The sequence below is a fragment of the Saccoglossus kowalevskii genome, chromosome 11 (genome assembly GCF_978046115.1).
Source record: "Saccoglossus kowalevskii chromosome 11, keSacKowa6.1, whole genome shotgun sequence".
Taxonomy (NCBI): Eukaryota; Metazoa; Hemichordata; class Enteropneusta; family Harrimaniidae; genus Saccoglossus; species Saccoglossus kowalevskii.
The window spans coordinates 22,031,102-22,084,254 of NC_140651.1; the positions used below are offsets into that span (position 1 = coordinate 22,031,102).

Here is a 53,153-nt window from a genome sequence, read left to right on the forward strand (position 1 = left end):
TGTGTTTACGGGGACACATAACAATGAGAAAACAACATGAGGTGAATAATTTCTGCGTAACAGACGTCTTACATGGTCATTTTTGAATCTTACTAAACAATACTACGGGAGTCTTGCCACACTTACACAAACTTGTCCTGTCCTTGTCCTTCGACAATGTCGGCACATTCGTAGGACTGTCACCCCCATGGATCGAATGGTATTGTCCTATTGTTAAACGCAAACCAAAATTAGTAAACAACATGGCGGACTCGACTCGCCGGAATGCCCGGGCGTCAATCATAAAAAGTGTGGATAGCTGCTCGAATTCGCCACTCCGGTTCAAATTTTGAGCATAAACAAATATTATACAGTACAAGGATTGCTGCCGCTGCCCCGCGCGTTAGGTATTCCCCCCTGTTCGCCTCCGCGCGTGCCCGGACACTCCCTCGCGTGTCCGGGCGTTAAATAGTAGGACCGCCATTGATTGGCATAAGAGGCGAAATTGGTAGAATTCCTATAAGGATTAAGGCAACTTTATCGCTAATTAAATATTGGCACAGATTGTCTTTGTTACCTGAAAATCATATTCTAAAAAGTGCACTTAAAGAAACAGTGTCTTCAAACTCAAGCTAGATAAAACATGTTAAAACAATTCTTGGACATGCTGACTTATCTGAAGTAAAGAAAATATATAATGTGGGAAACATCACTGAATTAAAGTGTTGAAAGAAAAATTAAAAAATAAATATATACAAACATGGTATCAGCAACTTAGTCATGTCCCAAAAAAACGGAAATTCAGGAAACAAACTAAGAACGTATAATTTGTTTAAAATGGAATATGAATTTGAAGGATATTTAACAGAAATTCAGGACTTCAATTTGAGAAGAATGGTTACCAAGTTTAGACTTAGTGACCATAATTTGGAAATAGAATTGGGCAGGAGAAAATTTCCAAGAATTGAGGCAAACTACAGATTGTGTAAAAAATGCAACACAGGTACTGTAGAAGATGAAAAACATTTCATCCTTGACTGTTGCTTCTTCACCCAAGAAAGAAATACCCTCTTAGAAGACTGTAAATTAAAAATGTGCAGTACAACTAACCGAAATTTAATATTCACTTGCATTATAAATAGTAGTACTGCACTTGCAAAATACTTAAAAAACACAATTGTAATACGTATTTTATATATGCCCTTTAGTTTTTTTTGTTTGTAATTTTGAAACTTTTGTTGTTTTTTGTTTATTTGTGTTTGTTTTTTCTGATATGTATCCTTACCATACAGCACCCACCGATGGTGCAGTTGTGTAATAAATTTATTGTGTTCGACAGGGAGGGCGCATGATGATCAACAGCGCCACCTATGCCACTATAATAGAGAGCCGTCTACACTTATGTCATACTATATTACTACAGTTTTCTTTTTGAGTCATTTTTGGGAGATTTAATTTTTTTTTTTTTGTATTTGTATTCTGAATAAGCCATATTTTAGGGCGAAACGTTGACGTCATTGAAGACACCAAGCGAGCAGTCGGTGTTGTTGTTGTGCATCATTTCTGTTCATTATTTTTAAGAGTTTACCAACGGGTATGGGAACACTTACCGGATTAAACTGTGTTGTTTTCAGTACCAGAAATAATTCGCTGTAATCCGCAAGCGTTGTTTAACTATGTTACTCAACAAATTTGGGGAGTTTCACTAGTTTCTCACAGTATCTTTGATTTGTTTTAAAAAGTAAGTAGAAATTTGCTTCCACACACACAACCTGTTTGGGGTCTGGGTTCTAGTAAACAGCCTCAGTCCTACTAGCGGGTCTCAGACGTTTACTAAAACCCCACAACCTCAAACAGACAATTAATTACTGTGTCCTAGTTGCCATATTTTATCAAAGATTTACTGCGAATTTGGTGAGATTTAGGTTTTTTTTTTGCAGCCCTATTGTGGGTTGTGTGATGTCATTACTAGCATTTTTGCTGAAGAGATGGTTCAGTGAAAAATAAAATCCAAGGAATACACCTTTTGTCCTATATTTTACATTCAACTCATCAAAAATCAGTGAGATTAAACAAAACATCCAAAAAGTTCTTCAGCGAAAATTAATTCCAGCTTAAATAAAGTATTTTACAGCAACACCTTTGTATAGGACAAAAGGTCAATGACCAGCAGAAGTTGCACCCTATTCATGTCCGTGTAACAATGAACCACTTTTTGCTCTCATCACCTACCTCGTTTACTGTGAAATACTTTATTTTCACTCAAAATTTAATTTCGCTATTTTCGCTTAGGTGATTCTGTTAAAATAAAATCCAGCAAATACTAGTACATCTTTTTTTCTATATTTTATATTCAACTCAGTGAAAATAAATTTCATGAAAACATCCAAAAAGCCTCTTCAGCAAAAATTAATTTCAGCTAAAATAATATTTTTTACAGTATTCAGTAGAATTACCATGCATCCATGCTGCTAATCGATCATCATGATTTCCTTCTGTCGCTGGCTAAACCCGGCAACAGAAAAAACAACAATTTTTCTTCATACCAATAAACATGTAGCCAGCTATATACTTATGAAGAAACAAATTTAGATTTATAAAATAATCCTTCAAAGCGAGAGAGTCATCACCTGCGCATGCGTCAGATGGCCATAGTGTGTCATTGTTTACAAATAAGCGTCCACCCATGAGCCTTTGCGTTTTTATCATGTGTTGTTATCGTTGCTTGGGACTCAATTCCCACGCGTACGCAGGTGACGATCCTCCCGCTATAATTGGACAATGTACAAATATTAGTTTTTTCTTCTTCGGTTGGATGAATTTTGATCAGTGCTAAGATGGCTGTAGATAACAACGAAGATAATTTCAAAGCGAAAAAAGTGTGAAACATCAAAACAAAACACAGATGAAACTAGTTTTATTTATTGTTTATAATAAGAAAAAACATCGTCAATTGGGGGGTGGGGGCAAAATTCCATTTAGTATCTACCTATTGAAATATTGTTTGCCTGGATTTACCCATAGACAATAACACTTTATCCATTCCCAATGAGGTACATTGCATTCTGGGAGGAATTAGGACACGAAGACTTGCATGCTGGTTCAATTGCTAAATAATTTTTATTTATTTGAAGTATTTTCTAAAATTAAAAACATGGAATGAATAAACACAAACAACGTAAACACTATACAAAAAATAAAACTCGTACATTTAATATGGTAACATAAAAGCCCACTATAAATGGGCCACGGTAGCTCAACAGGCAGCAATTAGAATGTGTTTCACTATCCTGCCAGTTCATTGCACTGAAGATGAAGTATCTGCACGCTTAAAAGATAAATACCATATCGTCTTTCTTAGAAGCACGTCCTCAATAAACCACATGTGCGACAAAACTATTTTTTTCAGTGCGATTTTATGCATACCTTTTTTCATTAATGCAAAAACAAAACAAGATTGATGGAATTAACTTACGAAAACATTGGTGCCCAATTTTAACTGATAAAATAGTACCGGTAAATATACTTGTTCAGTCTGAACTGTGTCTACACTATCAAATACTGTCACACCCATCATTAAAGTTATACCATTTACCATCTAGAGCTTTGATACATGCATAGTAATGAGATGGTGTTGATTCATGAACTATGACTGCATAAAGTTGAATATTGTTTACCACAAAGATTACTACTCACATATTTTACATTTTCCATGGGAAAACAACTGATGTTTCATTTTTTCAAGTATAAAACAAATTACTCTTTGAAATATTACATAACTGTATCAAATTCAAAACAAATATACAAAACAAAAAGTAGTGACAAAAATATAATTTTGCAAATTTATATACAACAAATCACTTATCTTATTATTGTGATACAGTGATAGAAATATTGTATATTTAAAAATTCAATAAATTGTTTTTATTATAAAATCTGTATCAAGTTGTGCAATTACATTTAAGTACATATGTGCAATTACTTATAAAATAACAATACCATATTTGTTCTATTGGAAGTGCATATGAAACAAAATTGATAAATACAGTAAAACAACAAATTAGCTGACATTTTTTGGGCAGTTATAAGCATATCTTGTGAGAGAAAGTTTTTGAAAAATATCATATAAGCAGTGTAAATGTATCATGAAGTCCATTTAAAGACATAAATAATATCACAAGAAAACCACTAAGTATGCATAAGTCAATGTGACCCTGTTCCGCCTGAAAGCAAACTTTGTAGTGTTCTTATGATAACAACCAAAAATATCACCCCCTCACACTTTTTATGTAAATTGTTTCACCATGTGCCCCTACAAGGTTTTCATGCTGAGGAACTATCATTTAATTTAAAAAAAAAACACCCTTAATTATATCATGTTGGTTAAGGAACGAAGACCCCTCAAAAGTGCATCTTTTTCATAATAAATTTTAGACTATGGCACAATTACCTTGGGCACTTTGAAAGTGTTTTTTATAAATACACTAGTACCAGTATATATTTTCTGCAATGTACTTTTCTGTGTGACATCATAGCAAATATTAAATGCTTAACGACGGAAGACATGATATTTCAAGAAAGCTATTGTATTTAGCCATCATTGTAAAAAATCTTGCCCCGGGTGAAGCCAGCCTCATTTAGATCTGAGTTACAAGATTCAGAAATATATGTATAACGTCAAAATTACGAAGTATGTTATTGTCGTTAAAGCCTAAGATGTAGATGTGGATGCATTCTCAACTCGGTGAGTAATTCCTCTTCCGTCGGCTCCTTCAGTAAATCTCTGTAAAAACATTATTTAAAACTACAATAATTATATTATCATACTTCAAGCACTCTTGGCAGATATTACTGATTTGTATTCAGATATCCATTTTTCTGACACCTGTCAGTATTCAACTGGTCAAAGCAAAAATTCTGCTGATGTTTACATATTACAAATGCGTAAATCTTATTTTCTATTTCTTCCTCGTTCTTCAGCTCAATATAATGGCACCACTCAGAAATAAGTAAAATAATGATTTTATATTAATGTACATGTATGTACCGTAATTGTTTACTGTAGAAATGTTTATTTTTCCTGGTATTTAATTTCACTATTTTGGTATTGTGAGCAATTTCACTGGGTTTTAAGTTTACGAGTTAAGCAGAGAAACAATGAGTATTGTTAATGCAGATTTGATTCAGTGAATTTTACCTAATGGTGAAAATAGCGAAATTAAAAACCAGGGAATAATTAAATGCATTTACAGTAGTTTTATTAAGTAGTGTACTTGTTACAAACATTGTTCTTGACTACACACAGACACTTTTCAACTTCAAGTTCATAGGACAGTCACATGGTAGTTATTAACAGAAAAACATGTGTAATTATATACCATATGGTTGAACACATACCTAAACATGGAATGTACATCAGTTCGTGTGATCATTTCTTCTTCGTTCAGTCCTTCTGCCAGCTGTAGTTGATGGCGGTCCCATTTAGTGATGAAATTCTGAAAAAGCGGTATAAAGCGAGAGGGTCGTCACCTGCACATGCATCAGATGCCAATATAGCGTGTCATTGTTTACAAACAAGCGTCTACCCATGAGCCTTTGCTGTTATAGTGTGTTTTGTTTTCGTCGCTTGGGACTCTCCTGCTTTAAGCATATCACAAGATAGTGATGCAATGTACTACTAAACTTTTTTTATTCAATCACATGTGGTAGCAGTAGTGTACATGTAAGTAGACGTTAAAGATATGTTCAACCTTAACTGCACTACTTTGTTGTGGTTTTTCAGTGATTTGTTTGAATTTTAAGAAAATTTATTTGGTGTAAAACAGCCAACTTTTGCTGTTCTAGTTTTTGATTACTGATTGTTTGTTCGCATCCAATGACCTCAAACATCTCAAAAAGGTGATTAAAGCAATATCAGCTACTGCCCAACATTCAGTAACACATCTTTTGATATAAAAGTTGTCTATAGAGTTATAATTGATATATCTGGTATGGGATAACTCTTAATATTGTGGAATTAAATATCCCAATTCAAGTTTGATTTGGGTGACCTGCGTGTAGAGTAAGGGATGGTTTGGGTGTGGAATGGGAAGTAATTTGGGTGTGAAGTGGAAATGAGCGGGTGGAGGGTGGTTTTTGAATGGAGGGTGGATGTATGATTTCGATGTGGAGTTGGGGATGGTTTGGATATGCAGTTGGGGGGCATTGGGTGTAGAATTTGGATGCTTTGAGTGTGAGGAAAGTAGAGTGGAGGTAGTTTGAGTGTAGAGTTGGTGGGTGGAGTGGGGGGGGGATAGTTTGAGTGTTGAGTTGTTGGGCTTTGGGCGTTGAGTTGGGGTGGTTTGGGTGTGCAGTTGGGGTGGTTTGGGTGTAGAGTTGTGGTAGTTTCAGTGTAGAGTTGGGGTGGTTTGGGTGTAGAATGGTTGCAGTTTGGAAACAGTACTACTCACCTCAAGTATAAGAGCAGTGAATAAGTTGATACATATCAGGACAGATGTAAAATACCATGCAATAAAATATAACTGTGACCAGCTGAAATAAAAACAAAAAAAAGTATATTATTATACATCTGTCGCCGTAACGCCATAAGTTACAGCGTGTCGTAATTTTGTGGGTATTTTCATCCTACCATATTAGGAAACGCGAATTCCAAATATGGAACAATTATGTGCATAGTGTCCTCTAATGATAAAAAACAAACATAGCTGTCCCCAGGGTTTGACCAGACTCAACACAAAGAAGTTTGCTAAATATGTTCTAAAAAATGTGTAATAATAAGGTTATTACGAGGATACTGCAAAATATGCACTCAGACAGTACTCATTCGCATCAACTTTTGCTGCACGTCAGTTGATACTCCCGCTGTACTGTCTTCATGCACACTTTGCAGTATCCTTGTAATAACCTTGTAATATTATATTTATTGAGTGTGACAGCCATGAATAAATATAAATAAAACACAAAAGTAGACAAAGAAATGAATGAATAAAAAAAAAAAAAAAAAATAACTTACGGTGATGTCACAACAGAAAACTCCTCTAGGAAGACCATCCAGTTATTGACAACCATAATATTCCAGAGGACAACCAGAGCTGCCTAGAAAAATAAAAATATTGACAATAAATAATGATTCCATATTTAATCTATTAGAAACACATCTCCATAAAAGACACATGCGAGTCACTTTGTTATCATGGACGACTGGTACAAGTCACACTTACTATTTTGTTGTTAACTTCCTGAACAGGCAAAAAAAAAATAAAAATATGTTTTGCTTCATGTCATTGTGCATGTAGGCTTAACACTTTTTTTTTGCAATTTAATTTGCATACCAGTAAAGTGCAACACATAAGGTAGAAAGAAGAAATGTTTGTGTTCTGTTTTGTCAATCTAAATAAACCTCTAAAGCAAGTATTCAAAAACCTTATTTTATAAATGTTAAACATGTTTTTCAGATATGCAAATGTAATATTTTCAGATATTCCTACATATCTGTCACCATAATGCCATAAGTTACAGCATGCCATAATTTTGCGCTATTTTCATCCTACCATATTAGGAAACTTGAATTCCAAATATGGAACGATTATGCATGTAAGCGTCCTCTTATAATAACGAACAAACATAGCTGCCAGGGTTTGACTCGACTCCACACAAAGAAGTTTGCTAAATCCCAGGATGTATCATTGGGAGGAAAAGATGTATAATAATAAGGTTATTATGAGCATACCGCAAAGTATGCACTCAGACAGTACACCATCGCATCGACCTCCACAGCGTGTCGGTCGATACTCCCGCTGTACTGTTTTCGTGCATACTTTTGGTATTCTCGTAATGACCTGATAGTATTAACACATTGACATGTTTAAAACTTACTGCAAAGTCATCAAAATTATTTGGCCAGTATTCCAATTGTTGCCATGATCCACACACACCACAACCAGAGCTGTAAACAAATATAAACAATTTATTTTACAAAATATGACAATATGTATCTTATCACATGAACATTCTAATTAATGATTTCCTAGTTTATTCCATTTCCTCTGTAAGCCGGCTCCTGTGGAGGGGGTCACTATCTTTCCAGTTTATAAGTATGTACGGAATGCAATATCATATGGAGAAACCGATGTTTAACATTAAATATCACTGCTGATATTGTAAGTTAAACATCACTATCAGACTTTTTCGCCCAAATTTGTCTGCACTTTTTTTCTTATATTCTTCAATATTTCTAGAAATGAATCCTAATTTTGAAGCCAACAGACAAAATTTGAGTAAATTTTCAGTTTTACTCAAAAAATTTGGCTATTTATGTCCCAATCTTCTGAAGGAATTTGTGATGAAAAGAGAGAACTGGCGGTGAAAAGGTTAAACATCACTACCGGTATATGTGTCTATTCATGCTAAACAGTATCATGTTTTGTATGTGATAAATTCATGAAGTGCTGTTTTTATTTACCTGTTTGTTGTATTTTTACAATCCTGGTATACGATCACATCTTTGAACAACTCAATTCCGAGAATTGCAAAAAAATAATAAATAACCTGAAAAAGTAAAAGTTGAATTTAAATTACTTTACATTTTTATTTTGTATAATAGACACATGTACATAGTGAGGGCGCCACCTAGAGGCGCAAATAGTGTCTATTGCCATCAAAGATGTAGTGCTGAGAAAATTTTTCACAAAAATATGCATCATGGGAAGGAAAAATGTGGTGCTGAAAGATAATACTCAAATAAGTATCAGTTCAGAGCAGTATGAAAAGCGCACAAAAACTAAAAATTGCAATTATTGGAGGAAATTGATTTTAAATTCGGATTTTCTTCAAATTTGACAACCAGATTTCATAACGTTTTCAGCAATTTTCTCTTAATGGTAATTCAATTAAACATTATGTTTATAGATTTAAAATAAATGTATCAAATATTGATAAAACTCACCACAAGGATTCCTACAAATGCCTTCATATTACTGAGAAGATCAATCAACGTAGTTGTAACGATTCTCATCGACTGAAAACCAAATGAAAGCAGAAAACTCATTAAGTAAACTAAATACAATTAGCATATATGCAAAATGGTATACCCATATTTGGTAGAAACATATCCTAATTTGTGAAATAATTGAGTAATCTAAATACCAAGGTCATATATGCAAATTGATAAACCCATATTCGGTAAGAACTTAACCTTATTTGTGAAATAACTGGGTAATCGCAATACAATGGTCATTTATGCAAATCGCTATACCCATATTAGGTAAGAACTTACCCTAATTTGTGGAATAACTCTGAGTAATCTGAATACAATTAGCATGTTTACAAGTCTCAATAAATCCCACAAGGACAACCCTGTTGTTGGTTCAATCCTAATGAAAAAATCAAAGAAAGCTTAGAAAGAACTCCCATGTGCTGAGAGTATTGGAGACACATTAAATATAATTCGAAATTACTTAGCTGAAAACTAATTATGCGAATCAGAAAATTAATATGACCAGATTTGAGTGTAAAACTAATGAGGTCTGCGCAATGTAACAGAAAATCTATGTCTCCAAGTTTAATTGAAATGTGATTAGAACCAAAAAATTATGAATTATTATGCTTATTAGGGAATTAATATGAACAGATTTTTACCCCAAACTAATTAGGTTTGTACATTGTCCTAGAGCATCTTTGTACTAAGTTTCATTGAAATGGAATAATTAGCACCGTGAAAACTCCAAAATTTCGACCCCTCTAAAAATTTGACCGCCTATTTATTTGCCGGGTTTCGGTGTTTTATTCACCTCCAAATTTTCGACTCCACTAAAAATTGCCGACTCATTCTTATTCGAAAATTGCGACCAGTTTTAGTTTTCCCCCAAACGAAAAAAAAAACGATGTGAGCGTTCAAACGGGACCTTCCTCAAAGGCATGAATCCGGGTTTCTGATTGACTGAGAGATTTTTATTTTATTGGTAACGAAAATATATTCTAAATAAACGAAGTTTCAAATAAAAACGAACACAAAAATCTCGGCATGCTGCGTTTCTGAATTGTTGATTATTACTGTACTCAGTAGTGATTATAATAATGTACACAAAATAAATTTGTTGAATGGTTATGAAATACAAATAAAAGTCAACTTAGTTTCATCGTAAGCGAATGATTCCGATCTCGTATAAACGTTTGATGCTGTAGGATATCCGCCATGTTCTCTTAGGTCAAATAGGTCAAATCGCTAATTAACCAATCAAAAAGCTGGATGATGCGAAAACGGCATGATTTTTTTAAATAAAAAAATTAGTTGTTTTTAAAAAATAAACTGGTCATCTGAAGAATAATTTAACATTGTTCACAGTGATAACAGCTCATTCTCGAAAGGAAGCTTACCCGCTCACGCTAGTCACGATAAAAATCATACACGTGTACTCTTGAATAGACAGACGTCAATGACTACGGTAAAACTTAGACTCTATTTTAGCCGGCAGGATTGATTGAAATGTCCGAAAAATGACGCCAAAATACACCTTAAAAGTCCCATTTTATTTTCTTAAATCCCATTATATTTTTTAATCCAAGGGCGAATTTACGGCAGAATTTGGTCCCTCAAATCACCGGTACGGTGCTCAAATAAGGGACACGTGAGCTTTGATTCTAACCGGATACATTGCACTGGGTCGGGGAGATCGTTTGCTAAACTTCCATGTATCTTTTGTCCAATGGGTACCTGTACTTCGAACATTCGCAAGTTTTCCTAGGTAGTGCGAGACAGCTTTGTCTTTTGACCTATTAGTTTTGTGCTGACCTCTTCTCCGCGTCTTGATGTTTTGTTTTGCTTGTCATAATACTCACTGATTGATGACTTTGTTTAGATTTTGAGTTACAACTCGGCCACGACCTTTGCTTTTACCGTGAAACATGAGGAAGTTTACGTCAATTGACGGACATTGCATTTTTTAAAAACTAATGAAGCACACTGTCTATCATCCCCATTTTTTTTTGCTGATTTCTATTCTGAAAAATTCGACCGTCCGAAAATGCACCTTAATTTTGACTCTAAAAACACGTCACATTTCTAACACAAATTATTTAAAACCAGTCGAAATTTTGGAGTTTTTACGGTACTTTAGATATCAGTGTGAAAGATTAAAATTGGTTAATTACGCAAATTAGGTAATTAATATGTACAGATTTTAACCCACAATTATTCAGGTCTGTCTATTGTCCTACAGCATCCATGTACATTCATTGATATGTGATGTATAGTACCTGAGATATCAGTGTGAAAGTTGGTTAATTATGCAAATTAGGTGATTAATATGCACAAATATTTACCGGAAACTAATTGGGTTTGCATAATTCTAGATTCATTGAAATATGATGATTAGTACTTTAGATATCAGTAGAAAAGCTGAAAATTAATTATGCAAATTAGGTAATTAATATGCACAATTATTTACCCTAAAACTAATCAGGTCTCTGCATAGTCCTAAAGGATCTATGTACCAAGTTTCATTGAAATGCGATGATTAGTACTTGAGATACATGTGGAAAAGCTGAAAATTAACTAATTATGCAAATTAGGTGATTAATATGCACAAATATTTATCGAAAACAATCAATCTCTGCATAGTCCTTGAGTATGTAAGTACCAAGTTTCATTGAAATGTAATGCTAACTACTTATATCAAATGCTGAAAATTAATTAATTATGCAAATTAGGTAATTAATATGTACTGATATTACCATAAAAACTATCAGGTCTGTGCAGTGTCGTATGACATCTATGTACCAAGTTTCATTGAAATGTGATGATTAGTACTTGAGATATCAGTGGAAAAACCGAAAATTGACTAATCATTATGCAAATTAGGTAATTAGTATCCACGGATTATTACCAAAAACTAATCAAAACCTAGCATTAGTTCAGAGCATCTATGTACCAAGTTTCATCAAAATCCAATGAGTGGTTGTTTAGATATCAGTGGAACAGTCATGGAACCACTAAAAAATAGCTAATTATCATGCAAATTAGGTAATTAATATGCACGGATTTTTACCAAAAATTAATCAAATCTGCGCATTGGCCCAGAGCATCTATGCACCAAGTTTCATCAAAAACCGATGTATGGTTCTTGAGATAGCAGTGGAACAGTCGGACACACATACACACATACACACATACACACATACAGACACACTAACTGCAAAGACTCCCATTTTGTGCTTCGCACATGGGAGTCAAAAAATTATCAAAAAATCTGACAGGTTAAACTTTTAATCTTAGCACATGAAATTCTAAAAACACATAAAATGAAACAATAGACACAAACATCCAGTCATTAATATTACAATTTTTAAATTTGCCATGAGAAAATGGATGTGAAACTGAGAAAACCATCATGACAATTTTTGAAAACAATAATTGTGAACAATTGGACAATATGTCAGTATATAATTTTATAAATTGTAAATTTTTTCAAGAATTGAAAAATTGAAAAAAATAAAAAAATAAAAAAAGTACAAAATGTACAAAATTGTCAAATATAACTTACGATTCAATGGAAAAAGGTGAACCATTCAATATACAGTGTATAATCTCAACAACCTGGGAAGAAACAGCAGTCATGTCAGTTACCATGACAACAAATTCATCTAATTTGAATACATACAAATACATGGGTAATCTGGTTAACAATAAAAAGTATTTCACATGCGCTATTTACATTGCATGGGACTCATATCGCCATGATGTTCAGAACACCAAAATAGCAACATTGCCAGCTACATATAAGTTGCTGACTGCTGGTTTGCTATGTGATTAATTGTGATTAGAACTGGATAAGTCAAACAGTTTTTATGAGGGTGTACTGTTTTGTCTAAATGCATGCACATTTATGGAGCATTAATTATCACGGAATGTGTTCTAACATTTCAGACTGTGTCAGTACATATATATATTTTTTTGGATAACTTCACCAGTAATTGCAAAATGATCTTTTTATTCATATTCATCGTGTCTGAGCCCCCCCCCCCCCACACACACACAAATATTAGCTAAACATCTCCTGTTGAAGTTCCTTTGACCCATCTTGTTCTAATTTTGGGATTTTTTTTTACAAATTCTGTGAGTTATGGACCAAACAATAAATTAAGATTTTGAACATGATTTGAAAAAACAAAACAAAGTATATAAAAGTAATTTATTAAAATGGAAATACATAACATTTGAGGTCAGAGATCAAGGGTCATAATAGACTGCATACTTACCACTAACGTAATTGTAACTGCAGCATCAAAGAGATTACTTTTACTAGATATATACCGTCGCCATCCCAACGCCCATACTTTCACTGTCTAGAAAAATCACAAATCAGAGATGCAAGAAAGTGTTCCCACGTGAAGTGAATTCAATAATCTATAAAGTTTACTGAGCATATTTAACATACAACCATTTTCCGCCTGAGCATTGCTTGTGATGCTCTATAGAATAATTCAAAACAAAATAAAGATATGTGTATTAAATTACATCCAAATCCACACAGTAGTTCTTGAGATATTGATGCAACAATATTTGACACATCCATCAACACATATAGACATTGGTATGACACTTGGCTACCTTTGTGCTTTTCACAAGAGACACAAATTCCAAAAATATTCAGTAAAGCATCATTCTGCTATTGAAATCTTGACATAGTCGGCATAATTGTGTTACTATGCTTTAGCTGCTGAATTCACTTTGACAGTCGGCATGAGTTACTGTGCCATGCTGATTGATTTAATAAAATCTATTGACGACAACATAGCTATGTCAGGCAGGTAAAATGTTAGTCTGAAGATCAAGACAAATCTTGACAGAAAGACATCTCTTAGAAATTTAATTATTCGGAAAACTATCATATCAGATAATTTTTTATTCATTGTAAGATCCTGCATAATGAATGAAACTTTTTTACTACCAGACTTTCTTGTCAAAATTTGTCTTCACTTTTTTTTGTATTCTCCAATATTTCTGGAAATGACCGCTAATTTTGGAGACAACAGACAAAATTCGAGTAAATTTTCAGTTTTTACTCAAAAATATTTGGCTATTTTTATCCCAATCTTCTGACAGAAAGTGCAGACTATAAACAGGATTATTTTGTGAATTTGTGATAAAAAGAGGGAACTGGTGGTGAAAAGGTTGAAACGAGTATCTTAAAGCAGGGGAGTTGTCACCTGCATGTACACCAGATGGGCATAGCATATCATTGTTTACTAACAAGCATTTATGCACGAGTCTTTGCGTTTTTAGCATGGGTTGTTATCATTGCTTGGGACTCAATTCCCGCGCGTGCATAGGTGACGACCCTCCCGCTTTAAGATATATAAAAATGTTATTAAATGTGTATAGCCTGTTATTAGCATACTTTTTTGATTATCAAATGCCACGCGATATTTTGATGCATTTATGCTATATTTGTCTGTCCTGCGTTTACATTTGATTTTACCAAATATGCCGGATCTCACAGTAATAAGTGATAACTTAAAACTGTGATGACAAAGTCAATCAGATACAAATCAAATCAAATAAATTCAATCTTAATACAATGATGATTTGGGAAATAAAAAAAAAACCCACATGATTGCCACTTACTTGTTCAATTACATAATACCACACAAACACAAAATTGGTGACAGCTAAATTAGATGCACTGTAATTAAGTTTTTTCTCATACTGTACTCCAAGTTCTACCTGCAAACACAGTAAAACACAATATTGCTGTAACAGTAATTGGGTTAATTAATAACTTATATGCATATAAGTATTTCTACTCCTAAAACATATTTGAAATTCCAAATTGAATAATAATATTCCCATATATTATCATCTTTTGATAAATGAAGCTCTATGTATATATTTGTGGTATACTCCTAAGTTTAGATTGGATCAGATTGTTCTTTAAGTGTCACTGTCATCACATCGCATAGTGCTGTTGTGGGTCCCACAAGACATATTAAATATGTGTTAATAGTAAAAAAAAATTAACGTTCTTGACTTTGACTACGATACTTTACTACTACTAATAGATCTTATTATTATAAATCTGTCACGGTAACGCCATAAGTTACAGTGTGCCGTAATTTTGCAGTATTTTCATTCTACTATATACTACTACTGCACACTTTGAGGTATTCTCGTAATAACTTCATGTTATCCAATGGCCGCCAAGACCTTGTTAAGAGCGACTTGTTTTACCCTAAAATAGTGCTCCATTTTCTACCGTTATCGCATCCACTGCTCACCTGGCCTATATGTTACCATGGTATCTGGAACAGTGGATGCGATGGCGACAGAGATTGGAACACTATAAATACTCACCAAATACTTCTACAGTTCTGATAAGGGCAGATGTATACAGTTTCTGGTTGTAAGGTAAAAAGTTGGGAATTGACAACCCTTAATTTTATACGCCCTTAATTCTACTTACTGTTATGCATATCACGTTTGCCAATGCCACTAAATTACCGAAATAATTGAAATATTGATGAGCAATACAGTACTGTATTTTACGAAGAAAATCATTTTCTATGTATCTTATTTCTGGCTTCTGAAAAAAACAAAAACATGAAGAAATCAGTTTACAAGATAATGCAAATATTTGTTTTTGGGGTATATCACTATTAAGGCCAAAAAAAAAGTTTCTGATTTTTTAAAAATTTACTCATACAGGAGGTTTATTATTTTTATTCTGAAAACATGATTTTCATTTTTAAATTCAGATTAATAAAAAATGTTACATGTGTTTTCTGCCAATGATCACATCGCCTAGAGTTTCACAACTACATGTATAGAGGTATTAAGAGCCATGAAATAAAATAATTATGCAATTATAGAAACAGTACAGCATACAACAGAAGTACATGTACCTACCCTTTTCCATGTGGTGTCTTTATTCAATTGATCAAACACTTCTTGAAATTGTGCCGTGTTCAACGTTCCACCAATGTCTGTATCTAATTCCTGTGATATATTGAAAGATATATATTAGCAACTTATACTACTTTCATAGTTACAAGTACTTTAAGCCATTTATTTATTAATTGAAAAAAAATTACTAAAAAAAATAACTATTACCGTAAAAAATACTAATAAAACATAAACTAACAAATGAGCAAAAAAAACAAACAAACAAACAAATAAATAAATAATTTTTGAAACAAATGGACATGGTTTTCTATTGGCAAATTGTTTTTTTAAAAAAAAAAGTTGTGGGTTTAATTTTGTGAATAGTGCCAAAGGTTGACTTTGGTGCACAATGGTTAAAATAAACAATCTACACAATTAACAAACTGCCAACAAAAATTTAATACTGTAAAAGAGTTAAATATTCACTTTAATTTAGCTTATTTCGCTGACTGGAAAATGTGCTAAATTAAAACCCAGTGAATATGTAAAATTTAGCATAGAACACATTAATATCTAAATGATAAAACCGTGAATTTAAAACCCAGTGAATATGTCTGAAATGGTAAATCTGCGTAAGATCAAATTAATATACTGTAGTCAGCAAAGATATGTTTATTACTAATATGCTTAATATAAAATTGATAAACTATTTATAATTGCAAATGAATTGGTCAGGCTAGCGAGGTAGACACCTCCCTACATTCTGTGAAGTGATCAGGTATAAATCTAAAACAGCAGAACAGCTGACGTCACTGCAAATGTCTTTACAATATGCAACTGCTTTTCAATTTTACAATTATTTATATAATTATATACTTGAACGTCATACCCTACAAGCAATACATTTATGTATTAAGTAAACAAAAATAATTTGAAAATAAGTTGACTGATTTCGCACCTACATGTACTTTTTAACATTTGGAAAAAAAACAGAAGATAGATTATTTGTGAAACAATGTGACTGAATGTACATGTATTTTAAAGTAGTGTAAAAGTAATGTTATCTGTGTACAGTTATTTACTAAGTGGTCTGGGAGTTCTTATCGTAAGGCATACCACTTAAGAAGCAAGCTAAAAGGACATCAACAATTAAAGTATTACCATGGATACAATATGGATGCACCGTTTAATTCTATGTTGAAAGTAATTTAAATGCAAATCTCTATTCATCAGGCCGTAATCAATGACCTATTCATTTAGAATGGAAATCAGATCTTTAACTGGACGTTCAACTACAATGGGTTCATCTCAGTAATGGGGGCATATGGTATTTCCATTAAATGGTGCAGTCCATTTAAGAGATAACAGTTACAGAGGGAAGCCAGACACCACACCCTGGTATCTTTCAGTCACGACACAGTCACCCCAGCAGGCAACAGCCATGCATTTTCACATAATTTTCGCTCTTGTCTTATTTTCACGTAGCTATGAAATCGTGGACGGGCAAGAAGTGTGTCAAGAATTCTACGACATGTGCATCGACGGCAACTATTGCACATACATGTTCGTTACTCCGAATGCAGACTACTTGGACGATTGTCCCGAATTCAGCGTGGTTAAATCCGACTTGGACGACATGACAAAGTACATGCAGAAACAAGAAAAGATGATACAAGAAATGTCGATTGAACTTGAAGAGTTGAAACTCTCGAAAACTGATCAATATGAAGAACGGCGAGATATGAAACAACAGATGTGGGATCAGGTGGATGACTTGGATCGACATTGGCAGTGGATACAGAGACAGCAAAAACAAATCGACAATCAGAATGAGCTGATCAACGAGTGGCAGTCACAAATTGAAGATATGTGGATCCAAGTCGAGGAGCAAAACTGGGTACAACGACTGCAATACGAATTGCAGCAGCAGCAGTACCAGATAGAACTACACCAGGAGCTCATCGAGGCACAGCAGGACAGTATGGAGAGACAGCAGCGTGACTGGGAAGACAGCCACGGAGTAATCTGGGAACAAATGCAGGACTGGATACTGGATCATCAGAATAGTCTGATAGAGTCGCTGAAATTAGCGCAATCACAAGACTCCAGCAGTGAGCTCGTACATCAGCAATGGGAATCAATTGGGCAGCTAGAGGACGATAACTATCAACAACAAATCCTACTGGAGGATTACCAACATCAACTGACGTGTCTTGAAGATATGACAAGACAGATAGCACGAGAGATAGAAACAGACCAAGAACAAAACTCTGGTGAGTGCTATTTACTTCTAGTGCATCAAAAAAACTTTTCCTAGTATTAAATGTGTTGACAGTATTTTTTTTTTGTGCCATAAGCAAGCTATTTGGCCACGGGTTAAATTAATACTTGTCAAGATTGTACAAGCACAAGTTATGTTTATTGTTGGTTTTCTAAATACAGTTTGGTAGAATAAATCACATGTAGTATTATTTAGTTCAGCTCATCAATTGTTACATATTATATTCAGAATTTGATTTTATAATTTTGCATATGACGTAATGTTGTTGGTATTATTTTTTGTGGTTTCATAATCAGACTAATCAAACCCAAAACTTAGAATGGTGATGAGTAAATTCCGGATTTATTATGCTTACTATCTATCTGTAGGTCACAAAGAATATCAATAAGTATACAATTGTCTTTAATATATATACGAATATATTTTAATGTTTCCAAAGTACTTGGCTCATAAATAATATTCTGAAAATTGAAAATAAATTTTTATTTTTGTTGTTACAAATCAATGTATACACACAGATGTACATCAATTTGGATTATAAATATTATAGGACCAGTTTTTTAAATTTTGAGTAAATTGAAGAGAAGGAGATGCAAGTAAATTCTGGTTGTCAAAAATTAATTAGCGATTTGTAATTTATCATTTTGGTAATTGCTCATTATTTATTGAACCTGTCACCTGAAACTGTGTGTCAAATTACAATAGGAAACCGGACTGGAAATGAACGGGCATGTGAACTTTAAACGTAAAAACAAGACACATACCTGAAATGTACATGTAGATTCATGTCTAACCATAATAGTTTGTATATTCTGCAATTGCTTGTAAGCCTCTAATATATTATAATTCACTATGGTCATGATTGAACAGCGCCATCTATGGCACTGTTTGTTTTTAACTTTGTTTTCTAGAATAGTGAGCCATGACAGTCATGCCCTACCGTTCAACTTAAATACAAGTTTGGTAAAAAAATATGAAAAAATGAAATACATTCATTTTTAAGATTTAAAACAGGGATATGCATCATGTAAATTATTGACACTATTAAAAAACAAAAATTAATAAATTCAGATCATTAATATTCACCACAATTTATATTTTTATTCCATTATTTACATATTTTCTCTTTTTTTTTGTATGATCATTTTGGTTGCCATGCATTCAGATGAACCAGTTAGCAGAGTAACAGCGCATTGTACGAGCCGGAGGTTCTCCGGATATTTCCACAATATCCAGAAGATAACAACATTAAATGAGACTGTCAACTCACCACCACGTGATGTCGCTGCATTCAACATTTATCAGAAGCTATACGTAGCATATACGTACGGAAAACGTTGTGAAATTTACATCTACAATGACAACGGGACGTTCTCACTGCATCAGCAAATCGAGTTTGATTATCAGGATCAATACGAATATTTAAACCACTTCATGGAGCAATTTCAAATACGGGGCACTCAATACATGATTATCGGACACGCTTCGAAATTTGGACATGTTGTATATCAATTTGTGAACCGCAAGTTTGTGGAAATTCAAATTATTGAGACCCCTCAGCAGCAGTTGAAGGACTGGGAGTTCTTTGCCATCAGCAACGACGAAATGGAGTACTATTTAGCTGCAGCAATCAACCGAGAAATGTTGAACGTGGAAAAAGTTTTTAGTTCCGTGACTAACAGTACGATCTACAAATGGGATCATTATGGGAAACGATTTCAGCATTTTCAAAATATCAAAACGACCGGTGCTCGGACTGTCCTGGCATATAATCTGGCTGATCAGAATTATCTGGCTTATGGATCAAGTTATTTACTCGAATCATCTAATCCGTATAATCTTCACGTACAGATTTTCCGATTTGAGGAATCCAACAAATTTGAATTTTCTCAAACTTTGCCGATTCCAGGCTGGACTACTGATATCGTTAGTTTCCGTGACGATGGTGATTTCTACTTACTTGATGTTAAGTTTATGAGCGTTAACGGCACGTATAATACAGCATCCCCCATATACAAATGGGACGAAAGAATGAAAAAGTTTATTATCCACCAGAAAATCAAAACGCAAGGTGCTACCATGGCATGTCCGTTTATACTTAATGACAACCGTTACATAGCGATCGTTAATGCCTGGGAGGACGAGAACCACGAAAGTTATACACCAATCGAAGGCAGAAACACTATGATTCATAAGAGAAATGAACAGGGTCTTTTCGTTCCTTGGCAGGTCTTGGACGTCAATTACGCAACTACATGCGAAGCATTTAAAGCAAAGGGAAAAGCAAGTTTGATGATCAGGAAAAATTTATTCCAGTATCTTCCTTGATCTGTCTCATCGTCGAATAATATTAATTCTATTTTGTGTTTTTTTCGTAGGAACACAAAATATATCTGAAATATATATATTTGGAGTGTAGTAACGATTTGCTCGTTCAGTAGCACATATGCTTATAAGTAAATGGCACGTGTATTTTCGCTCAAAATAAGTAGACTGTATTTTAGTGACACTACCGGTATATAAATAAAAGCAGTAAATTGTGAAATGTTTTTTAGCGATGTGTTCAAATAGAGCAAATACGGTATTAAAATATAATTTAATTAATAATTGTTAAATATTCTGCAATTTTTTTCATCTGTGGTACAAATGGTAAGATTAAAGCAGGAGGGTGGTCACCTGCGCACGCACCGGAATTGAGTCGCAGCCAACGATAACAACACATGCTAAAACGCAAAGGCTCATGGGTAGACGCTTTTTTGTAAACAATGACACGCTATGGCCATCTGCGGCATGCGCAGGTGACGACTCCCCTCGCTTAAAAAAAAAGGTGAATGAACACACACCAGGCACCAACAACACAATATTTTATTTGTCAATTTGTTTTTCGTTGCTAGATAGTTTAATAACATTGTAATCAATATATTGATCATGCATTTTGAAAACTAGTGGGAGGGGAATGATATTTCAATAGAAAAATAAAATTGTTTCATTTACAATAGGATTTCAGCATTTTATTATGAGACTAATTTGAATCAAAATATATTTAAATGACTACAGTGCATTTATTCTAACTATTACATGTACTAGCATATTAACAGTGAATAATTTAGCAACTATGAGTTTACAATTTTTTTCTCAGTACTTATTCAATGTTATAATGCTGTACCATTACTTTCACCATCCTAGTACAGCCTGATCCGTAGGCCTTTGGTGCATTCTAGCCACGCTGTGTGGCGTGATCGCGTGGACAGGTTTCATGTTCTCTGCACGTAATAAGCTCGGTTATTAAGCATCCTTTTTGGGGGATGCCCGGTGGCCGTGGGAAGATTTGTAGTGATGTGAAGCTAGGCGATTAAGTGCCATACGCGAGCGCCGGTTCGAGTCACGCACGCCGTTTATTCGGTGTTATTTGCATACTAGCATATTAGTAGTGCATACATTCACGTATATTACAGAGGTGTGTCTATGTTCACATCGAGTCATATTTTACTGATTTTACAATAAATGCAATTGATAGTTAATTCATTTATGAGCTTTGAATGATTCAGAAGTGAAATATGGTACACCTTTTAGTGAAAAAAACAAACATCCACATAAGTGACTTTCGCTTACCCTTATAATTGTTTTTTTGCATGTTTTTCTCATTTTGACGTGCATCACAACGTTTCGCGTAACATTCACAGGAACGGTTCCCCTGTAAGGAATAAAATAACGGGCAAGGAATAAATACATAATGCATATACACTGACATAGATCCTGTAGACACACCTCAAGTAAATTAAAGAAAGGAAGGACATCCTTTGATATAGTTACGAAGCACTTATAATATACTATAAAATGGTTTAATTATTCACTGGGTTTTAATTTTGCTGACTAGAAAATGCACTAAATTAAAACCCAGTGAATATGTAAAATTGAGCATAGAACACATTATGTAAACGATCAAACTGTGAATTTAAAACCCCCTGAATAAACCTGAAATGGTAGATCAGTGAAATTTATACCCAGTGAAAATTAGTCATTTTACAGTAGTTTACAATAGGATGAAAGTACACCATTAATGAGATCATAAAACAAATGCACATACATATTTGTGACATGATGTACCTTGTGTGTGTGAAGTTTGAACTCGATCAATCCAGACATGTCTCAGATATGGACCCAGAACTGAATTCTTTAAAACAAAATGGCCGCCATTTGAATCATGGATGTTGAATCATGGCATGGTTGCAGATTACTTATTATGGATGTTGAATCATAGCATGATTGCAGATTCATTATTATGGATGTTGAGAATGGTATATTATGCATTTTGCCGCAGAAAACATTTTACACATATGGGAAGACATACCAGGGATGTGCATAACATATTTACATATTTTTGAACATATTCCCACAATTTTGTTCAATTGTTTACTAATTTTCATGTTTTTGGACATTAGTCACATACATATCTTGTTGGCATACAAATAATAAAATGCCATTTAGGAAAAAACAAAAGGTTTTGCTTGCCCTTATGTTAGTTAATTGGAACCCTGCGCTTTGTACATTTTTCTCCAATTCTGCATACCAGTGAAGTGTTACCACATATGGTAAAATGGGAAGGGAAATGTTAACTGCGTATGCTGAGGACATGTTCACTGTTTCAGTTGATGCTTTCGTTGATCCAATTCAATTTAGCATTATTAGAATTCAAATTCAAATAACAGGCAAGAAGGACGACAACAAAATTATATTTACCGTCTCCCGGGATTGTAACTCCTAGAGCATCCAGATTTTAGAACTTCAAAAGCTGCTCTGATGGCAAGCCGTCGCCTAAAATAACTGGCTTGCATGGAACTCTGTGTTCAGAAATTATAACAAAACATGACTTATTTCAAAACATGAATTAATTCAAAACATGACTTATTCAAAACATGACTTATTTTAAAACATGAATTATTGCAGTTATTTCAAAACATGAATTATTTCAAAACATGAATTATTTGAAAACACGAATTATTACAAAACATGAATTAATTCAAAACATGAGTTATTTCAAAACATGAATTAATTCAAAGCTTGAATTATTTCAAAACATGAATTATTTCAAAACATTTATTATTGCAAAACACGAATTATTTCAAAACATGAATTATTGCGAAACATGAATTATTGCGAAACATGAATTATTGCAAAACACGAATTATTTCAAAACACAAATTATTTCAAAACATGAACTATTGCAAAACACGAATTATTTCAAAAAATAAATAAATTCAAAACATGAATTATTTCAAAACATGAATTATTTCAAAAAATAAATAAATTCATGTGTTAATTATTCTGCATAAATACAGAAGATTTTTCAAAATCTTACCAATAAATAGCCTCGGAATTGATTATATATAACTGCTGTTAACATATTTAAGAAGAAATACATGCCTGGAAAAAGAAAATTAATAATTATATAAAAAAGGATTTAGAAGTTAAAATTATAGTGGTTTCTTCTGTATAACAACTGCATTTTACCTCTGTGTTAAACAGGAAAACAATAGTTGAATTTTTGTTGTTGAGATGTTTACATCAATGTCAATATTTCTCATCTTTCACAAAATAAACCTGCAAAATATTTTTCTTTATTTTCAAAATATTGATCAAGCTGGTGGAAAATTATATTCATTTTGCTCAAAATTAAAAAAAGAATTCACAGAAAAATAAATCCAAAATGTGCAAATTTTGGTGGCGGAAATGATGGCATTTATATTGTTAACCGTGATACAGTTGTAGAGTTACAGTTGCTTGAAAATGCACAGATTTTTTTTGTTAATTAAGTGCACAGACTTCTCTTACGTATGTATAGTATGCATTATGCCATATTTTGATTTTGATTTTTTTTTTTTGCATCATTTCGTAAAAAAAAAATAAAACAAACAATTTGGTTGGTTTTTGCAGAGGTTTTTGGGAGGTCAGATTGTAGGGTAGGTCTGACCTGACTTGCACCTATGCAGAGATGCAAAGTCATCTTTTGATTCATGCCATTTTGCTGAAACTGACCATGGCCTACGAACCCATGCATGATCTGTCTGATCTGTTAAGAACAGTATTTGATCTCAGTTAAATTTATTGATTTGAATGGGCGGGCTAGGAAGCTGTATTCATTAAACAGCGCATCTGTGTCTATAACTTCAAATTTCAAATTCAAACCAATAGATTCGCCGGCTGAATGGCATCAAACCTTACTAACGCCTGACAGAATAGTGTATGTCTCGTCGGAAAGATGAATACTGCGAATTCGCAAAGTTCACGCCTTCTTGCAATGAATATTCATTTTGGTGGTCATGGTAACACAGTCAATCAAAACCGTGTTTGCATTGTCTGCAAAAATCACAGACTGTTTTCAACATTGAAGATGATAAACATTGGGAGGAAATAAACTCTGCTGTGAATGGTTACTCTTTGATGGCTGTCACTATCTGACATTCCTGCAATTTGATTGGTACCGACAAAAAGTCGTGAAAAACTACATCATTCTGTCAGGCATGTATTGGGTTTGGAGCACCATGGAAGATGAAACTCATACAACCTCATCATACTTGAGCATGCAGAAGTGTGTTTCATTTCATCAAAACTGAATGCAGGTTTTTAGTAAGAATTCTGACAAATACCGGCAGTTATAATGGTGAGGAGACAGTCACAAATAAATGAACATTGGCTGACGTAAGATCCATTACTGGATTAAAATTCATATGTTTTCAGAGAAACTAGATAACAATAATATAATCCTAATAGACCCCTTTCTTAATAAATTGGAGATAAAACTTACCAATGACAAGGAATATGATAAAATAAAGAGAATAAAATCTGTTATACGTATAGGCAGGAATCATCACTGTAAGATACAAGGGTAAATTTAATATGTTATTTTTTTTAAAACGATTGGTACAAAATACAAATTACCCTGAAGCCTATCTTGGCAGAAGAAGTGATGATAAGGTTTACATGGTTTGGAGCCATTCATGCATTTGACCCATAACAAGTGTTTTTCAACCTAACTGTGCATGGTGTCAAAGGTCACACATCCTGGAAATTATCTGACCTTTCAAGGTCACTCGACAATATGCTGAATATAAATGAATGGGCAATGGAAGTTGGGCTGTAGGCTTTCAAATTTCAAGTTAACAAACAATGTATTTTTAGCGTCATATGGGACCCACATCTATTCACAATGCATCATGAAGGACCACCACTCTCATCACAAAGTTATTCCACCAATAATTGCCAAGATCTGTGGATTTCATGGAGTGGGTGCATAATGTAATTTTTCAAAATTTGTAACAAATTTAATTGAATGGAGATCTTTTAAAAAATATACTAACCGTCTGGGTTGTTGGCGGTTGTTAATAAAACTAACAAACTCATAAACGACACCATTAAACTGGAAAATTGCTTCAGTCCTTCTTCCTCAATTTTTTCACGATGCTGTAAGAAAAGAAATGGTGAGTAAATAGAATAGAATAGAATAGAATAGAATAGAATAGAATAGAATAGAATAGAATAGAATAGAATAGAATAGAATAGAATAGTGAATCTAAAATTGAATCGAATAGAAAAGAAATAACATCAAATAGAAAATTATATTATAGAATATTATAGAATATTATGGAATAGAATAGAATAGAATTGAAAATTGAATCTAAAATTGAATCAAATGGAATATACAATTGAATCAAATAAAAAAGAAATATCATCAAATAGAATATTATATTACAGAATAGAATAGAATAGAATAGAATAGAATAGAATAGAATAGAATAGAATAGAATAGAATAGAATAGAATAGAAAATTGAATCTAAAATTGAATCAAATGGAATATACAATTGAATCGAATAGAAAAGAAATACCATCAAATAGAATATTATATTACAGAATAGAATAGAATAGAATAGAATAGAATAGAATAGAATAGAATAGAATAGAATAGAATAGAATAGAATAGAATAGAATAGAATAGAATAGAATAAAATACTTGCATCATTCGTTACAGTGGTAGGAAGGGTGGTATTATTAGCACCTGGAGTAGGAGGCACTGCATTCTGCAACATGAAATAAAACCATACATGTATGGGTAACCACTGACAGCTGAAAGTAAATAACGTGACTACATCTACATGTGTATGAAACAACAATTAATAGTTACCAGACAAGTATTGTAAATGAATTCATTTTCACTTCTAATCTGCAGCTATAGATTATGTCAAGGCGTTCATAGGGACAACACTTTGTGAAAGTTGTTGTGTATGCACACATTAGCTTACAACACATCATACAGAAAACTGACTGAAATCAGTGAAAACTGTAAAATTGTTTTTACCATTGGTTTAGGAAATAACAGCATGCCAAATATGGTGAATATGTACATGTGAAGCAACAACAGTAACAGAACACTGCAAGGTGAAAAGAAAGACATCAATTTTAATTATCATTTATTAAAATTTTGTGGTTGGGTATCACGATAGAAGACAGGATTCGTATTATAACGAGTCTGGTAGTGTATATATACTATGCAGTTACGAGACAGAGTGACAGCGAGACAGTATTCTACAGCAAAGAATACTCTTTATTCGGGAATATGACGTGCGTCATAGAGCATCAGGTAGAAACAACTGAAGAATTATATTAAATCACAGTTTCACAGTTTATATAGACAGCCAAGGATTCACACCATGTAAATAAACTCCGGCTGTATTTACTTTCGAAGTGTGTTCACTCTTACGTTAGTATCAATAACCTTGAAGAGTTAAATGGCGTGAAACAGGCAAGGTTGTGTTAGTTTACCATAGGAATACATGTAATTTCAAAGGAATACAACAATACTGTGACTCAAAGTGAAAATAAAACGAATCAATAACGAATAATTAATATGAATAAAGTGTTCCCGATAAATTTATATTTTAAATATTCACCTCAATCTTCATTATCAATGTTTTATGAAGATGCAATTGGTATATGGTTAGTCTAAATCTAGCATCTGATTGGCCGGAGCAAGGTCTTGTATCTGGCTTATGCTCGGTTATTATCTCCTGCCAAATATGCTAATTTTACCCAGAGAGGTCTTGTGACTGATACCAAATAGCTCGCTTGCTGTTTATAATTAGGGTATTGTCTGTGATCACTGCCCTCATTAAGCAGGGTTTTTAATTAGCATCTTGATTTGTTGGTAGTTTGCTACCATTAAAACTTATCACTACATTACCTTGAATTTTATCCTATGGCTTTCTTTTATGTGTTGCTGACAAAATCCTGATAGAAATGTTTGGTCGCCGAACTACTTTTGGCACGAAAAATGTGTCAAGCACCCATGAAAATGACCCATGAAAATGACGATTTTTGAGCATTTTTTTTGCCATAGGTTTCTAGGGTAAAAATATTTGGTAATATTACTAAAAATTTTGTTTGGGTACATATTGTAAACAAATTTGATGATTTACCGAAATTATAGGAAAATTCTAATGAATACCATTTATTTTTTTATGAAATAAATAAATGCTTTAACAAAAATTACTGTTTTTCTTCAAGAAAGATATTTCATACTGGGTAAAAAATCCTAAAAGTTGGTGAGTCGTGTCTAAATAACTACCACCATAGCAGTTGAACAAAATCCTAATGCATATCTATTATTTGTAATTTAGAAAATAAAGAAAATAACTAAAAGATCAACCAAAGTATACAATATCACAAAGAGATTCTGATCCTCTATCTACAATAACTAAGTTCTCTGTTTATATAAATCCTAATACTCACCTGAATATTTCTGGTAAAGTTCTTTTTATGCTCCTCACTGTCTTCTTCATTAATGATGAGTTTTGTAACAAAAAGAAGGGTCTGAGTAAACGGCGTATCCTCACAAACTGAAAAGCAAAAGTTGAAGTAGCAAGGTGAATTGCATTTGTGGAAATTTTGACAACAAATTGGCAATACACTTTGCATCATACTGTAAAATGACTAATTTTCACTGGGTTTAAATTTCACTGATTTACCATTTCAGGCATATTCAGTGGGTTTTAAATTCACGGTTTTGTCATTTAGATAATGTGTTCTATGCTAAATTTTACATATTCACTGGGTTTTAATTTAGCGCATTTTCCAGTCAGCGAAATAAGCTAAATTAAAACCCAGTGAATAATTACCCCCTTTACAGTATGAAGAAAAAAGTAACCCTCAATGATCAACGTGATTAGGTAACTAAAAAAAATGTTCTTTCTACACCGTACTCATTTTTGTTCTCAAACAAATATGATAGTGAAGTTTTATTTTTCCCATTTTCTAATAGTCACATACTAGGCACAAAACTATGAAGATTGAATCTAAAGAGAAGTCATACAATGTACATGACAATGTCAATGAAACATCTATTAAACGACTTCTTATTTCTTTGCTGACATACCTCATTACAGACAATTACCACGGAAACCAATAAATCAGCAAATGAAACCATCACAATGACAGCATACGCTACCAACCATGGACTTCGTAAAAATTGCTGTCTACCAATGAAATAACCCTGAAGACCAGATTAGGTAATATGAGACTATTACGAGAATACAGCAAAGTATGCAGGAAAGGCAGTACAGTGATTGTATTGACTGACACATTGTGTTTTTGATGCTAAATGTGTAATAATATGAGGTTACTAGGAGAATACAGCAAAGTATGCAGGAAGGCAGTACAGTGATCGTAGTGACTGGCACGTAGTGTTTTCGGTGCTAAATGTGTAATAATATGAGGTTACTATGAGAATACAGCAAAGTATACAGGAAGGCAATACAGTGATCATATTGACCGACACGTAGTCTTTTCGATGCTAAATGTGTAATAATATGAGGTTATTATGAGAATACAGCAAAGTATGCAGGAAGGCAGTACAGTGATCGTATTGACCGACACGTAGTCTTTTCGATGCTAAAAGTGTAATTATATGAGATTATTACAAGAGTACTGCAAAGTATGCAGGAAGGCAGGATGGCATCGTGGAGATAAATGTTGTAGTCCAGTACTAATAATCTTATATATGTATAAGTTTCATACATCTTTTCTCTTGTAGTAATAATTTAGTGAAATAATAGTCAAGAATGCCAACGAAAATGTTTTGCATTTCAGGAAGCCTAATATGTTGTTATGCAGAATGTAAAAAAAAAATGTTTGAATGTGACATAAATATAAAAAACAATTTTCAAATAAGGAAGACATTCAAATGCATCGATAAAACGTTCGTCAATATGATTATCATAATGTACTTTGCTACACGCTAATTGATACAATTGCCACATTGTACATTCTGCTACACAATGATCGATAAAATCGCCACTGCCTTAGTGCACACTACATTTCATTCTCGTAATTTTATTAAAAGTGAACATATTGCAGATAAATTAGTACAATATCATTTAGGTGACACCAACATTGTTGATCGAAAATTGTTGAGCAATTATTATGTGCATTAGGTCTAAAATTAACAAAACAAAATAATTGAAAAATACATAACAGTGTGCACTAAAATTGTGGTGGGAGAAAAGTGGCTTTGATGGGTTAACAAAAAACGTCTTAATCTCTTCATACACTCATCTCCTTCAATCCCAAATCATTCAGTACTTACCTTTAAAATCACGTCAAACAAAAATAACAACAACAAGACAAATTCAATGCTTTCTGTGATACCACAAGGTGGATCTAATCGATCACCGACATAACGAGGATCAGCACTGAAACCAGTAGTTAGAGACGATGGCTGCTCAAAAAATGCAAGCAATAATAGCAATGCAATGGACACAAACAGGAACCTGGACAAAATGATGAAATAACATGGATTAATATATAGGGAGTCACAGTCTATAGAGTCACAGTGACTTTCCCTTCTCAAATTATTGCACAAGCTCAAAATAAATATTAACCTTTTCACCACCAGTTTCCTCTTTTCATCACAAATTCACAAAATAGTCCTGTTTATATTCTGCACTTTCCTTCTGAAGATCTTATCAATTTTATATTTATCACTTACTTACCTTTGAATACTTTTTGAGTAATAAAACTGGTATAACTTTAACGATTTAAAATCTACTTTATGTTTTATACTTCGATAATTGACTGCATCTTCCAAGAATACGACTGCTTGACGAATCACACCATGGTCTGGGAAGAGAAGGACAAAAAATGTGATAATACCCATGATGCCTTGCTCAATTGAGGAAGTTTGGACCAAAGCAGAGATCAATGGAAAGTTACTTCACCCATCCTGACTATAATAAGCAACTGGTTCATGTGTTGTTGTTTTTTTTTTTTTTTTTATTTAAATATATCGCAGTTTATTCTATATATATATATATATATATATTGTCAGAAGTTTGAAATCAGTTACATTTGAAATCATAATAAAGAGTTAAAATTACATATCACAAAGAAACTAGTCCATGTTATGGCATTAAAGAAAATGACAACAAGCCACTGAGAATGTCACAGCACCTCTGTAATCTTGTATTTATGTATGACAAAGGATATGCCAGGCTTATATGCTCCTTCTTGTACAATTGTACGTACATGTTTGTACTACTTTTACTAAATGTCTTGGAATTGCAAAACACTTTACATGTGTTAGTCTCTAATGTCAATGTTAGAATAAAGTAAAATAAACTAGCTGCCAGTTGGTTAACAGAACAGTGTGAATTTGAGATACAACCGGAATTTCTGAGTAAATACCACAGACGGATGGATGAACAGACAGACGTAACCCAATCCATGAAAAAATTGGCTTAAACTATTATCATGCCAAATAATCATTTTATCTTAGTTTTGAACTATCATAAGTTATATATCGATTTTATATGAACTTTAATATTAACAGAAAATTAAGCATTTGTTTCAAATAATATCACTGGAAGCATAACATCAAGTGATTGAAGTCCAACTATGTGTATTGCATATATACATTGTATGCTCAGAAACTTGCTCAGTGGATGTAACAAGCAACCTCTCGGCTGAGATAGCTCCGCTGTTAGCAATGCACATGGCAATTAAAGAACAGAAGATATCATTAGAAAATGAACAAATCTGAGAGAGGTCCACATGTAGTACTTATATGTATAATATATCAAAGCAATTGGACTTGCGGTTTTCAACAAGAAGTCGAAAATATCACTTTTTACCAAAAATTACAAAAATATTCATCAAAATTAGAGAATTTAAGATATAATTACAAAATGAACAAATCTTAGAGAGGTCTACATGTAGTACCTGTATGTATAATATCAAAGCAATCATACTTGCAGCTTTTAACAAGAAGTTCAAAATATCACTTTTCACAAAAATTACAAATTTAAAATATTCATCAAAATTAGAGAATTTAAGATATCGTTACATAACGAAATGAAATGAACAAATCTAAGAGAGGTCTGCCCTAGGTACAATTACACAATGTATCAAAGCAATACAAATTGTGGTTTTCAAGAATAAGTAAAAAGTTGACATGGATAACAAACTACGATTCATATGATAAGCTCCACTCGACAAAGTTGACAGCGGAGCTAAAAATATAAGGACTTCAACTGCACTAGGGATAGCTCTGAAAACCAAATAAAGAACACAGAATATAGTGAGTCACATGTACAGCACATGTTCTTGGCATCAATGAGACAACACAAATGACATGTCTGACTCAATTAAAGGAAATCAATAAACCTTTTTCATAAGAAATTATTAAGATCAAAGAAACTGAACATTGCAGCTCAGTTATTGTGTTACCAGTTTCCTGTAGTGATACATGGAGAATTCATGTTTTGTCAGATAGAGCATTAAACCGAGCACTGTACCTGTGTTCTCTATATCATGAGGAAATGTTGTGAACTGAGATTTTTTTTCAAAATTTACTAAATATCTCAAGATGAATTAGCAAAAATTAAATTATGTAGTACATTGTATTATTATTTTCTGCTCTTTAAAATATCCCATTTACAAACGCTCAGAGAGCATTCAGTGTAACACAGAGTTGAATAATTACACAAGACACTACTAGAGATCAACATATTGCAATCTGATTATCCTAGTTTGGGCTTTTTTTTTCCCTTTTTTTTGTTAATACAATATCATTCATATTTTTTTTTTTCCAATTTGTTTGCTGGTATTTTTTTAAGTTTTGGTAATCACGAAAAACCACAAGGATCTGACCAACTACCTATCCAAATCGCATTCAAGTACCTCTCTCTCTCCTTGTGGGCTTTCGCGATTACCAAAAATACCAGCAAATAAATTGAAAAAAAATAATAATAAAATATAGGAAAATATATATTAACAAAAAAAACAATCCAAATAAACCCCAAACTAGAACTTATTTTAATCAGATTGAACATATTACAACCCGTTTCAGACCTTACTTCTCCTTTTCCTTTCATCCTGACAGGTTTATTGATTATAATTATATAATTCCTGTTTGTAACATTGTCTTAGGAAAACAAAACACTCTATCTAAATGCCTAGACGCCCATTTGCTAATAAACAACTGGCGAACATAGTGTGAAAATTTCATGTGAAATAAACAACAATTGTGAAAGCTATTTAGGTTTGAGCGTCTCGGACCAACTGAAAAACACAAACGGAGATAATGACTAATTTGCATAACCATTCACTCAGAATTTATTTGGCCGATGCTTATAGTTAAAACTGCTGTTACAGGCACAAATTTTAACGAATTGTCGTTTCGTAAAAAGTTATACACAGTGCACAATATGGAGATTCCGTTATTACTTTTTTTCAATCCAGCTTCTTATTTGCTATTTATGTATAGCCTTATAATTCTTGCTAAGCATTCCAAAGGGAGACTGTTTGTGCCCGTTTTCTGCATTTCAAAGTCGTTTTATTTAGTACGTTCCACTTATGATAGAGCTCCAAAATTTTAACAGTTTCTGCCAAGACTGTCTTAGTAAGAAAAAGCCAAAAAAAAATCACTCTAAGTGCTCATGAACCTGCATCTATACCTTAATTGCTAGTCCATTTTTTCATCATTTTCAAAATAAATGCTATTGTTTTTTTTCAATACTTTAAATCAGGATCTCAAAATATGTCCATTTTGGCCAACATTTTACAAAAGAATTATAGAAAAATTCACAAAAAGTATGACATAAAAACGGTTGCAGTATATCCCAGCACAAGTGTTGATGGATATGGTGTATGCTGTATTTTTGTTTTATTTCAATATTAGAATTGGTAGTAAAGTAAAGTTAACCCTCATCGTAAAATAGATTCTTATTACCAAACGCTTCAGCGTGGTATTAAGAGTTTGTTTTCAGGGGTGGGTGATACCAAGGTGGGAAATGGATGCACATATGGGGTTAATTCCTTGAATTGCAATATAGAGGGTTCAGGCTGAAATACAATATATAGTGTTTTCATGTTTCGTCTGATATTTCTGTGGTATTCTGCTGCTGTAAGTAATGCACGATTTGTTCCGAAATTCAGTATATTGTGTGTATTCCAGGGTTATTCGTTTTTTGCTGAAAACACCCCTATTTTTTAGTGGCAGAGTTTGAATAGTCTCACTCCCACTGGGAAATCAGCATTGTTGCTTGAATGTGAGTTAATTAAACACATTTTCCAGACCGGCGAAAGAGTATGCAACAGCCAATTTTAACAGCCTGTCACGTGATTTTAGTCTGAATGTCAACATGAAGAGGCTAGTCCATTTTACGCAGGAGTAATTGGGAGTAGAATATGTGAGGAATAGTATCAACAGAGATGTGTATAGTGAAAAGTAATATCTATCCTTCATTTACATCTCTGAGCATTTCTGTTTTAGTATATTGGTTTGAAAATGTTGAACTTGCATGATTTGCAATGTGTTTTTTAATGGGACTCCCCTATTGATCGAATCCCGGGTTTGAACGAGAACGGCACACCACGTGATTCGTTTGAATACAATGCTGATGGCAAACATGCTGTGTTACTGCGGTACTCCACTGACGGGATGACTTACTGCATGCTACAACTTCGCTTGTGATGTTGCTTGTTAGCCATGGATTACATGAATCTTGATTACCAGTCAAATGTTGCTCATTTGACGTTGGTAATCTTTATTTGGAACTGAGTAACTTCCTGGTACTTCGTACTATGATAAAAATCAGTCAACATACATCAAGTTCTCTCAATCGTAGTATTCCATGTGATGTACACCTAATATGCCAAAAATGTTGCTGAACGATTTGAACTGAATAAAAATAGCAGACGAAAATTTGTTTACAAAATAAAAATACTTCGGTCGCCAATGAAAACCGGTAAAAAACAAGCAATATGTTTTCGGCTGTTATCATGGAAGGGACATGAACGTGAAGCTAACGTCTTTTATAACTAAAACCGGGCACCTTATACGAGGTTTGCAAAATAACATGGCAGTCATTAGAAGTCACTTTATTTTATTGTTAGGACGTATTCAGCCGTTAAATGTATAATTTCCAATCGTTTTGCGATAGTATTTTCTAGATTGGAAGCAGCATTTACATTTTATTCAAAGTTCAAAGCTGCGTTGGGATTCCGTTGACAGTGGTAACAATGTCAGCGCCGGTGATCTCTTACCAGTGCGCAACGTAGCCAAAATAAAAGGCATGATCATTTGGGCACTGCTATTACAAGACTTTGGCTGTTGCCATGGTAGCGGTGGGTCAGGATTGTTTTTACCAAACGCTTCAGCGTGGTATTAATAGTTTGTTATCAGGGGTGGGTGATACCAAGGTGGGAAATGGATGCACATAAGGGGTTAATTCCTTGAATTGCAATATAGAGGGTTCAGGCCGAAATACAATATATAGTGTTTTCATGTTTCGTCTGATATTTCTGTGGTATTCTGCTGCTGTAAGTAATGCACGATTTGTTCCGAAATTCAGTATTTTGTGTGCATTCCAGGGTTATTCGTTTTTTGCTGAAAACACCCCTATTTTTTAATGGCAGAGTCGAATAGTTTCACTCCCACTGGGAAATCTGCATTGTTGCTTGAATGAGAGCTAATTAAACACATTTCCCAGACCGGCGAAAGAGTATGCAACAGCCAATTTTAACAGCCTGTCACATGATTTTAGTCTGAATGTCAACATGAAAAGAGGCTCACCATTTTACGCAGGAGTAATTGGGAGTAGAACATGTGAGGGATAGTATTAACAGAGATGTGTATACTGGAAAGTAATAACTATCATACTTTTGCACTCTGAGCATTCCTGTTTTAGTATATTGGTTTGAAAATGTTGAACTTGCATGATTTGCAATGTGTTTTTTTATACTGAAACTCCCCTATTGATCGAATTCCGGGTTTGAACGAGAACGACACACCACGTGATTCATTTGAATACAATGCTGAAGGCAAGCATGCTGTGCTACTGTGGTACTCCACTGACGGGATGACTTACTAGTACTGCATGCTACAACTTCGCTTCTGATGTTGCTTGCTAGCCGTGGATTGAATGAATCTTGATTACCGGTTAAAATGTTGCTCATTTGGCGTTGGTAATCTTTATTTGGAACTGGGTAACGCCGCAACGTCGCCAGCAGAAACCTCCTGGTACTTCGTACTATGATAAAACTCAGTCAACATACACCATGGAGGTAGAAAAGAGACTACCTCCATGCATCTCTTTTCTACCTCCATGGTCAATCGTAGTATTCCATGTGATGTACACCTAATATGCAAAAAATGTTGCTAAACTGGATAAAAATAGCAGACGAACATTTATTTACAAAATAAAAATACTTCGGTTGCCAATGAAAACAAGCCGGTAAAAAACAAGCAATATGTTTTCGGCTGTTACCATGGTAGGACATGAACGTGAAGCTAACGTCGGTTTATAACTAAAACCAGGCACCTTTATACGAGGTTCGCAAAATAACATTCAGTCTTTAGAAGTCCCTTTATTTTATTGCTAGGACGTCTTCAGCCGTTAAATGTATTATTTCTAACCGTTTTGCGATAGTATTTTCTAGATTGGAGGCAGCATTTAGATTTTATTCAAAGTTCAATTGGGATTACGTTGACAGTGTAACAATGTCGGCGCCAGTGATCTCTTACCAGTGCGCAACGTAGCCAGAATAAAAGGCATGATCATTTGGCCACTGCTATTACAAGACTGGTAGGAGGTAATACATTTGGGGCGAAAGTATTCAAAAAACAGATTTTGGCTGTTGCCATGGTAGCGGTGGGTCAGGATTGTTTTTCCAATTAGTGATGGTACGATCTGCCTATCAAGTTTGAACAAAATCAGCCAAGCCCAAAAAAATCACAGAAGAGTTAAAAAGCCATTCCTGGTGAACAGTTACTCTAACTTTGGGGTCAAATTTCTCATTAATGAAAAAAGATATAAAAAATTCAAATAGTAACTTTGTACCCACACTCAAACCGAGTACAATGAGCTATGTCTGAGGTGTTGTATCACAGGGAATTGGACAAACTTATGTATTTTAATAAATTATTGAATAATAAAATGTTATATAACTTTTCTTTTACCCCCTCCCCTTCCTGGTATCTATTTTTAAAATCAAGTAATCACTATTTTTGTTTTGTAAACACATTTCCGTCTGCTATTTTTGTCAGGTTCAAATCGTTCACCAATCGTTCATTTTTGGCATGTTAGATGTACATCACATAGAATACTAGGATTGGGAAAACTTAATGTATGTTGACCACCTGGAAACTGAGTTTTATCAATCTTGAAGGGCTCTCTGAACATCCACCCGCAGCCTGGACCCGCAGTAAAATCAGCCTTTTCACTTTGGCGCGTAGATGTTTTGACTTGACAAGTTGTTTGACAGCTAGCAAAAAGATTGTGCGACGCGCATCGTCGGCGGCGTCTTTTTTATGACGTTTTGAACACTTAGTCAATTTGAGCAGTATTTATTCGGACAATGACTCAAGTTTAGACGTCTGATTATTTTATTTTCACACGTACAGTGACACGCGTTCTACACTGACACGCGTTGCTAGGTCGCAGCACTGTCTTGGAGCATATTAATGGGCAATTGGGTTCCCCGACCTAAATTTCTATCCCGATTTGTTGCACGTTCTTTCTTTAATATGAAATAATCAAATATGGGACATATGTAATAATAACAGAACCCCATACCCTCCCAGTGGTTTCGCTCGTGAAAGTACGGCAGCAGGATACACCGCATCACTCGTGAAAATAACTTCCATACGCAATGAAAGCCACGGGGAGGGTATGGGGTTCTGTCATAATACTTCATTATCACTGAAAACATTTTCCCCCTGAAATAAATTCCAGTGAAAATGCCATTTCCCTCACACTCTATTGAGACACAGCACAGTGAAAATTGGATTCACATGTAATGCTTGAAAACATGTCAGCAAAAATAAATTAAGTGAAATTCTACGTTTACTTCATAAGAGTTGGAAATGAACAAATTACACCCGATCCTACCACTCCATACACAATGTAAACTACACCCCAAAACATCCTTTCGCCCATGGGTACTATCGTGTTTCACCAGTGTATTGAAATAAACAAATTAATTATAATTTCAGCCTCTAGTTGAGCACTACCTCGTCTTTATGTCAACTTTAAGTTATTCATTGCCTACATCAGTGACTTCAAAATATATGTTTCAATCCCAAGAATTTAACTCGCTGTTAATTGCATGGGAGTGCCAGTCTTTCATGAATTACTGGGATTACTGGGAACATGAAGCTGTAACTAAATCCTGGTATAAGCACCGGTTAGGCAGGCTTGAACTATGCATGTGAAGCCACCTGAGAGGTATATTCAATCCAATAGATTTCTCATTGTTTGGTAACTATTTGCTGCAAATGCAGCAAAAATCAATATAAAAATATTACCCACACAGCATTCTACAGGTTACTTGTCATATACAGTAATTGCTCAATTCAACATTAATGACAGGTGTTGCTATGGGCAACATATGTTAATGATGCAACAAGTATTTGTATTACATAGTCGGAGCATATCAGAGATGTGGGCCCTGGAATTGGCCACCAGTCGGCCATTTTACCGTAAGTTTGATTTGCCAAACAATGTGTAGTAAAGTCCCATAAAATTCAATGTATATACCAAGTTTGAATAAAATCTGTCAAGGCAAGGAATGGTCGCCATTCAGCCATATTGATTTAGATTGTCAAATAAATGTGCATATGATGTATGATATATATAGACATCGGTATATACAATATTAGAACATGATCGGTCAAGGCATATGTTAGAGACATGGATCTAGAACAGCATCTGTTAAATATTTATTCCATTATGCATGATGTATGTATGAGGTTTGAATCTAATCAGTCAAGACATGTCAAGATATAGACACAAGGATGTACAAAGGTCAAAACATAAGTCCCAATTTTCTTCTTACCTTATTGAAAAATTATCATAAATTCGTGAATATATGTGTTTTTATTTATTTTTACCAAAAAAATTATGACAACATTTTTGTCTTTGTTTAGCAAAAATGAATCAGAAAAAATAATTAAAAATAAAATGATTTTTTTTTAATTTTCGGTAAGTATTTTGTATATATTTCCGAATTATTATGAAGTCAAACCATAGTCATTTATCCACTGTCTATTAGAAATTGGATAAAATGTGTTAAATATGACAACAAAAACACTGACGAGCTTAATTTAGTGATGGAATCAAATAATATATTGATGCACACACGGAACAGCTCGTCTAAGGACAGCATATTTTCATGGTAACAATGACAAGGGAGGCAACCATCACTTGTGATTCACTCGCAGGAAATCGATAATATTTTGTTTTCTTGTGATCGCTCATTGAATGGGGGCAGCACTGACACTCGGCTGAAGCTAGCAGACACTCCCAGCAGACAGTGGAAGCTAGCAGACACACTTGCAGCCACAGTCTATCAGGCATAATAATGCTTTGAATCAAAGTTTATCACATCTTTTTGCGTCACGTAATCATAGTTTGACATCAATATATTAATGTAAATGGCTAATATTCATTTAAACAGAGAAATTCTAACAAATGTACTCACTCCCCCTGAAAGTTTATCTCTATGTGCGAGTATATAAACACTATTCCCAATATTTTTTGGGAAATATTGAGTGTGCACCTTAACCACCTATGTGGTATGGAACATTCATGTATTGACTACAATTTGTGATAGGTGACATTTAATAATTCGCAGACAATTTTAAAATATGGAAATCATAATTGTGGTGGAACTGCTCTTTTTGCTAGCAGACACTAATTACAGTAAAAATATTGAGTGTGCACCTTAACCACTTATGTGGTATGAAACATACATGTATTGACTACAATTTGTAATAGGTGACATTTAATAATTAGCAGCGAATTTTAAAATATGGAAATCATAATTGTGGTAGAACTGCCCTATCTATATGCTAGCAGACACTAATTAAGTCACTAATTACAGTAAAAATATTGAGTGTGCACCTTAACCACTTATGCGGTATGAAACATACATGTATTGATTACAATTTGTGATAGGTGACATTTAATAATTAGCAGACAATTTTAAAATATGGAAATCATAATTATGGTAGAACTGCCCTATCTATATGCTAACAGACACTAATTAAGACACTAATTACAGTAAAAATATTGAGTGTGCACCTTAACCAATTATGTGGCATGAAACATACATGTATTGACTACAATTTATAATAGGTGACATTTAATAATTAGCAGAGAATTTTAAATTATGGAAATCATAATTGTGGTAGAACTGCCCTATCTATATGCTAGCAGACACTAATTAAGTCACTAATTACAGTAAAAATATTGAGTGTGCACCTTAACCACCTATGTGGTATGGAACATTCATGTATTGACTACAATTTGTGATAGGTGACATTTAATAATTCGCAGACAATTTTAAAATATGGAAATCATAATTGTGGTGGAACTGCTCTTTTTGCTAGCAGACACTAATTAAGACACTAATTACAGTAAAAATATTGAGTGTGCACCTTAACCACTTATGTGGTATGAAACATTCATGTATTGACTACAATTTGTAATAGGTGACATTTAATAATTAGAAGACAATTTTAAAATATGGAAATCATAATTGTGGTGGAACTGCTCTTTTTGCTAGCAGACACTAATTAAGACACTAATTACAGTAAAAATATTGAGTGTGCACCTTAACCACCTATGTGGTATGGAACATTCATGTATTGACTACAATTTGTAATAGGTGACATTTAATAATTAGCAGAGAATTTTAAAATATGGAAATCATAATTGTGGTGGAACTGCTCTTTTTGCTAGCAGACACTAATTACAGTAAAAATATTGAGTGTGCACCTTAACCACTTATGTGGTATGAAACATACATGTATTGACTACAATTTGTAATAGGTGACATTTAATAATTAGCAGAGAATTTTAAAATATGGAAATCATAATTGTGGTAGAACTGCCCTATCTATATGCTAGCAGACACTAATTAAGTCACTAATTACAGTAAAAATATTGAGTGTGCACCTTAACCACTTATGCGGTATGAAACATACATGTATTGATTACAATTTGTGATAGGTGACATTTAATAATTAGCAGACAATTTTAAAATATGGAAATCATAATTATGGTAGAACCGCTCTTTTTGCTAGCAGACACTAATTAAATCACAAATTACAGTTAAAATATTGAGTGTGCACCTTAACCACCTATGTGGTATGGAACATACATGTATTGAGTACAATTTGTGATAGGTGACATTTAATAATTAGCAGACAATTTTAAAATATGGAAATCATAATTGTGGTGGAACTGCTCTTTTTGCTAGCAGACACTAATTACAGTAAAAATATTGAGTGTGCACCTTAACCACTTATGTGGTATGAAACATACATGTATTGACTACAATTTGTAATAGGTGACATTTAATAATTAGCAGAGAATTTTAAAATATGGAAATCATAATTGTGGTAGAACTGCTCTTTTTGCTAGCAGACACTAATTAAGACATTAATTACAGTAAAAATATTGAGTGTGCACCTTAACCAATTATGTGGCATGAAACATACATGTATGGACTACAATTTGTGATATGTGACATTTAATAATTAGCAAAGAATTTTAAAATATGGAAATCATAATTATGGTAGAACTGCTCTGATAGACCTTCCAACACTCGTCCCTCCCCTTCGCTTTGTCTGAGTGCTAGAAGGTCAGTTGGACCATCCAGCACTCGTCCCTCCCCTCCGCCTTGTTTGAGTGCTAGAAGGTCTGTTAGACCTTCCAACACTTGTTCCTCTGCTCTCCAATGTCCAAATACAAGAACCTCTACTCCTATGTCTTGTAGTCAACTTTTTCTTTCAAGATATTTTAAGACTGACATAAGAAATGGGTTCTCAGCTGCAATCAAGCCAACCAGGTGCAGCTATTTGTACAAATTGCATGATTTGAAGTACAAATGCAAAAACAGTACTTGTAGAGTTAAAAGGGTAATTGACATTCATGACGGATTATTGGGTGGTGCCCCTGAATCAAAACAATCACGTTTTGTAAACAATAGAAAAAAAATTAGAGACTACAATTCTTTAGCAGAAGCTATATGGGTACAACTTCCTTTAGATAGTGAATATCCGGACATAACAGACAAAACATTTTGGACTAGAGTAGCTAAAACTGCTGCATGGCCTACAAACAATAAAACAGTGAAATATTTACAGGAGATATGGAGAGCAAACAGAGAGAATATCCAACATCTTCTATCATCCTTAGTCAATACAGTGGATAACAAGGAAACAGGCCTAAATAACAAACATAAAAAGATTAATCTTAACAATGAATCTTCATTTGATAAATCACCCAAGCTTTCGAATGAGAAAAAAGAAAAACAGTCCAGACCAAAACGAAATGCTAAACTACCAGAAAAGTTTCGCCGTCAATCATGGTTAAGTACTGAAAAAAATTCAAACAAAAGTGAAAAGTTATATTGTGTCTGTAAAACAAAATATGATAAAAAAAACAATACATCAAATGTGAAATGATATCATTATGATTGTTTGCAATTGAATTCTGGTTTTAAGTCTGGAAAAAGGATTACAATTGTGTGTGGTTTAGAAAAATGTAACGATAGTAGTACAGTATTTGAGATTAATGGAACAAAAATGCCAACTAGTGAAATAAAAGAAAATATTAGGAAAACAATAGAAGATATAAATTAGGAGAGGACGGGGAGGGACGAGTGCTGGATGGTCCAACTGACCTTCTAGCACTCAGACAAAGCGGAGGGGAGGGACGAGTGTTGGAAGGTCTATCAGAGCAGTTCTACCATAATTATGATTTCCATATTTTAAAATTCTCTGCTAATTATTAAATGTCACATATCACAAATTGTAGTCAATACATGTATGTTTCATACCACATAAGTGGTTAAGGTGCACACTCAATAATTTTACTGTAATTAATGTCTTAATTAGTGTCTGCTAGCAAAAACAGCAGTTCTACCATAATTATGATTTCCATATTTTAAAATTGTCTGCTAATTATTAAATGTCACCTATCACAAATTGTTGTCCATACAAGTATGTTTCATACCACATAGGTGGTTAAGGTGCACACTCAATATTTTTACTGTAATTAGTGACTTAATTAGTGTCTGCTAGCATATAGATAGGGCAGTTCTACCACAATTATGATTTCCATATTTTAAAATTGTCTGCTAATTATTAAATGTCACCTATCACAAATTGTAGTCAATACATGTGTGTTTCATAGCAGATAAGTGGTTAAGGTGCACACTCAATATTTTTACTGTAATTAGTGACTTAATTAGTGTCTGCTAGCATATAGATAGGGCAGTTCTACCACAATTATGATTTCCATATTTTAAAATTGTCTTCTAATTATTAAATGTCACCTATCACAAATTGTAGTCAATACATGAATGTTTCATACCACATAAGTGGTTAAGGTGCACACTCAATATTTTTACAGTAATTTGTGACTTAATTAGTGTCTGCTAGCAAAAAGAGCGGTTCCACCACAATTATGATTTCCATATTTTAAAATTGTCTGCTAATTATTAATTTTCACCTATCACAAATTGTTGTCAACACATGTATGTTTCATACCACATAAGTGGTTAAAGTGCACACTCAATATTTTTACTGTAATTAGTGTCTTAATTAGTGTCTGCTAGCAAAAAGAGCAGTTCTACCATAATTATGATTTCCATATTTTAAAATTGTCTGCTAATTATTAAATGTCATCTATCACAAATTGTAATCAATACATGTATGTTCCATACCACATAGGTGGTTAAGGTGCACACTCAATATTTTAACTGTAATTTGTGATTTAATTAGTGTCTGCTAGCAAAAAGAGCGGTTCTACCATAATTATGATTTCCATATTTTAAAATTGTCTGCTAATTATTAAATGTCACCTATCACAAATTGTAAGCAATACATGTATGTTTCATACCATATAAGTCGATAAGGTGCACACTCAATATTTCCCAAAAAATATTGGGAATAGTGTTTATATACACGCACATAGAGATACACTTTCAGGGGGAGTGAGTACATTTGTTAGAATTTCTCTGTTTAAATGAATATTAGCCATTTACATTAATATATTGATGTCAAACTATGATTACTTGATGCAAAAAGATGTGATAAACTTTGATTCAAAGCATTATTATGCCTGATAGACTGGCTGCTAGTGTGTCTGCTAGCTTCCACTGTCTGCTGGGAGTGTCTGCTAGCTTCAGCCGAGTAGCACTGACTTACCGATGTGGTGATCGTGTCCACCCGACTGAATAGAGCATGTGTCTTCATCGTCGTAAAATGCTGCACTTGGTTTATCTCTCAGGATCGGATCTCCCTCTCGGTATTTGTCCATTCTTGATCACAGCAACCACTGATCTGCAAACGTCGCTATACAGGGTTTATTGATAGCCTTCAGAGAACCTCAGCGTGATATCCGTACTCAATTTGCGGAAGTCTTACTTCGAATGTCGTGCGAGGGCGCTCTTGGTATTAACCCTATTTGACCTCGATCTTAGACGTCGATCCACCTTTATCATGGAATCAATCCGCCAGAGTTGTAACATCTGTCGAAACAGCGCAGGTTTGTTTGTGTCGTTTGTTGTATTAATGTATTTTCATACAGAAAAATAAGAAATAAGTGGTTATGACTAGATAAATGAATAATTCTAGTAATATTAACGGTACGATATTCTGACCTATATTTAACATGTGTAAGGATACACTGTTTCGCATTTGTGTCACAGTGAAGCGTGGGCAGTAGTGTTTAGAGGTAAGACTGGAGCTATACCGGTACATCAATTAAAATAAATATACTACATGTATATGCGTTCTTGCAGTACGTGTATGTTGTTTGACGCAAATGATAGAACAAAGTGTGCGTGGTTTACAATTCAACTATATTTAAATAAGCTGCTTTGATATGATGTATGGTTATGGCATATATAGACCATGAGTGTGAAGGACTTGTGGTTTTTGTGGCGTAACCATTATGTGACTGTGATTTCACTATTTTGTACCATGGTTGTGACAAATTGGGGTTGTTTCAGTCAATCATATTGCAAATACTATTATGAGCTGCATTTTTCATCAATTTTTTGTTTTCATATTTTTCAATTCACCTCATACTGACCCCAAAAAAACAATAGACTACCAAAAGTGTAAACACATAGTGATATGACATGTGACATATGGATTACATATATGATAATACTGGTAGTATGCAAATAATAGACGAGAATTTATTTTTGGAAAAATTTATTTTCCAACTGTCCACGTACTGTTCAACATTCTGAAATTGTTAAAGCTGTATATTTTCATTTTGCTCAATATTTCAAGAATAAGAAATTGGGTAAATGTACAAATTATTATTGAAATTCATTATTTGTTTTGATTGTATTAATCTTATGGTAAATGTGACATAAAAGTGATATCAAATTTGAAATGCAATATTTTAATTATTTTCACCAGAAATATGGATAAATACAGTATTGCTCCAGATGTTATTGATAAGATTCCTGGTAATGTGGTCACCGTAGAATGGAGTGACAGTGATGTTAAAGTGGATGCCGGAAATATACTCAGACCAACGGAGGTAATCTATAATTTACCATAATTCTTCCATATCAAGAGAAATACTGCGTGACAAGGCACTACATTTATTAATAACGCTCACCCTGATTTTAATTTTGGATCAGTTTTTGAAGAAATTGAAAACACTAAAAACTACATTCATTATAAAAACAATTTAAAGATGATTTCATGAAAGTTGGCACAAATTTGACAATGATAGTGAAAATGTAATGAAATATTGTCGTTTTTCTCCAAAAAGTAGTCTTGATTTGTAATTATATATTTATACAAATTAATAAAGCTTAACTGTATTTATAAATTGCTGTCAAGATCTCGTTGAGAGTGAGAGAGCAATATATCTTTTTTTGCTCCCAAATAGTGTTCTATTGTCTAATGCTATTGCGTTTACTGTTCTCCGGCCCAGTGCATGTATTATGGCAAGATGATGACACGTTTGGATGGCAAACACAAGTCGTGTTGCGCTTGGTTTCAACGTTTATTAAAGAACAATGGTCGTCACAGAGTGCATCTTACAAAGTTTCTTTCGTCTACCAATCATAAAATATCAGCATTTTTTTGTCAGGTACAAAATCCACCATCAACTGTTTGCTGGTCAGCTGAAGAAGGATCTTTTTACACTCTCCTGATGACTGATCCGGATGCTCCAAGTCGTGAAAATCCGAAATTCCGGGAATGGCATCACTGGTTGGTTGTCAATATCCCGGGATGTGATGTTGATAAAGGGGAAACAGTAATGGGATATGTCGGATCTGGTCCTCCACCTGAAACAGGTCAGTATGTTTATAAGTACATACAAGGCTCTTCCGTATAATCACAATTTAATGTCAGGTTTCTGGTCTGTAACTAGGTGATTTCTTCTGTTTAATTGATTTTATGAGTGTATCATGTCTGGTGACTCTGTAACTTGTCAGGTGACTTCATTTGAAAATGGGACTTCCCCCTCGTCAGGTGCATTCAGGCATCTCACTGACTTGAGCTGGTCAGAGATTCACTCAGGATATGACTGAGGCTGATAGTCTTTCAATCTGCTTGTGTTATTTACTGCAACAATGTCAGTTCCGTGAACTGTTGAGGTTGATATCCATGACACCAAGGTTCACTTAAAATATGTAAATTAACCATTCAATTGCATCTTTGAAGTTGTCTTGTTTCATGTTAGAAATTATGTCCTATATATTATGTTTTCATAATATTTGGTTATTATTAAAATATGACATTTTTATTCCCCCACAACAGAATGTTGTTCACTTTTGACTAATACTGCAAAGAATTTATCAGTATGATATAGTATTTTTACATAATTTTTAACAATTATGAATATACTTACTGGTAAATTGAAATTCTTCATAAATGTACCTTCTGTATTATATTATGTATTTGCATAAACCATTATTATTAAATAATTAAAAAAATACAAAATATTAACAAATAATGTTATGTTTTCTAGAATTCATTTGTTAATTTTAGATCAAATGTTTCCAATGGGCTGCACATTTTGATCAACATATTCGAAAATGACAAAAAAAAATAATGTATATATTTTTGACAAAATGTATCAGAAGTATACTGCTGGTTTTATGAGAGATTCTGCAAGAAAATAGCAACATTTTGTAGCAGTGAAAATTTTTTTTTTGGGGTCATACAACATGGAGTGTCAATGAATTTTATGGTTGTCTAAAAAACCCGGAACCGGAACCAGAACATGATATTAAAAATATTTGGGCGTACGGGTTGTTTAATATAAGTGATATTGCATTAATGGACTTAGTTTGTATATTATTAATATTATTTATTTTATTATAATCGCAATTTGTAGTTGTGTGTACACTCATTCTAATAATGTGGATGAAATAATAGGCAGAAAGCGCATGTTTACGATGTTTCCGCTTGAGGGCGCACTTTACGTCTTGGGTCGATGTGTTACACTTAAGTTCTGTGACGTCCGTGTTGTTTCAAAATATTTTTAATTTCACGTTCCAGTTTCGGTTCCGGGTTTTTTGGACAACCGAATTTTATCAAATTTTGTCTTCACAATTAAATGCCATTCTTTCTAATATTTTCAGCTCCATGTTCGTTTACACTGACTTGACCTAATAGATGTTAAATCCTCAAATCGTGAAAACTTCTAGCAGAAAAAAATAAATGGTTTACATTATGTACCCGTTTGTTTTCTGGTATCGGTGGTTCAAGGGCCTTTCATAAAAATGTGCATTATAACATTCATACTATGGAAAGAGAAATTTATTTAAAACTGACTAAATGTTGCACGGACATTCACAAGTTGTAAAATTCACTGGTTTCTGAATATTACATTACTTTGCACATTTACTGGGTTTTTATTACTTTAAAATACTTTATTTTCGCTGAAAGGATGATTCAGTGAAAATAAAATCACGCGAAAATACTTTTTTTCTTATATTTTACATTCAACTCGTCAAAAATCAGATAAAATTAATTACACCTAAAATAAAGTATTTTACATTATTTAAGTACCAGCAAAATAATAAAACATAAAACCCAGCTATAAATACCACACCCTATACAATAGTTCAATATGTTTAACGTTTTGCCCAAGAAAATGTTCCTTGTCAATTTATTTTTCAAAATCAGTGCATGTATGCATTTTTTTTGTATTAATCTTAAATTATCAAAATATTGTGCTTTAAATTGGATTTTTTGTGAAAAATTATTTTTTTCTGACTAAAAAAATTTAGAGAATATTAAAATAACGAATACCCAAAAATATAAATATAAATTAAAAATATAAAGCTGCAAAGCAAAAATAATATATTAAGGAAGTTTCATATATTCCTTGAATACCTACATCATTTTTACAATTTCAATACCGAATTTCAAACAGAAATATATGTACCTATTACATAACTCCTTTACACACCAATGCCTGTAATCAAACATAACAGCTGTTTTACAGCACTAATTAACACCATTCTGTCAGGCCATAAATCAATATTAGTGTGAACAATATGACAAGAAAAGGCACTAAAGTCTACAGGTGTTTTTTTCTTTTATATTTATTTTATCCAACTTAATAAATCATTCATCAGTGTTTGTGTCTGCATTTTTTTGTGTTTACTTTGAGATTAACCCAATCAGCAATGTTTATCAAATATTAAATACAAAATAAAATATCCATTTTTCAGGTTTGCATCGTTACATATACTTGGTATACAAACAGAAAGGAAAGATACAATATACAGATCCTGTGAAATCTGCTACATGCGGTGATGGCAGAGGTGGGCAGAAAGCCAGAGACGTAGCTGCCAAGTATAACTTAGGGGAGCCAGTTGCTGTTAATTTATACCAAGCTGAGTGGGATGATTATGTGCCAAAGCTTTATAAGAAGCTGGGACTCTAATTATTAAACATTAAAAATAGAAGTCCTGAGTGTTTACGTTTTCTTGTAACAAATCCTACAAAAATAAAATAATAAACTTGTTGACAAACATATTTTTTGCATTTTTGTTTATAATCTGTGCCACCCATGTTACCTGTTTTGAGGCTTGCAGAAATCCTGAGATATAGTTGCCAAGTATAACTTAGGGGGACCAGTTGCTGCTAATTTATAGCAAGTTGAGTGGGATGATTATGTACCTAATAAATTAAAGTTGTTTACAATCACCATATAAATACAAGTTGTTCACAATATATGAATGTTTACAGTCTCCATGTGAATATTAATGGTTACAATCTGCATATGAATATATGTGGCCAATTGTGATAATCGTATGAATACATGTTTATTATCTATATATGAATAAAAGTGTGACTGTTTACAATCTCCATGTGTATGAATGTTTACAATATGAATGTTTGCAATCTTAATTATTATGAATGTTTACAATCTTTATATGTATGAATGTTTACAATATGAATGTTTGCAATCTTAATTATTATGAATATTTACAGTCTTCATATGTATGAATATTTACAATTACCATATGTATGTACATTTACAATTGACACATGTATGAATGTTTACAATCTCCATATGTATGAAAGTTTACAATCTCAATATGTATGAATGTTTAGAATCTTCATATGTGTGTGTGTTTACAATCTCCATATTTATGAATGTTTTCAATCTTCATATGTATGTTTACAATTTCTGAATGTATGAATATTTGCCCATATCCCCATATGTATCAATGTCTGGGATCTCTGTATTCATACACAATTTCTGAGAATATTTGCATTCTGTATGTATGTTTACAATCTTCATATGTGTGTATGTTTGCAATCTCCATATGTATGTTTACAATTTCTGTATGTATGAATGTTTACAATCTCCACAAGTATGGAAGTTTACAATCTTCATATGTGTGTATGTTTACACTCACCATATGTATGCTTAAAATCTTACTTGTAGGAATGTTTACAATCTCCATATGAATGTTTAGTCTCCATACGCATGTTTACAATCTCCATATGTATGAATGTTAAGAATCTTCATGTGTATGTGTGTTTACAATCGCCATATGCATGTTTGCAATTTCCGTATGTATGAATGTTTACAATCTCAATATGAAAACAAAATCTAGTTGAATAAATTATAATCTGAAGTGTGTTTTTTTCCTAAAGTTGTGTCATATATATGCTGATTGCCAGGACATGAAATTGTGTATAACAGGGCGCCATCAGTTGTGAGAGTGGTGGATTATTTTGTTTTTGCGGCTGTAATTTTTTTGATGTGAAAGGACTTCTGGAGGGATAGTCAATTTCACATCGAAGTGTTGTACCAAGTAAGATAATAACATTTGCATGATGCATTGTGTGGAAAAAACACTGTTTGGTTCACAGCAGTTGATAATCAAATATTAACTAAGATTATTAAAATAATAAACTGCACACCATATATACCTTTAACAACCTAAAAGGCCGGTTATCGTCGTGCCGCGCATGCGCAAGACATATGGGTCTTGTATAAACAAAGATGGCGTTATGATATTGGCTGTTGCGCAGATCATGGAGGTAATATTTATTAATTTATTACCTCCATGCGCAGATCTACGAGTACAAACTGAGACGTTACCAAGCTTCAAATTTGATTAGGTATTTTTAGGTGCTTTAGAAAGTATCGAAGGAGTCGCCGACGGCAATTCGCACCCATGTCAAACTTCATACTTGTGGTTTCTATTAGACGAGCGCATTGGATTGTGGGAAAATCAAAGTTTATCAATACAAATGTCGCACATGCGCAGCGCGACTACTACTGCCCTTTAAATGTATATGTGGATTGGTGAGGCGTTTGTATTTCCAAACATCTTCAATGTATTTTCATTCCACAGCGTTTGGTTAGATAGTAGCTGGTTTGGTTGGTTGTTGAACCATTTACCGTTATATTATTATACCAACTGTTATCACTATTCACAAAATAAGCTTGCGTAATTTTGGTCTTGATTCTCAAAAGTGTTGAACAAGCTTAAGAAGAAAAATATGAATGTTTACAAACCTTCAATATTGTCTACAATTAGCCGCAAATTCCCGCAAATTTTCAAAATGTGATCCCAAAATTTTGGAGCAATTAAACGAATTGTTTACGGAATACAGAATGGTACTGCCATGATATTGAATTACAGAAAAGCGCATGCGTTCTGAATAACTAGTACGTACAAATAATTCAGTACGCACGAGTGTTAGCGTTATTCAGTACGACGTACCATTCTGTGCTAAAACAGGACAAACAAAAATAAGCATGTTTCACTTTGCCATGCTGTGTGATGTAGCAAAGGCTTTCCGGTAAATTAATGGCGGCGCGACGTGGAATGATGCCGAATATGACGTCATATTGAATATGCGACAGGCAGGGATGCTTAAAATGCACATGTATATTGCGTAAAACATGTAGAATTGATTATAAAATTACAACTGAACCTGCCCAGTACTTACTTCCCAGAGTGTCAGAAACAGATACACGGTTTGTTGGTTATAACCTGGAATTGACTGGAAATTCATAAATCTCGCATGTTTTGACCATATCTTGCATACTTATAACTGCCAACATAAACTTTCTTTTTTTTATTATGGATAAAAACCTGTCAAGTTGGGAATTTGTAGACACGGACTTTGTTATAATCTATTTATATTTATCATATAGGGTGGGAAAGGTCACGATTAGTTGTCCTAGTTCCCATGACACCGTGTTATTGCCACTCAGAGTAAGCCGAGACCCAGCTAATGTTTCTAGAAGACCGGTATTTAAATCATGTTGGGTAAAGGTCTGTCGTTTTCTTGTAAAATTTCAACGAATGTTGTGCGCATTATTTCTTTCACCATTTGCATTTAATTAGTTGAATAAAAACGTTATTAGCGAATTACAATTGAGTTGTTGGGATTTTTTTATGATTATACTAGTTTTAACTGTCGGAATATTCAGTAAATACTAGCGTGAATCATTCGTCTAGTTGCCAGGCGACGAATATATTTAGTTAGGGCTTAAAAAAGAAAAAAATATTCTACTATAAACCCCGACGGAGAAATTCTATCAGTGACATTCTAAGCTCCACGTTCCAGTTGAAATTAGAGCCTTCAAATCATTGAGGTTACAGGCTTATTAAAAAACAATTTGCAATAAGTCCAGTGATGTCAACCATGAATGAATGAAAGAAGAATTCCGAAAATATATTACATCATAGGAATGTCGCGTACAACTTTTCTAATCATATCTATGTCTACAAAATAGTTTAAACATAATTTCTGAAAACAAAATTCAAAAGCATTTAATGATTATTAACCAAATTTTTCTTAATTTTGCAATGTTGTAATTCCCCAAACCACACTGAAATGCGTCAAAGATCCACGAAAATCATGGGTGACTCTAAATGCCCCAGCAACGAAAGGTTTCTAAAATTAGAAAGTATATCAATGCGCGTGGCCAGACGAATTAGGTACCTACGTCCACATAGCCTGGATATTCAGTGCGGTACACCTTTCTGTACCAAAACAGGACATAACGCAGTGTGAACATAACACATATTCGTATTATGACCTACATGTACGTCTACGCCCTAATTCGTAGCATAGGCATTGACATAACCCCGTTGATTTTGATAAGAATGACATGCTTGCAGTTCAAATAGTTTTGTAAAACATGATACGAGAAAATTCAATGGCGGACTGATACTTTTTGAGGAAGTACTCAGCTTGGTCGTCGTTTCAAGTTATGCTATTACCAGTGTGTGTAATTTGGGTATTTAAGGACTTTCACTTCTGTGACGTTATTGTTTAATATATGGTTTTGGGAACTAGACAAACCTCTTTTTTAATTGTTTGTGGCAATTGTAGACACTCTGCTCATTAGATCATTAGATGTGTAAAACGACCCTGCTTTTAAAGTGTTGACATTGGCGGAGTGGGAGTGTAGTGTGAATACTATGGTTGAATAAAACCAACTAATTTTGCCAATTTCTACAATATAAGTCAGCTGGGTTAGTCCACCATTCCAAGCATTTATTTATTCACTGAAATTGAATTCAAAAACTGAAAAATTTAATACATATAGACGCAGGTTTGGTTGCTGCAGTTGTGTGACAAATTGAACTGTCTCTAATAACATATTCTATCTGTTGTACGACTAACCCACTGCCACGCAATTTTCACCAGGCTCCCTGTGTACAATTCTAAATAACATATCGTTAGATGCGGGCGTGATGTCGCCGACGGACGCAGCTTAAAGTGCGATGGTCGTCGCGCCATGTTCTGTTCGACATGGGACTCATAACGACGTACGTAGCGCGTGTAAAATGTAATTCAAACACGCGCTACGCGGCGACCACCACCCTTTAACCCACCAAAATAATATTTACTCCCCCGGTTCGATCGGATGTTGCTATTTTGCGAGTTCACTTCACTCCACTCCACTCCAGGATAGAAATGATAC

General features: G+C 33.6%; 2 protein-coding genes across 3 annotated transcripts; one reads left to right on the forward strand and one right to left on the reverse strand.

Moving 5' to 3' along the window:
- Positions 1-3,076: 3,076 nt before the first annotated feature.
- LOC102807624 (two pore channel protein 2-like) lies at positions 3,077-44,098 on the reverse strand. The gene is made up of 24 exons (XM_085505024.1): positions 43,907-44,098; positions 30,180-30,306; positions 29,774-29,957; positions 28,565-28,681; positions 27,922-28,028; positions 26,441-26,564; positions 25,496-25,598; positions 24,943-25,008; positions 23,497-23,561; positions 22,878-22,978; positions 21,750-21,831; positions 15,881-15,970; positions 15,438-15,557; positions 14,603-14,701; positions 13,234-13,320; positions 12,519-12,571; positions 9,254-9,350; positions 8,924-8,995; positions 8,441-8,526; positions 7,855-7,924; positions 6,992-7,074; positions 6,429-6,510; positions 5,377-5,474; positions 3,077-4,762 (listed from the first exon to the last, which is right to left on the reverse strand). Exons 1-24 carry the CDS (start codon positions 44,016-44,018, stop codon positions 4,684-4,686), a joined length of 2,304 nt encoding a protein of 767 aa, XP_085361150.1. The 5' UTR covers positions 44,019-44,098; the 3' UTR covers positions 3,077-4,683.
- A 288-nt stretch (positions 44,099-44,386) lies between these two features.
- Positions 44,387-48,724, forward strand: LOC100371832 (protein D2-like). Of its 2 annotated transcripts, none has more exons than XM_002737014.4 (4): positions 44,387-44,435; positions 45,134-45,257; positions 45,819-46,026; positions 48,418-48,724. In XM_002737014.4, exons 2-4 carry the CDS (start codon positions 45,138-45,140, stop codon positions 48,630-48,632), a joined length of 543 nt encoding a protein of 180 aa, XP_002737060.1. In that variant the 5' UTR covers positions 44,387-44,435; positions 45,134-45,137; the 3' UTR covers positions 48,633-48,724. The 2 variants fall into 2 exon arrangements, with proteins under 2 accessions (XP_002737060.1, XP_085361607.1); XM_085505481.1 differs by lacking the exon at positions 44,387-44,435 and adding an exon at positions 44,939-45,014.
- The last annotated feature ends 4,429 nt before the right edge of the window (positions 48,725-53,153 follow it).

Coding starts and splice junctions, on each gene's coding strand:
- LOC102807624 (XM_085505024.1), bottom strand. CDS start 44,018: ATGGACAAATACCGAGAGGGAGATCCGATCCTGAGAGATAAACCAAGT. Junction 30,307..43,906: donor TGGACACGATCACCACATCG/GTAAGTCAGTGC, acceptor TTCTCTTCCCAG/ACCATGGTGTGATTCGTCAA. Junction 29,958..30,179: donor TACTCAAAAAGTATTCAAAG/GTAAGTAAGTGA, acceptor CATTTTGTCCAG/GTTCCTGTTTGTGTCCATTG.
- LOC100371832 (XM_002737014.4), top strand. CDS start 45,138: ATGGATAAATACAGTATTGCTCCAGATGTTATTGATAAGATTCCTGGT. Junction 45,258..45,818: donor ATATACTCAGACCAACGGAG/GTAATCTATAAT, acceptor TTTTTTTGTCAG/GTACAAAATCCACCATCAAC. Junction 46,027..48,417: donor TGGTCCTCCACCTGAAACAG/GTCAGTATGTTT, acceptor TCCATTTTTCAG/GTTTGCATCGTTACATATAC.